Consider the following 72,089-nt stretch of genomic DNA (forward strand, 5'->3'; position numbering starts at 1 on the left):
TGACTCAAGTTTCAATTTATTGGCAACAGCATTCCAGACCCTGGGGGCATCAATAGCAAAGGCCCTTCCTCCAGTATATGTACGGCAATAGGGAATATTAAGCTGGTAAATGAGTGTAGACCTTAGGCCAAATTTGTTCTTTGAAACAGAGATGAGATCCAGCAGGTAATCTGCAGATTCTTTTGCAAGTACATCATGAATAAATAAGATCTGGTGCACAAGCCGTCGAACATTCAGAGATGTTAAGTTTGACCCAATGTAGAGGTCACAGTGGTGAGTCCTATATGGGCAGTTCAATGCAAATCTTAAGGCCGAGTGATACATTGAGTCAAGCTTCTTCAGTACAGTACTTGGGGCTGATTTATAAACAATGTCACAGTAATCAAGTAGAGGCAGTATGGTAGCTTTAATCAATTCCAAACGGAACATAGAGGGGAAGCAGTGCTTGTGTCGATATAGAAAACCAATTTTAATTTTTGTCTTTTTCCCAATATAATCAATGTGATCTTCAAAATTCAGTTTTGAATCCAGGATGATCCCAAGATACTTATAGATCTTAACTTGCTCTATTTGATCATTATTTAAGGAATGTAATTTGGGGAAAATAACTTCCCGCTTTAGTCCTGGTGAGAAGCATAGCACCTTGGTTTTGGCAGGATTTAGGACTAGTTTAAGAGCAACTAGCTGATGTTGTAGTTTGTTGAAATCACTCTGGAGCTTAGCAATCACGTCATCCGGAGAGCGGCCAGCAGTAATTAGTATTATTATTATTCACACTTTATTAGATCACTAGAGATTTGTTTGGACTCGTTTCTTGCGCGGGCGATATCGCTGCAAGCCCTTAAATCCACGTCCGCGTGATTTGACTCCTCGCTTCCCGCTCCGTGCGCGGGCAGCGATATCACGAGTCACAAAGTGTCGGGATTGATGGGGGGGAGTCGGTCGCGTACTCTGAGACCTTACGGCACTCCACTGGAATATGCATTGCCACCCCCCTCCAACTGCAACAAATACTTGGCCAAGACCCTGCTAAAAATGAGTCGTGAGGCTCTCTCCTGGGTAAACAAATGCAATATTAACAAACACAAAAATCTGAGGTTTTCTTGGCATTTGGAATCGATTCGGGGAAAACTCATTGAGAAAGTAGGTTACGGTGGAATTGTTTTTCATATATTGGGCAGGATAGGTTAAATAGGTAATATAAAAAAAACTTTTTTTTTTAAACAAGCTTTAATTAAATGTACCGTACTAGTAATGGAAAAACTCCACGACTACAGGAAGTGGCCCCGAAGTTTGCCATAACGTAAGGGGCCGTGGTCAATTACAGCCAACGTCAGTTGAGCGTGGACAATTAGACCCAAGCTGAAACATAACATATAAAAAAGAATGTTTAATTTTTTTTTTATGATAGAATATAGTATTGTCATCAGTATGACATACGTATACCAAGTTTGCAGTCGATGCCACATTGGGAAGTGGGTAACAATTGAGTTACAAGATTTGAGGATACAACAACAGACTGAGTGAGTGAAAAAAAGCGTGTAATAAAAAGGTGCAATATGGGGCACCTGTTTTGCATAGAGACAGCGCGATCCATGCCTCCTCTACCCCCCTTGCTCTCCCCCGGCCTGAACTGATCTGTGTCCTTGCAGCCACACCGAGCAATGTCACAAACTTTATGCAAATTACCGGGGTCAGTGATGTGCCAATGTTGTGACGTACGGTGATGGATGTCGTGTCACGTGATGATGCTGACATCGGTAGTAAATGCGTCTTAAGTACCATTGGACCTGTGGTGCACAATGGTTGCAAGTCCACAGTCACTCGTAATAAAAAAAAACCCTGTGGGAACTGTTGCACAATGCAAATGTGTCATTACTCAGCGGTTGCTATTCAGCAGCAGCAGCAGCAATCTCATGTCACTTTATTACCCGTAAGACTCTTCACCGTTTGAAAGGAAACGTTAAACTTGTATTATCAAGTGGCCATGCACTATTCATTTGTAACATTTATTCATTGTGGCTGTGCGCGCGTCTGTGTCTGCGAGAGAGATGGAGAGCGGTTCGATTCCCGCTCACGGCCAACACCAGTGACGATTATCTGAGCCGGTACTGGGCCTCCCCTAGGTCGACTCAGCCTCAAATTAGTACCTGGTGCGGTGTGTAAGAATCCCCACTCGGGAGACAAAGGCGGTCGGGCGTGGTGTTGGCCACTCACCCCCTCGGTGTTCGCCAAGATCACTTACCCTAACAAATCTGTTATGGGCTCGTTGTTGTGGCCGATGATTATCCACCCTCCGTTATCATCTCTCTCAATTCAACAATTGGTATCTGTATCTGTCCCGTCACCTCCAGCCAGCGAGTCTTCGATATTTCAATTAGCCTCAAAGTGCACCTAGCCTGCCACAAGTTTTGCGGTTACGTTGCCGTCACTTCGTGGCAAATGGTGGTTGCTGTTGTTGTTGTGCTTTGCGAATCTGGAAAGTATGAATCCTGGCTTAGGCTCATGTCAATGAAAAGTGGTAATGAAACATAACCTAGGCTTCTCTCTGGTTATCTGGGCCTTAAATGAGTACTCAATGCAGTGGACAATCATCAGCAATGGGCAGATAAAAGTGGTCGGGAATGGTGCTAAGCCACACCAGTGCTTTGTAGGCCGTGCTTTCCTTAATAGCTGCTCACGAACAGCACTTACACAAGAGTCAATGAAGGCTACACGGATCATCGTTGTCTTTGCACGTTAATCAAAGTGTGGGATGTTGTCATTCTAACTGAAGCAGTGTCAACTAAATACGAAAGGACACCAGCATACGGTCGTATGATTTTTCTGAAGATAAATGTTTGGATTTTAAACAGTGTAAAAGTCTGCTCACGAAGGCAATGTAACGTCTATTTGACAGAAATTGTTTTCGTTTAGTAGTTTTCTTTGTAACCGCGGCCAACACTGGAACATTCAAATGTGCTTTTACGATTATAAATTGCAACGGGTGCATTAACCGGCTGATATAATTAGTTATGGATTTCCTCTCTGCGTCGGGCGACGTGCGAATGGAGATGTCGTGGATATTGTTTAAACGTAGCTGAAGGCTAATTCCAGCCCGAATGGGCGATGTCGCGCCGAATGAGATCGCCGCACGGGAATTACAGAGCAAAGTGCTTTTTTTTTTAAACACCGCGTTGGGCTCCAGGCTTTGATCTTCTCCGCTTGTGCAGCAAGTGGCTACATCTTCCAGTACAGTATTTAGAGTATGCTTTTGTTATTTTGCCAGATAAGGCACCACTGAGCTGTATCGCTCTTTTCAGAAGCGAACTGGCTATCACAAACGATAGCTCAACGAAGTGGCTTATAATTTCTAGATTTGAAGCTTTTGCGACTGCAAGGATTCACACTCTTAGATCTTTTTCGGTAAAGTCACGTAGGTAAATTTAGCTGTGACGGTCCCACCTGATGACGGAGACTTGTGTTGCCTCCGAAACGTCGTGATTTATTATTTTATTTCTATTTTTATTTGTATTATTATTATAATTATTTCTTTTTATTTTTACCTACGTGACTTTACCGAAAACACCTAAGAGTATGGCTTATCATCATATGGAAATATATAGCAGCCAAATACTCTAAACGCACGTTGATTCTAAATTTGGAGGGTAAAAACCGGAGGACCCGGAGAAAAAAACCACGCGACCACGGGGAGAGAGACACGCAAACTCCAAATATACAGCAGCAGGCGCCAGGGTTGGAATCGAACCCACAACCTCCTGCACACCAGGCGAGGTAGTTAACATCTCGAGTGGCGCCCTAGATATCTTCTCAAGCAGTTCAGGGTTGCCCAAGTTTTTCCGTGGAAGGTTTGGAACTCTGCCAATTCACCGCTCGGGTTAACTGCCAAGCTCGTCTTCTCGCAACGCGTTTACCACGCACCGCTGCTGCGGGCGGGCATCTTCAGGTGCCGAAGAGAATTAAGAAGAGCGACTCAACACGATGCAGCCCATCCCGGGGAAATCTACACTCGGGTGACGAGCGGCTGCAGTGTCTTGCTCGCTCGAGTCTTACAAAAAGCTTCTCCTTTCGCATGTCCCGGGACGAGTTTATAAGGCGGGTGATGCGAAAAAGGGCCATTGCCAGAAACGTCGCATGTTATATTTGATTTCCGTCCATGGCGACAGTGTTCTTGGCGAACGTGTGGCGTGTTGCGTGATTTGTTCACCGCAGCCAAGTCAGCTTCATCTGCAAGCAATTGGTTTACAGGATAAGGTTTTTTTTATGGTGATAAAGGGACCGTAGAGTGTGTGTGTTAGCCGTTACTTCCTTGTCAGTGTGTAAAGTTAAGCATTGCGAAACTTGCAACCTTATCTCATCCCTATGGTTGCTCAACCAGTGAAGATATCTGTGATGGAAGGACACAACTGAGCGATGCACCAGAGTACGTACGTGTGTGTGTGTGTGTTGAACTTCTTTCGTACCGCATGTGCGGAGGAAGGAAAATCAGAGGTCCGGGGGAAGGAAAAGAGTCAGGGTACCCAGGGGCAGTTACTGAAAGTGGACTGGGATTGGAATGACGGGCGCAAGAGGAGTTTCATTTGAGAGTTCAACTTGATAAGGGGTCGTGCATAAATGACGTCACGCACCTAGGGGGGCGGGGGGGGGGTCAGACATTTGTGACGATGTGTGACGAGGTGGGGGGGGGGGTTTGAGAAATGTGACGTCACATCAAAATGCGCAACTTCAAATAAATATAGACAACACGTTCTACTTAATAAAATGGGCTTTAAAATAAAGGTTTTCTCTTACAACATCAGAGTGCAGCGGCACATTAAATACGCACTACAATGACAATAGTTTAAAGCGATTTGAAGCATGGTTTTTTTTTGGGGGGGGGGGGGGTTGGCAGAGCTTTGTAACGTCATATTTGAGGGGGGGGTCTGACTTTTTGTGACGTCGTGTGACGAAGGGGGGGGGGGGGGGTAAAAAATCGTCCAAAATCGCGTGACGTCATTTATGGACGGCCCCTAATGAAAAGCAACGATGAAATTAGAAGCGCCTATCGCCTGCTATGACATATGCATTAGGAAACGTGGACTCTTTGGACTTTGGCAAAGCAAATGTCGTACAAGATGAGAGTTTAACGAAAAGGAGCACGGAGAGGTGCATGCATGGGAATTATACTGAGAGGTTGAGAGAGGAACACGTGGATTAGACAACAAAAGCGAGTGAAACGGATTGTCTCGAGTGTCTTTAAGAGCAAGTTGCCTTTGCCAGGACACGTCGCCTAAAGTGATAACGGCCGGTGGTCGCTGATGTTTACACACCGCAGCAGATACTCATTTAAAAACTTAACCACCACTTTTTTTTAAACAGGTAAGGCCAACTAAGCTATATACTGTAGCTATTTTCCAGAAGCGACCTGGCCACAAATCATAGTTCAACGAATGGGCTCATCGCGTGGAAATGTATAGCAGCCAAATACTCTAAACGCATGTTTCTAAATGTGGAGGGAAAAACCGGAGGGCCCGAAGAAAAATCCACGAGACCACAGGGAGAAAGAGACATGTAAACTCCAAATATACAGCAGGCGTCAGGGTCGGTATCGAACCTATTGAACTGGTTCAGCCCCCCCCCCATCCCCTCCCCAACCCAGCCCACTTCACCAACCACGTGGAAAAGTATATCAGCCAAAATACTCAAAATGCACGTTTCTAAATGTGGAGGGAAAAACCCGGAGGACCCGGAGAAGAATCCACGCGACCACAGGGAGAGACACGCAAACTCCAAATATACAGCAGGCATCAGAGTCGGGATCAAACCCACGACCTCCTGTATACCAGGCGAGGTAGTTAACATATCAGGCTGTAGAGGCCCAGGACTGATTCAAATACACTGCTATTAGTCGTGAGCGGGAATTGTATTCGGGTCGCCAAGTTCACAGCGCAGTGCGCTAACCACGACACTACCGCTCTCCATAGAGACGCGCACACACATTCGCGCGCTCATTCGGAAACATGAACATTTTGTCGCACGAGTTTCATCCCTCTACAACCTCCACGTGTTCACCGTGGCACCGGTGACACACATCGAGGTGTCAGAGAGTCCCGCGTGATTTCCAGCAGCTTGGAGGGAGCTTTCGAACGATCTTCCGATGCAATGTTGAAAATCAACCTATCTCTTCGTTTGTTTTTTCACCATAACAATTCTAGATGCGCTATATTGTCAACATTTCTACCACACAGTTTACACTATTGTCGAAAAACGATTTTTTAAGGACGGATGATGACTTTTCTGAAATCTTGCATGTAATTTAACCATCGCTATGCTTGTATTTCTTTATTACTTTGCAAAGTGTATATAGGCTAAGATATAAGTCCATGAACCCCTTCACAACTGCTTTATATACACATATAAACCAGTTGTATTCTCATTGTTTGGACTTTGCACCATGACTAATGAATTGCACGCCAGGGCTAACTTGAGCTCGCGAGCGATATCGGAACCATTGACCAGAAGGGTGAAGTATGGTCAAAGAGCACTCATGACCCAAACAGAACGGGGATATCGTTTTACCAGCAGTAGGTTGACAAATGAATGCACGTTTATACATAAAACATGAAATGAACGTCACAGTAGACACTTTATAGAAGTTAGTTGGTGATTGAAATCTCACTACCACAAACATCTTTTAGAGTCCCATTTGTTCAAAAACTAAAACTGGCACTGCTGCAGAAAGTAAGTGATCTTTATCATGCCAGATAAAAAAATAAAAATCAAGTTTCAACAGCAAACTCCTCTGAATATAAATTCACGTACGGCACTTAAATTATACTCACACATCAGACTATTACTCTGCGGTAATAGTCTGATGTGTGCTAGAAAAAATATAAATTTACGTAGATAATTTTTGTTAAGTGTATTTATAATAGTGAAACGTGCACTGCACGCCTTGCTGATTACACTGCCGATGTGACGTGCTTTACTTGTGACTGCATTTTGCAAATCGTAACGCTAGCACTGAAGCCAACACCGATCTCCGGGCCTGCTGCCTGTCCTGGCGAATATTCTGGCTCCGAATGTCCGCAGGGACATCGCGCACAACTGCGAGGGAGTTGACACCTTTTTTTTCCTGACGACGACGACTACCACCTTCCTATCAACCAAGACCTCACCGACGTCTTCTCACCGCCGATTCAAGTCCAGAAGCCATCCTTTCTGGGATTACGCTGCTGATGCCACTGCTGCTGCTGTCACCATCCTAGATTCTCAACCAGATCCGGAAGAACCGCTTCTGTTGCTGCTGAGCGAACAGAGTGGAACAACGCAGACGTCCGGAACAAACTCCTCATTCGTGACCCCATTATCATTGCACCTCCTCCTGGCTTTGACATCCCTCGAAGGGACTGGTGGTGGGGCCATCAAACGCATAAGAACGTCAACATGGCCGATACACAATATTAAAAACACCAGCCACAGGCCAATCCAAACGTGGGACAGTATAGTGAAGCATTGTCGTCTGCACTCCTTCAACGGAGGAGGCACAGCAAAACAACACGGAATTATCTCTGCTGAAGCCCTCTCGTGGCAGACTTTGAAGGTGGCCGTTTATCTCCCGAATATATTGCCACATACAAGAATAGAAACCTGAGATTGTCGGGAAAGTCCACGAAGGTGACCGTATAGATATATATTTTCCCGTGGTGGGGACCCTGCCGCGGTGCAACGGTGAGCCACGTGGACTTGCAAATCCAGAGGTCACCGGTTCGATGTCCTCTTCCGGCACGCAAGTTGAAACTCTGCGGTGCAAAAATGATCAATTCCCCCTGCACCTCTGCGGTGGGCCCCAACGGTGCAACTGGGTTACACCGGTGGGGAGTCGGTGGGCAGGTTGCGTGTGGTGGGGCAAAGTGTGGGAACTCCCACCTCTTTCAAGACATGTGGCGAGGGTGGAAGAGTTCGGTGAAATATATTCCACAGGGACTCCCTCGAACGAGCTCCTTCTCGAGGGGAGGCCCTGCCACCAGCAGTGGCGTTGGCGAGACATTGCAGGGCTGCGCCTTAACCTTTCAATAAATTGATTGTGCGAAGGTCAAAAGCGTGACACGTCAAGGTTTGTGTTTTTAAGCGCTAACCACGCACTTTTTTGTTTACAGAATGAGATGGTACATTTTAAAGAAGTGTAAATGCCCATTTTCGATTTAAAGCTTTCGTGACTGCAGGGTTTCATCTTCTTGGTTCTTTCGGGAAAGTCACGTAGAAGGGAAATAATAACATGAAAATAAAACGTAATAAAATAAAATTCTCACGACGTTTCGGCCACAACACAAGCAGCCGAAACGTCGTGAGGATTTTATTTTATTATGTTTTATTTTTATTTTACTATTTCCCCTCTACGTGACTTTACCGAAAGAACCAAGAAGATGTAAATGTCCATCCAAGTGAAGTTCAGATGCATTACTCATCAGGACAGCAGTCACCTTCTACCCAAGCTGAGGCAAATTATAACTTTCCCCCAACCCCATGAAACAATACGTATTATTACCCCCACTTACATTCCAAACGTGATGTCAGTGTCGCGTTATGAGATGAAGAAATGTTGCATTTGGAAGTCTCACACAAAGCGTTGTCACGTAACTCTATGTTAGAGATCGGCCTCTGGAAGGAGACACTAGAGAACGACTTCTGAGACACTATGAGATCTCTTTTACCAGTGGCAAAATATGATAGTAGGTTTTTACCCTTTTAACTGGTACAAAACTGACACCTTCTGAGACCCCATAAATTGTTCGTTGTTATCTCTGCGAGCACCGCTGTACATTCTCACACGCTCTGCTACAGAATCGCGTATTGCATGGATATCACAATGACGTTTGAAAGTGGTTGGCACTTAAATAATACACATCGGATGTGAAGTGAGAAATATACAAGATGGTTTTATTTCGTGCAGTCATCGGTGACCAGATGCATACAACCATAAAACTTGCTAGACTTGAGAAACCCAATTTAATCAGAGGCAGTTGTATGAAGATCAATCTTAAGATTATCTCAGCTGTTCTATCTTTGTGCTCTGACACAAAATTAGACATCACAGCCACTCAGCTACTTCTAAATATCCCGTGTTAACAAAGCCTTAACATCTGATTAATTTGAGTTATCTATAACTGCAATAGACAGGCACATATACGTTGATTGATAAGATAATTTGTTTATGACTAAGCAATTGTATATGTTTTTCATAGGCTCATTTGAGAGAGTGCTTATTCATTCTTACCAACATTGCTTTCATGTAAGCTCTGCAAACACTGGATTTTCTATTTAAAGCTTTCGTGACTGCAGGGATTCATCTTCTTGGTTCTTTCGGTAAAGTCACGTAGAAGGAAAATAATAAAAATAAAACATAATAAAATAATTCTCACGACGTTTCGGCCACAACGCAAGCAGCCGTCTTCAGGTGGAGAACAGGTCTGTCGAGAAGGCAGAGTCTGAAGCTCTGCATTCTCCACCTGAGGACGGCTGCTTGTGTTGTGGCCGAAACGTCGTGAGAATTATTTTATTATGTTTTATTTTTATTATTTTATTATTTTCCTTCTACGTGACTTTACCGAAAGAACCAAGAAGACTGGATTTTCTGTTATGTAGCAAGAACAGTGAACTTTACTTAGATTCACTAAAATATAGAGATGTTCTATAAATTGAGCACTATCTTCGGATTATAAGATGCATAGGCTGCACCTGTATCGATAAACAAACGTTGGGGGTGCAATTTGTAATCCATTAGCTATGTGTGTTTAACACGTAGGTTGTCGCGACCAAAACATCCATAAAATATTTTTTAGGGTTAGATTGCGTAAATATCTAAATGTGTCGTTAAACCCGCCACCACCCGACACAGCCAACTAGTAAGGGTTGTCACGTAAACAGAACGTCGCATCTATTTGGTTCTTTCGGTAAAGTCACGTATAATGGAAATAATAAAATAATAAAAATAAAACATAATAAAATATTATTATGTTTTAAAAATAAAACATAATTAAATATTATAATGTTTTATTTTATTATTTCCATTCTACGTGACTTTACCGAAAGAACATAATAAAATATTATTATGTAAATTTTTTTATTATTTTATTATTTCCACTCTACGTGACTTTACCGAAAGAACATAATAAAATATTATTGTTTTATTTTTATTATTTTATTATTTCCATTCTACGTGACTTTACCGAAAGAACCAAGAAGATGAATCCCTGAAATCACGAAAGCTTTAAATCGAGAACGTGGCCAATTCGTCACTAGTACAGCACTAACCGGTTTGTCGGAGAGCCAAGCCACGACAATTACAAACCGAGTACGACGTTCCGCCAGTAATTACAACTAGCTTCATCAGGAGACAGCCACATTTGTGGAGAAGTCTTACTGTTTCGTTCCTGATATAGAGGCGTAGATGTGGTGACCGCGCTATGTGTGTGTGTGAGACCAGATTTGTTGACACAGGGGAACAAGTTTAGTTTGAATCTGACATTCTGGCGCATATTATCATCCTGAGAACGCGGTAAGTACACATACAATGTATAGTGCACCTCGTCCAATTAATCCTGCAAAGTTACTTAAGAGTTTGACTTTGCGACAGTCATTTTATTGTCCTAATCGTTAACCTATTAACAGCGCGCTTTTCCCGAGGTGAGCAAGCCACTCATCGGATGCCAAAGTTTACCACCTGCAGTAAATGTCATGCGTCACGCACGTTTGCCCGATACCCACTCCCCCATTCTATCTTCCACCGCCCCACGTCACCGTTCACCTGCACGCGTCCGGCAGCTGCCTCTAACACACAACCCACCCTGCCTCTAACCCACCGCTCTCTCGCTCCTCTCTCCGTCGGCTGCCCCGAGTTGACGGCAAGAGCGCATCCCGCAACTCGAGGAACTCCCGCGCACTCGTCCCGATATTTCGTTCCGTTTTGGAGGTAAGCAAGGAACGGAAGGAAGGCAAATAAAATCAAAACCCGCAAGCCGATGGCTTCGTTTTGTCCGAGCGCTGCGGCGAGCCCTCCGTGCGTCCGCGGCCGGACGCTCGTGGTGCTCCTGGCAGCGATCTTCTCGCAGGCCCTCATGGCCCCCGGCTCTTCGGCCGAGTTCAGTTCCACGCCGACCACGCCGGGAGATTTGGGGGCCACGACCCAGCCGCAGGACGGCGTCGGCCCGGGGCCATCGCCGACGCTGAGTCACGCACGATACCTGACGGACACCAACTTCGACCAGGGAGGATACAAGGCGCTGTTCTCCATGTTGCACGCCTTCCTCGGCGTCGTTCAGAGCAACGAGCTACCGAAAGGTGAGCCCTCCGACGTTGACCGTGCGGGGTCAGGGACGCGTCCCTCGCTGCGGGGGCAGTCGTCACTGTGACCTTCCGTGATTTTGTCCTGGCGGCGCTTTGGCGTGGTCGCAATCGAAACGCCGCGTCTGATCGGTAAAGGCGGTTGTCGGGATTGTTGTGAAGATGTGCCCGTGATCTCAAACGATAATTATGGGCCCCCCCCTAAACGCTTGCACGCCACGCGACTGTTAAAGCGTGCGGCTGTGCTGGGTGGTCAAGGGTTGCTGATGCCACAGATTCAATCGGATCATTATGGTGAATCTGAAAAATTCAACACATTCGTCAATAACAATGCCCTTTCAAAAGTAAAAACAGATATAATGGTTGACGATTCAGGCGATGCCCCTTCTTCACATACATAGGCCAGAACGGTAGGGTTATGACTCGAGGTTGAGCCTGATGAGTAGTTGGATGGAAGGCTGCCTGGGAATAACCAGGCACTGTCGACTTATTTCGTGTGGCTGATGCAGATCCAGAGCAACAATTGCAATTTCACATTCAGATGGTGGTGGATTGACTTTGACTGGTGGGCCTCGTAATTAGGATGTACTCGTAAGTGTTTCAGTTGAGCATTGAACCTCATCGAAGTCGGGTGGCGCAGTGTGCCCACCACCACACAAAGATCCACCGTGTAGCCTTAACAGACTGTTGGGGCAAGTGCTGTTAGCGAGCACCTATAAAGGCCGGCACGGCACGCGACGGGGTGGGTGGCCAACACCACGCCCGGCCGCCTTTGTCTCCCTCGTGGCAATGTTTACACATCGCACGAGGTACTCACTTGAGGCTGAGTCGACCCAGAGGAGGCCCAGGACCGATTCAGATAATCGTCACCGGTGTTTGCCGTGAGCGCGAATCGAACCCGGGTCGCCAGGTTCGTAGCGCAGCGCGTTAACCGCTACTCCACCGCTCCCCACACACGCACACAGAAAGGCACATGGACATATATTAAGTAAAAAGCTGCCAACTAGAGATACCCAAACCCACACTAACCTACTCCAACAATTGTATTTAGCTGAGAATTACATTTGGTGTTGTACGATCAGCACCACTCAAGGAGATGCATCTGCGCACTCGAAGGAGGTGCGGTTGTCAGTCGCTCCGTCGACTCTTGCGGCAACGCCACGGTCTTTGACGTACAGCGAAACCACGAGCCGATGACATGCGTCGCCTCAAGTTCAAGTTCATTTATTAGGTGTAGCCCTGTAAGCCATTCGGCTCTTGAATCGGGTGCAACCGCAACAAAAAAAAACTAAAACATGAACAAAAAAACATCTTAAAGTGAATATGTGACTGAGTGCAAACAGAAAATCCAAGAAAAGACAGCAAAATATTGCAGAAAAAAACACCGTACACCAACGCTGTGTGCAAAAATCCCAGTGGGATGCAAGTCAAACAACCAAGGCCATCAGTCTAACTCTGTATTACAACAAACAAACATGGCTAAAACAATGCACTTTTCGAAATCACCAAAATAAAGCCATGAAACCCATCAAACAGTGATCATAGGAACTGTGACGGAATTTTCACAATAAATGGCATAAACAACATGTACTACCAAAACCCCTGTAGCCATAGCTGGGCTGAATGAGTCACTCCACAACAGCAGCAGGAGCATCAATCGGAGTATTATAATTTTTCAATGCACCTTTAAGATCAGCACACTAAATCAAAACACAGGTCATACTTTGTAGCGATCATCCGGAGCGACAACATTTTATTTTAGGCCACTGAATTGCACTGGCAGCTAGTGGTGTACAACTCCGCCACTTGTGTCGCTTGGCAGCATCATCTGCTCTTTCCTCGTCATCCGTCGCCTCTCAGCCTTCGCCTCCACCACCACTAACCCTGTCAAGCGTTTCGATTTACGCCGTTTCGATATTCGTCCTGGCGCCTTTCAGGAACGCATCCCCCTTGGACGCAAACCGGGGCGGCACCGTGTTTATCCATCGATAGCTTTGCTCGGCCATGTCAACCAGCTTCGTCGGGTAGCGCTGTCAACATCAAAGGCAACGCAACGACTTTCTCACCTCCCTTCGGCTGCACGGCGCGAACCACGTGGTGTGTTTCACTCGGCATCGCAAACCGGCGATGCCGATGACCACGCGTGACAAATATTTGTCACGGAGCGACGAACGGGTAGGGAGGCTTCATCTCGCCGCGTGTACAGACCACCACACCACCCCCCCACCCCGTCCACAAAATAATGCGGTGGGACTAAATCATCGGGCCCTGCCTTCCTGCCCCGCTGGCCCAACGTGGCCAGGACAACGGGCAAAATAAACTCCTTTAAAAAAGTTTTATTTAAAGTGCACTAAAAAGTCAATAACTCGCTTAGACAAGGGGAAGTGAATGACATCGTGATGATGAAGAGACGCGCGGCGCCTGCTTCTTGCGCGAGGCGATTCCGCAGTTTAGGGACCACGGCGTTTATCACCTACACAAAAAATATATAATTAATATGCCGTCCATGAATAAATTGTAATCGCTTGAAAGGAGGCAATTAATTGATGAATTGATGCCGCTTTTAATACAGGCATGCATTGTCACCGGATCTGAGTACGTGTGCAAAAATTGGGATTGATTGGAAAACAGGAAGTAGACTGACTTTTGATTACAAGATTTGACCACGACACAGCTTTCAAGTTAAGTAAAAGCGTTGAAGAAAAAAATAAGTAATATTAAAAAAATGTAAACACGCTTTAATGAAATCTACCGTACGAGTAATCGCAGAACTCCACGACTCCAGGAAGTGGCCCGAGGCTTGCCATAACGTAAGGGGCGTGGTGATTTACAGCCAACGTCAGTTGAGCGTGGACAATTAGATCCAAGCCGAAATATGACATATAAAAAAGATTGTTGAAATATTTTTTATTTTATTTTTAATGATAGAATATAGTATTGTCATCAGTATGACATAAGTATACCAAGTTTGCAGTCGATGCCACATTGGGAAGTGGGTAAAAATTGAGTTGCAAGATTTGAGAATACGACAACAGACAGAGTGAGTTAAATAAAAGCGTGTAAGAATACATTTTGCTGGTTCTCAAAATTCACCTTGAAAGCGTGAACCACTGATTTGCACGGGTTATCCGTGCAACGCCCACCCCCGTCCGTCCGTCGTGCATCCAAAATGGGAGGGGTGGGGTTGGGTGGAGAGGGGAGGGAGGGGTGGGGCTGGGTGGGGAGGGCTGGTCACCCCGTGGTGCCCTGATAAAACTCAACGTTTAACCTACTCACGCCGGCTTGTGCCCGCCCTCACAGTCGGGCATATTTGCGAAATACACCACGCCGCCGTTGACCATGGCCATTGACCGAGCAACCCAACGTTCCTACCAGCTCCCTCCGCAGGAATATGTTTTTTGTTGAAGTTGAGTTAACTTTTCAAAAAGCACTCAAAGTTGCCCACGTCAGCCTCAAACATTCCGCCATTTTTAATAAGCTCAGGATTACTGACGACACGGGAATTGTAATAACGGCCAAGGGAAATCAAATGTAAAGGTCTTAAGAATTGAATGAAAAAAATCTGCAAAATTGGACTCCAGATAGTGCTATTTTATTGTATTCACCAGCTAAAGCTCACTGAATTAATGGATTTTTTTTTCAGAGGCGACCTGGCCACACGTGATAGCAAATCGAAGTGGCTGATATCATCACCATCATCATCACCACACGTGGACATTTCTAGTAGCAGCCACCTAACCTAAACTTGCCCAGAAACGCCGGCAAAACAAAAGCCCTTTGCAACAAGCGGTCTGAACAAACGACGGTATCTGTAGGGAGGGACGGAACTGGGAAACTCCCCATAGTGTGTACTCCTAGGGCAGTTATTAAATACAGACTGAGATCAACACAGGTTAATGTTTAACGAATGTATTGTTTGTATAGTTCTCACGTAGTGAGTATTTAGGGTTCACTTTGTCCCGTGTTTTATCGTTCTGGGCACCCAGCATGAATATTGCCGTTACCTAGCAATGTAGGTGAATTATAGCAGATAAAATGTTTAATGCGAGACTAATTTCAGAGTAAAAAAGCAGATGTAAAAAAAATGGTCATTAGGGCCGTCCATAAAGACGTCACGCGATTTTGGACAATTTCTGACCCCCTCCTCCTCGTCACACGGCGTCACAAAAAGTCAGACCCCCCTCAAATATGACGTCACGAAGCTCTGCCCCCCCCCCCCAAGCCATATTTCCATTTTGAAAATAAAACATGCTTGAAATCGCTTTAAACTATTCTCATTGTAGTGCGTATTTAATGTGGCGCTGCACTCTGATGTTGTAGGAATGTTGTTATAACAATTTGTGTTGTTATAACAATTCTATATTTATTGAAAGTTGCGCATTTTGATGTGACGTCACATTTCTCAAACCCCCCTCATCACACATCGTCACAAAAATCGGACTCCCCCCCCCCTAGGTGCGTGACGTCATTTATGGACGGCCCCCTTGTCTAACCTTGGATTAGAACGGTTGGCTACGTATGGTGCGAAAGAAGTTCAACATACATACGTCAAAATACGTCTCTAGCTTGTTGATGTGCTACTTATACTTAAAATAAATTCATGTATGCACCCTCAATTGTTTCATTCCTGAGTAAAGCGCATATCCGAGTTTTAATGGGCGTTATATGTGAATGCTGAACGCCTAATTTACATGACTTTAAACAGCCTTGACAAATAATAACCCAAAAAAAAATCCCACGGCATGTTCACATTACTCGAGAAAATGCATGCAAAAAAAAGCGTTCACACCCCACACAAACTTTGAAAACAAATTTCACGTTTTGTCAATGAGAACATTTCGTCAGTGTCAATATCTGCTAGAAAAGCCCGGCGTTTCGTTTGTCTGTTTGTCCGTCAACTAAACTATGAGAGCCTTTCAGAAGGTCTGAATCAAAAAGTCATGGCAAGTGGACCGCCCCCTCCTTCCGTGATGTGGCGCGTAAAAAGTTGACTCAACAGACTTGATTTGAAGCGTGTGTCTATGTTGTGTGTCTCTCTCTGTGTGTCTCTGTGTTGTCTCTCTCTGTGTATCTATGTTGTGTCTCTCTCTGTGTCTCTGTGTGTGTCTCTCTCTGCTTGTGTGTCTGTCTGTGGGTCTCCGTGTCTGTGTTTTGCCTCTCTCTCAAATTTCGTTCTACCTGATGACGATTGCAATCAAAACGTCGTATTATATTATTGAATGTATTGTCTTCGTGACTTTACCGAAAGAACCAAATAATTGACCCAATAGGTTTGTAACAATCGTCGACCCCCCCCCCGTCCCCAAAATAATTTAAAGCTTTCGTGACTGCAGGGATTCATCTTCTTGGTTCTTTCGTTAAGTCACGTAGAAGGAAAATAAATAAAATAAAAAAAAGAATCAATAAAACATAATAAAATAATTATTTTATTATGCTTTATTTGTATTATTTTATTATTTACCTTCTACGTGACTTTACCGAAAGAACCAAAAAGACAGATGGACGTAGGCCACAGAAATTCTCGTGATAAAAAAATAATCCTTCAGGCGTTAAGATGTTTCAAACGTCAAATAGACACCTATTGCCAGGCGTCAAGTCTGCACAAACGACAAACAATTGCGGTAATATAATGCTCACAAATATGCTCCGACAATGTACGCTTTGTCCTTGAAACTGACGAACCTACACGAGAGACAACCTCTGTTATCGATTTGTCTCACCATTACTAGACCAAAGGTCGCCAAAAGCATGAATGGCCCGGTATGAAGATGTGAAATGCTGCTGGATAATTTTGGTCAGGACATTTAATAGGGGCCGTCCATAAGTGACGTCACGCACCTGGGGGGGGGGGGGGGTCAGACATTTGTAACGATGTGTGACGAGGGGGGGGGGGGGGGCGTTGAGAAATGTGACGTCACATAAAAATGCGCAACTTTAAATAAATATAGACAACACCTTCTACTTAATTAAATATACTTTTCAATAACTGGTTTATCCTACAACATCAGTGCAGCGGCACATTAAATACGCACTACAATGACAATAGTTTAAAGCGATTTGAAGCATATTTTATATATATATATTTTTTTTGGGGGGGGCAGAGCTTTGTGACGTCATATTTGTGGGGGGGGTCTGACTTTTTGTGACGTCGTGTAACGAGGGGGGGGGGGGGTAAAAAATCGTCCAAATTCGCGTGACGTCATTTATGGACGCCCCCATAGGACAACGGGCAAAAGCAGCATTCCCGTGGAGATGCAGAAGACAGTTCTGCCTAAATATGACTCGACGAATAATTGTGTCATTTTGAGGAGAGGACAAACACCTAAACAAAAAACCTTATACGGCCACAACAATTGATTGTCTATAAAAGACACGTTTGTTTAGAGCATGTGGGCTCACGGACAGAAGTGAGTGAATTAGCACGCGGAACTGTCTACCAATCTGTGAGGGAGGTAATCATTTATTGTAGATTTGAAGCTTTCGTGACTGCAAGGATTCATACTCTTAGGTTTTTTTCGGTAAAGTCACGTAGGTAAAATAATAATAATTATAATAATTGTTATAATTCTAATTTAAAAAAATTACTTACGTGACTTTACCGAAGAAACCTAAGAGGAAGCAATCATTTTTTTAAAACAAAGACATAGCGATGGGGAAAATAACGTGATCCAATGAAGCCAGATTGGGTTATCGAGTCAAAAATTGGAACACGTAGAATGTTGCGTCTCATATCCGACTCGCTGGGAACTGATGTACAGGCGGATATGTGAAAAGGCCAGATTTGTAAACAAATATAGAAAAGCTGAGTTACATCGTGCACAAATACTGTGCTGCGTATGGGCGGTTAGTTTGTCAAGTCGAATATGTGACGCTCGGATAAGCGATGATGAACTGGGCATATGTACAACAATATGTGGATCATGAATGCATTTGCAGGATACCCAATGCGAAATGTGACCATCTCGTTCAGTATTAAAAATCATGCGCATTTGGATCGCGGTATCCAGAAATCTATTGCTGTGTGATATCTTAGGTCCTCATGTTATTCAAATAAGGTGGTCACATGGCTTTGTTACAGAGACATCAACAGCTACAGGTCACCCGTGGTGGTGAGATGTTAACTCTCTCGCCTGGTACGCAGGAGGTCGTAGGTTCGATCCCAACCCTGAAGCTGCTGTATATTTGGAGTTTGCATTTTATTCCAGTGGTCATGTGGATTGTTCTCCAATTCCTCTGGTTCCCCCCCCCCGCCAATATTAAGAATTAATATGCGTTTAGAGTAGTTGGCTGCTATAAACTTTCACATGATGAGCCATTTCATTGAGTTATCATTTGTGGCTAGGTCGCTTCTGGAAATGTGCTTTATAGTTCAGTGGGCCTTACCAGGTGAACATTTTTTGTAGCTTTATCTGTTTCGCAAGTGTGCGAAATACGCACGTATGCATGTTGGACTTCTTTGGCATCGTGCTAATCGGAGGTGCGGGGATAGGACGACTAACTAAACACAAAAAGCAAATAACTGGAGTTAAAGTAGTGACGGAACAACTTGCCAAGTAACATGACGCTAACACATGCCTGTGGAAGGAGCTGGTAGGAACGTTGGGTTGCTCGGTCAATGGCCAGGGTCAACGGCGGCTTGGTGTATTCCGCAAATATGTCCGGCTGAGGGCGGGCACAAGCCGGCGTGAGTAGGTTAAACGTTGAGTTTAATAAGGGCACCATGGAGTGACCAGCCCCTCCCCACCCAGCCCCACCCCTCCCACCCCCCACCCAGTCCCACCCTCCCCACCCAGCCCCTCCCCACCCTCCCCTCCCCACCCAGCCCCTCCCCACCCTCCCCTCTCCATCCAGCCCCACCCCTCCCATTTTTTGATGCACGACGGACGGACACAATAATCCCCTGTGGGCTGGTGGAACCAGGTGGTTCCTACCAGTATACATGTATTGCTTAAGATCATCAGTGGGGGGTGGAACTTGGACAATTATAAAAATCAATGCTTTATATGTGAATGCCGACTGGCACTCTTGAGTTACAGAACGTTTAAGGGGAGATATTATTGTCTGTATGTGTCTTTTGTACGCATTTATCATTCTGTGAGCCTTTGCTGTTAACGTCTCCGTATGTGTGTCTATATTTCCAGATATAATTCAAGAATTCGTCAATGGAGAAGACCTTCTATCTGTTTTAACAAATAATTCCACGAAGGTAAATTACAGTCACGTACAAAGCAAGGTTTTTTTCTCTCCCAAAAACGCATTTTTAATACTAATACAAAATATCTGTTCGGAAATTAGGCTGGGTAATATGATGTATCGATTCATTGATTAATATTAATTGTTGAGTTCAAGGTACATTCATCGAATGGAGTGTGTAGGAAATCATGTCTTTATGATTCACGTTCCATTGTATGTCACTGGATCACACGAATCCAGCTGCAAGCCACGAGAGACGCTCCATTCACACCAAAGTGAGAAAATAATAACCTCACAAGTGATTCCGGAATCCAATCATGAGCCAGCCTGAATCTTGCTATTTCATTGAATCAACGGGGGCAGTGAATTATTACAACCTCAGCTTTAACGTAGAAAAAAAAACTGGTTGTTAAGATATATACAGGAGTTACCGAGCATATATTATTCAAAGCAATAGTTCTTATTAATTGGGATTGTGGCCACAGTTTGGCTTTTAAGCCCAGCAATTGAAGTCTGATGCTCGATCATTGCGGCTGAAACATAATTATCTGAGCGCCACGTATGATGCAAACTCAGCATATGGTGCACTTCAGTTCAACAGACATGAGTCCATAATTGGTCTTTTGTCTGGTAATTTATCCAAATTACAACAAAAAAAAGCCATTAGAGTATTCGAACAGAACAATTCATCACGAGCTACCGCATATTTATTCGCGGTTGTGACCGTACGGATCTCTGATGCGTTTTCGGGGTTGCTGCTGTTTTCAGCACTATATCTGACGTTTCACTCCGTGTTCTGGGAGTCTCTTCAGGAACTGTTCCTGAAGCAGCTCCCGGCATATACATATTGAATTGGATTCAGTTTCCATAGAAGTTCCCAGGATGACGAAGCCAAACGTCGGACATCGTGCCGAGCAGCACATGGTGGAACCCGAAAACACATCGGGAGAGCCGTGCAACTTACATGCCCCGTGATGATATCCCAAGTACATTCACAACATGGCAATATTGCCCTCTACTGCATGGACGTGAGCAATGTACAAGTACACACTCCGGTGGGGACTCCTGCAATTCCGATGAGAGCTGAACACTTGTTGAGATTCATCTTGTTGGTTCTTTCGGTAAAGTCACGTAGAAGGGAAATAATAAAGTAATAAAAATAAAACATAATAAAATGATTCTCACGACGTTTCGGCCACAACGCAGACCTGTTCTTCACCTGAGGACGGCTGCTTGCGTTGTGGTCGAAACGTCGTGAGAATTATTTTATTATGTTGTATTTTTATTATTTTATCATTTCCCTTCTACGTGACTTTACCGAAAGAACCAAGAAGATGAATCCCTGCAGTCACGAAAGCTTTAAATCGAAATTTAACTTGTTGAGATGTCTGTTCAATAATATTGCACATACGGCTACGTACGGTGGGAACGAAGTTCAACATACTTTGATACATAGCCCTTGAGTATCATCGGCAGAGTCAAGCTTGTTAAACAAATGCTGCTGGATCACCACCCCCAGTAAACATGGAAAGATAGACCAAGCAGATGCCCTACGTTTGTTGAACGTTGCATGTTTACTGGACCGATGGCGTTGTACAATATGGGACGTTGTTCAATTTCAAAACCAAAATCTCCAGCTTTACAAAAAAAAGAGGTAGCAAAACCATCTGGTCATGCAGCACCATTTGTTTCACAAGTCTGGATTTGCTGATGAGATGCAGATGTTCAAACCCGGTCGATAGTTTTCCTGCTCAAACAAATACTGCTTGATAATAGAGTATTGATAATAGTTGGCCTGAAAAAGTCAATAGGCTCATGGACTAAAACAGATTTTTGCAAAGGGAGAGAGAATCGAGCTCTGTTTATGAATGTGATTGTATTTACCGTATGGCTGTGGTTTGCACCAACCAACAAAATGCTGGTATATCTGTTTCAGCGTATTTCATACGACACACAAAAAACCCGAACCTGGGTCGCTGTTTGTAGTGTGTGCACATCGCTACTTGGGAGACAAAGGCGGCTGGGCACGGATGTTGATCACACACCCCCTCGTGCACCGTGCCGACCTTCATAGGTGCTGCTCGCTCACAGCGCTTGCCCCAACAGTCTGTCAGCGCTATACGGGGGGATCTTTATCTTTGCGTGCGGTGTTGCCCCCTTCCACCAACAGCTGGCTGTGTACGAGATGGGCTTCCTCATCTGTTTGGCCATCGGGCTGCTGTACTTCCTCCTCTTGCCCTTCGTGGCTTTCTTCTTCTGCTGCTGCCGCTGCTGCGGGAAGTGTGGCGGACGCAGGTACCAGAGCGACGCCGAGGCACGCAGCAACTGTCGTCGCATCTCCTACTCGGTCACCCTCCTCCTCTGCTGCCTCCTCGCCACGTGAGCAAATTGGATTTGAAACGTCGACGGTTACCCCACCGCGTGTGTTGTCTTGGTGTGGTCTGGGATTGTTTTTTTTGTTGCCTTGCTGCCTTTTCCAGGGCTGCCACTGTGACGAAATGTTAACTACCTTGTCGAGTCTTGATTTAAAGCTTTAGTGACCGCAGGGATTCATATTCTTGGTTCTTTCGGTAAAGTCACGTAGAAGGGAAATAATAAAGTAATATTAATATAAAACAATATAAAGTCACGTAGAAGGGAAATAAAAAAAAATATATAAAACAATATAAATATTCTTCTTGGTTCTTTTGGTAAAGTCACGTAGAAGGGAAGTAATACATTCAGACTCTGTCTCCCCGACAGACCTGGTCTTCACCTGAAGACGGCTGCTAGCGTTGTGGCCGAAACGTCGTGAGAATTATTTTATTATGTTTTATTTTTATCATTGTATTACTTCCCTTCTACGTGACTTTACCGAAAGAACCAAGAAGATGAATCCCTGCAGTCACGAAAGCTTGAAATCGAAATATTAATATTTGTTTATTATTTCTCTTCTACGTGACTTTACCGAAAGAACCAAGAATCCCTGCAGTCACGAAAGCTTGAAATCGAAATATTAATATTATTTTATTATTTCTCTTCTACGTGACTTTACCGAAAGAACCAAGAATATGAATATCTTGCCGAGATCGCGGGTTCGATCCCGACTCGGACGCCTGTATATTTGAAGTTGGCATGTGATCTATATTTCTCCCCGGGGTCGCGTGGATTTATCTCTGGGTTTTTACGTCCATATTTAGAATCGACATGCGTTTATTAGAGTGTTTGGTTGCTATAAGAATAGCACGTGATATGCCACGTCGTTGAGCTATCATTTGTGGTCAGGTCTTTTCTGAAAAAGAGCTGTATAGCTCAGTGGGCCTTACCTGGTAAAATACCAAAAACAATTCATTTGGTCTTCTTGGTTCTTTCGGTAAAGTCCATTCGGTAAAGTCTATTCTACGTGACTTTACCGAAAGAACCAAGAAGATGAATCCCTCCAGTCACGAAAGCTTTAAATCGAAAAATCATTTGGTCTTGAAAAATCATCAGGAATTGATGTACTTATGCAAGTTGTACTTGCATATTTTCTTTTTATTCAGTGACTTGCTTAACTTTCCTATACTTTGCACTCCTGTTGTGTTTGTTGTATTGTTTGCTGCTGTAATTCTCTGACCTTTTGCCCCACACTGGACATCTGTGAAAAAGACTTCACAGCTCATCGGACTCTTGCAGTCTAAATTTTCTGATTCCAATCGCTGTTTCACGGATCCTTCTACCTGCCTGTTTGTCTGCCTACCCACCAGCGTTGATGTGGTCAGCATCCAAAAATAACGACGATAGTGCAATTTAACGTTTAACTTACGTACTAACAGGACCCTGCGGGGTGGGCTGGTAGGAATAATACTTAGTACCGGTACAGGGATATCGACCGGGCTGGGTGGGGAGGGGCTGGGTGAGGAGGGGCTGGGTGGGGAGGGGCTGGTCACCCCGTGGTGTCCTTATAAAACTCAACGTTTAACCTACTCACGCCGGCTTGTGCCCGCCCTCACAGTCGGGCATATTTGCGGAATACACCACGCCGCCGTTGACCCTGGCCATTGACCGAGCAACCCAACGTTCCTACCAGCTCCCTCCGCAGGAATGTGTTCTATGTGCCACTCAGTCCGTATTTAGCCGCCTATTCTGTTGTTCCACTCGGTCGACTGAACGGGTTTAAGGCAGTGACTGGAGAAAATGTGTTGCCCGTAGTGTGCAAAAACTCATCTTGCTGTGATTTGCTTACTAATGTAAAAGCGGGGGTGCTGCATCATTGTTTTTAATTATAATATCACTCAAATATTGGTGGGGGAAGAGGGCGGGGGGGGGGGCAGGGCTGGGTGGCGCGTCTTACTTCTCGGTGGTTTTGTTTGTGTGCAGATAATAAATCGCAACAAAATTGAAGCAGAGAAGTGCACCGCCTCCTACACCAGTTGACAGCCCCCCCCCCAACACCCCCCTCAACACCACCCCTCCCACCAGCCCTCACCACCCCCCCCACCACCCCCCACCACCACCACCCCACCACCCCCCACCACCACCTTCTGCACTAGGCCTCGCGAAGCCTCCCGCACTAGGCCTCGCGAAGCCTGCCGCATTAGGCCTCGCGAAGCCTTCTCTGCAGTAGACTTAGCGAAGCCTTCTGCACTAGGCCTCGCGAAGCCTTCTCTGCAGTAGGCCTCGCGTAGCCTTCTCTGCAGTAGGCCTCGCGATGCCTTCTCTGCAGTAGGCCTCGCGAAGCCTGCCGCACTAGGCCTCGCGAAGCCTGCTGCACTAGGCCTCGCGAAGCCTTCTCTGCAGTAGACCTAGCGAAGCCTTCTGCACTAGGCCTCGCGAAGCCTTCTCTGCAGTAGGCCTCGCGAAGCCTTCTCTGCAGTAGGCCTCGCGAACCCTTCCCTGCAGTAGGCCTCGCGATGCCTTTTCCGCAGTAGGCCTCGCAAAGCCTGCCGCACTAGGCCTCGCGAAGCCTGCCGCACTAGGCCTCGCGCCGTGCTTTTCGTGCACAAATAAGGCAATTAAATGTATCTCGTCTCCGTGTAAATAAATGTATCTGTGTTAAAAAAGTGCTGCGTTTCAGTAAAGTAAATTTGAAGCGAAGTTTAAAGTTTTGCCGCGAAGCGCCGGAAGCGATGGCCATCTTGTTTAGTTCACAGATCGCAGCGGGCGGCCATCTTGTCGGACAGGGTCATGCCAAGTGTTTGCAGTAGGGGGCGATGTTGATACACGGACGGACGGACGGACACATTAATCTATTGGTGGTCTGGTCCACTTCGTTCCTACCAGTATAATTTATACTTAACTAGAACGCCTTCACTCGAGGCGTTTGACATAGCTGACAAAACAATCGATGACAAAATGGAATGATAAAACCGGTTATTGATGGAACCAGCAACCTCACAGGTTACAAGTCCCGTCTACTCACCAACACAACATAGCAGCATCGTCTGAATGTTGCGAACGCGCTGTTAATGTTGTCTCTTTGCAACGTTGTGATGTTGTTCCTAGCGGGGGTCTCGTGTGCATGTTCCAAGCCAACATTTACACGCACTACGAAAGTGGGAAAAGCTTTGCTGGCAGTGAAGTCAGAACAATTGTGAAGAATAACCTGGCTGACATAAACACCTTCGCGGATAACACAGTGAAGGTACGCTTTGTACGGATGATTGTATCGAATGATGAAATCAACAAGTGCTAGGCTGCAGTCAGCTTTAGTGCACGGATCAATCCGGGTATATTTCTCAGCCAGATCCAGGTCTCTCAAAACAGTGCAGTGCAATTTTGTACATTATGGAAGATGCGATTATCGCGTATCTTCATATCTTGCGATATATATCGTAGTATCGTTAAATCGCGGCAAACAAATATTTGACAGGGAAGACCAACAGCGGAGTGGCTTTTGAGACATTGTAAAAGTTGGCAGCGGGATTTAAAAGATGGGGGCAACATTTAAAAGTCCAAGGGATTAGAATTTTCCCTCCAGGCCCAGAGTGGCCATAAGGGCAGCAGTCCATGGGGCAAATGCCCCGTGGGGTGGGTCCAGTCAGTGAGCCGGTGAGGGGCGGTCAGAGTAACAAAAAAGAGTTGTTTTTAATTAAAATATTCTATTACCTCTAATGTTTCCGCTTCATTGCTTATTTACGCTCTCGGTTGGCATTACGTCGCCGTATTCGGGCAGCCACAAAGTTTATTCCTCACTGGCACCATTTGTTTTTTTATTTGGACCCAGCACCGAGTGGGTCAATGAGATCGGCACGGCAATTTGTGCCCTGCTGTGCGTTTAACAATGCCTGGGCCCATTGCTAGTCCCAGTCCGTCACTGGCTCCCTCCATCCGCGACACTCTACAAATGTGGGACCAATGCATGCCCTCTCTTTGTACAATTGACGACATGCTTCCCGAGTAGTTTCCTACCATAAATTGGGTTCACTGCTTGCACAGTCTGAATGCAAATACTTTGGTTCGCTGCCTTCATCTCGCCTCCGCCTTGTTTTACTGACGCGCGTTAATGTTTTCCCGTCGTGAATTTTTTACAGGCTGGTGGTATTTTGCATTTCTTTTAATGTTTTGTCTTATGGGTTTATATATTTTTTGGCTGTTGTTCCTGCTCCTGTTTTTGTGTGCCTTTATAGCAACCGGTTTCTGTTAAAAGTATAGATTTGTAGTGGAAATTGACTCTCAACTGAAAGACAATCATACACTGAGATGATACCGGGACCTACGGGTAATTCAAACACAGGGCTTCATTCCAACATCTGAATATCCCTTGGGTGCTCACATACAGGATTTATAACGTCTGCCATATGCTACTGCTTAGCCATATAATAATTATTGCATACTCTCTTGCACTTACATAATCATCAGCCATGATCTATTCACTGCTGTATGAAGTTATTTCCGAGCTGTTGCCATCTCTCACAGGTCTTGCGATGCATCGATCCATTCAGATATTGCACACGACCCACAATGCACTTCTTCAGGAAATGCTGAGGTTTTGTTAATGCACGTGCACAAATGGCTGTGCATCTTTTGCACACTTTTGCATCTTGTTTGAAACTTACTGCGCGCGAGCTGATTTAATCCCTCCATGCCTCTGACGGATGTTCCCTTGGGCGAGTTTCCCCCCTTTGGCTGCCACTCCATCATCAGTCTCGGCCGTTGGACTTCCTTCCCAAGCACCACTTGCCTTCGTTCGTCTGGATTCGCTTTTAACGTACTCTTTAATTTCATCCTGTGCAGCAATTGGACGAAGTTGTTGCCCAGTATGGGCCAGTCAAAGACATCGCAAGCAACAAAGTACAGAGTAAGTGATGTTTGTTGTCCTTCTCTGGCACCTCCGATTAGCACAGTTGGCTATGTATGGTGCAAAAGAAGTTCAACATACGTATACATACACACGTCGCGTGCAATGTGTCCCTCTCACGTGCTTAGTGCTGACATAAATGGTTGTGCATGTTCGTACATGTTCAAAGTTTTTTTTATGTAAACCTACTCCTGAAATTAGTTTTGCTTGAAGTTGTATGCAAATCAGTCAATTAGGCCTCTTCTTGTATGTATCTTCAACTCCTTTTGCATCGTACGTAGCCAACCGTGCTGATCGGAGGTGCTAATCTCGAGTCCCTTAGCTTGGGGGCCGTGATCCACGGCTCAACGATCCCTCCGTCTGGCTTCCCTTCAGCATCCTCAACAGTCTCGTTCAGGTTACAGCGTCACCGCACGCCAGGTGGCTCAGTGGCAGAGCAAGCCGCTCGCTATTGGAAGGTTGCGAGTCTCATTCCTGATTGGGGTGATCGGCTGGTTAATACGAGCAGCGCTTTGTGGAGAAGACAACAGCGGTTGCCTCCCGACGGTTAAAGACTCGCCCACGCCATAGCCACATGGAATTTCCACCTCCCGGCTCAGAGTTGTGAACAGGAGATGACCACCGTCTCGATGCTCATTTGAGCAGGAAATAACTCTGACTTGACCTTGACTTACCACCAGATGTAGCTTAACAACATTTCCCATGAGAAAAAAAACAACTATATTAATGGGGCACAATTAGGTCACGCTTTTTGTATTAACGATTTGTCTCATTAGATAACAAGATTTGTTCGTTTATTTTTCTACCTACGTTTGAACCTCCCAACAAACGTTGTGGCGGTAACGCGACCCAGTGGCGGCACCCTTTTTCCGCCTGTTGCCGAGGCTCGCGGTTCAAATCCGGTAGGCCAGCCCGGTTAACACTGCGGGCGAAATCAACCATAAAATACTATGCGCCGTCTGCTTCCCAGTGGGCGTTCAAATCTCCACAATTCAAAGCGAGTAGGCCCTTGTGTGCCGGCGTCATGGTCCAACCTTGTAAAAAAAAAAGAAATCTCATTCACCCCCAAAATTACACTAATTTGAATAATACGTGACAATCATGACACCCCACTCCCCACTGGCCAGGCTAATTCCCGACGGGAGAGCAGCTGCTGAGATCGCCTTGTGCCCAAAGATCAGAGGTCGCAGCCGGGTACCCGATACCCGTACCCTACCCGATACCCGGCTACCCGTACCCGGCCGGGTACGGGTAAGGGGACCCTTTTGCGACCCTGGTGCGGCCGGGTACGGGTACGGGTAAGGAATCAAAACCCGTTTGCGACCTCTGCCACAGATACAGCAACCACGGGGGGGGGGGGGGGGGCTGCCCTTTTTGAAATGTGTTGAGATGGGATGTGATACGAGTTGCTTGTTGCGTGTGAAGTGTTCTGAGATGTTCCGGTGCAAAGGGTGCTCTGTTAAAAAAAACACACGTAAAAATCTATTTCATCGTACATCTGCAGCTAATCCCAACGTACGCATCTTTCCCACGTCAGATATTGGCAGTATTGTCGGAGGAAACATTCAGAACAACTTTTTGGGAGTAGTCGCCGGGCCACAAAGTGCCGTGCTCGACCTCGTTGATGGTAAGTCGCAATGCTCAGCGACGCTATTCATTTATTATTATGCATTCATTGTGGTATGGAATTAGTGGATGGTAATACACAACGCTCAGCTACACGAGATGCATGTATGTTGATAGATAAATGAACGTATATATTCATGGTGGACCACCGTGGTGGAATAATTTGCACAGTGGACCTGGAATCTAAAGGTCGCCGGTTCGATTTCACCCCCCCCCCCACCGGTACGGCAGTTGAAACATCGCAGAAAGTTCCTTAATCCGCCCCCGCCTCTGTCCACCCAGCAGAGTAAATGGGTTCACCGCAGTTAGGGGCCGTCCATGAATGACGTCACGCACCTAGCGGGGGGGGGGGGGGGGGAGTCAGACATTTGTGACGATGTGTGACGAGGGGGGGGGGTTGAGAAATGTGACGTCACATCAAAATGCGCAACTTTAAATCAATATAGCCAACACGTTCTACTTAATGGTAGGTTTTTACCCTTTTAACTGGTACAAAACTGACACCTATATTGTACCAGTTAAAAGGGTAAAAACCTACCATTATATTTTGCCACTGGTAAAAGAGATCTCATAGTGTAAACGTTCTACTTAATTAAGTAGACTTTTTAATACATTTTTTCTCCTACAACATGAGAGTGCATCGCCACATTAAATACGCACTACAATGACAATAGTTTAAAGCGATTTGAAGCATGTTTTATTTTTTTTGGGGGGGGGTGGGGGGCAGAGCTTTGTGACGTCATATTTGAGGGGGGGGGGGGTCTGACTTTTTGTGACGCCGTGTGACGACGAGGGGAGGGGGGGTCAAACATCGTCCAAAATCGCGTGACGTCATTTATGGACGGTCCCTTAGTCGAACGGCAGGCATGCATTGCATTTGGCGAGGTAGAGTGTGGCTATCCCAACCTCTTACGAGGTTTCTGGCCATCGTGGGACAGTAGGCCATAACGTCCCTTCCACCAGCAGTGGCGTGAGTAAGCACTTGCAGGGCTGCACCTTTACCACCCTTTGTTGCATGCTGAACATGAAAACCAGAATGATTCAGCAGAGACATAAATGCGTGTTTTCATTGTCGAATAATGTACACCTGCTGGAGAAGGCTCAACCTAAGGTGATAAATTACTTTCAACCTCATGCTAAACGCTTTTAAAACGTCGATGCCAGCATCCGTTAACTGAGGCATCCCCCCCTCCCTCCGTGGTGGTCAAACGATCTCACGAATCGACAACGGCGTGGGGTGGACTTCATCCAACAGTGGATTGACAAAAACGTCTGTAAGGTGACGTTTAGTCACTGCGGGTGGCAGCAGAGAAGGGGGAAATGAACCACGAGCGGCGCTGACTCACCTCGTAATCTATGCAAATTTCACGTACATTTAGTGCCGAGGTCAAAGTTGGTGGTGAGAAAACGGCCACTTTTGTCAGTTGATTAGTAACAATTGTGCTTTCATTCAAGCCGCACTGAAATGCGTTGTACTCTAACATTGCCGTTGGTTGTGTTTACTCAAACATTGGTCATGATTTGTTTGCTTCTCACTTTAGTTATTAAGAGGACCAAGGAAAATCTGAACACCGTGAATGCGTCAATGTCCACGCTAAATCTGTGGGCTATCAATAAAAACACAACGTTAGATGAGATTAGAAACAACTTGACAATACATTTAACTTCATGTAGTTCCGCTGAATGCCAATGGCTCTTGGATGAGTCAAATAATATTTCTCTTGCTGCCGACTTCAGCCCGGTAAGAGATTTTAACAATATTGTTTTTGTTATGAGATGCAATTACTCTATGAATAAAAAAAACTGTGTGTTTGATCGAGTGATTTTGTTTAATCTTTCAATTTTGCAGCACTCTAAATAGATTACAAAGCCAGTAAACTACTGTGTTAACGTGAGGGACATGACTACATTACAAGCACAACTTACTCCCTCAGTGATTCAGTAAATTGTCATTCATCATGGTTATTATTAGTATGCTTATTCAGATGGGAAAATATCACTATTTTCCAGGAGGGTCCTGTATCATAATTTTATTTGTTACATTTGGCAAATTTTATTTGGGGTCAAAATCTAATTCAAGAAACAAATCGTTTACCTCTTGGTGAAAAAAAGAATAGACTTTATTTACCATTTCCTGCAATACTTCAAGTTGTTAAGATGTTCAAACAGACCCACATTGCGAGAAAAATAGACACTTATTGCAAGGTAAAACGAATTCTGTTTTTAATAATTTTTAAACTGACAAAAAGGGTCCCACGTTTTTCTCTAGTTTCTCATCTAATTTGTGTTGTTTCCCATTTTTAACAATTTCTAACCAAGGTTTAAAGCATTCACGCATTCGCTCTGTTCGTCCGTCTGTGTGTAACGGGGGAGGGGTGGAGGGGCGGGGGGATCACGACAACGCTCATGAAGATGACCCAATAGAAATACAAATTTAGCATAAAGTTGTGGTACTATAGTGGACTTACCCTGTAGAAAACTGTCCAAAATTGATCAACGGATTGCCCAAAACATGATATATCGTGAATCTCTGCATCTTTCCATGCATACTAATTTAACCGTCCTATTTATCATGGGATTTTCTAATGATGTTAACATGTGTTTTATGGCATTTAATCATGCCCTATCAATGTGTTTTGAATGCATCAGGTTTAATTTGTCCAAATATTTTATTAGGTTTGCAGCCAATATTATATATTTTTGTGTTTTTTGCAGTTGTCTGGCACTGTTGAAGGACCCATTATAGCTCTACGATCGATATCTGAAGGTGATCTAAAAGATCAGCTTGTAAAGGTAAGAACAGCGGTTAAATTCGAATAAGTTCAGGAGCCTGATTTACATGTCGAGGTCTGCTAGCCTTGAGAGCTCTTCGGGAGAGAGTTGGTAGAGTTTCGCTATTCCTTTCTTGAAGGAGCACAGATTCCAGTGGTTTACTATATGGTCCATCGGTTTGATTGCATGACCACACTCGCACTACTGTGGCTTGTCTCTTTAATTTTACATTCATGAAGGAGATCGGCGTCTTGATGTCAAAGCCAGGAGGTGCGATAGTTGGGTCTTGAATGAGGTGTTCTGGGTGTCCACATTTTGAATTTTGGATGTCCACATTTTGAATAACCACCTGATTCTAGTAATAACGTTCACTGAATTTCCGGAAAATCCTCGCCGAGTCCTACGACTTTTTAGTCTGGTAGAATGGGACGTTTGTTCAATTCCACGAATACAAATTTGGGTTGACGTGGGAAGAAACCGGAGAACCTGGAGTGAACTCAGTGTGCTTGGGACATGATTCCACTTAAGTCTTCATGGAATCACAGATGGATTCAATTCACTTGCTGTACTGTCATCGCTTTTGCCATCTCGCAGCCCAGTGGGATTGGGAGATTCAAAAGTCCACGTGATTTAACAATAAGGTCCCATGTTGAAAGCTCTCATGTTGATTAATAATAATTACCGCTTCAATAGCAATTTTTAATAAAATCTTCAAGAATTTTAAATCAATGACAATGGACGGGGGTTGGGGGGCATAAGAAGTGGCTGAGGTCCAAACGCTTTGCCTGTCAAGGTGCTAAGTCACAGATGTGTGCGCGTGTGTGTGCGTCCGTTATTGGCTGGTGGCTCATCGTTTGAGCACAGGACGCACCCGCTACGTATACTCCCTACTACGAAGGCCGGCGTAATGACCACGAAATCATTCTTATCAAGTTGTAAAAGTAAAACGTGTCCTTCAACGTCTTATCAGTGCCTCTTAAACGAGCGCTGTGCGAATCTGTAGAAATAACTCGCCGCGGTTTACAACAGGCAGGGTTGCTCACTTGCCCTATCCATTCACACATTTTAGTCGTTAACATACTTTGTGATAAGCAATAAGTATAACCCGTAAAAACAAAGTTTTTCACTATAAATCCTTTATATGCGTGGCGGCTAGAGTCCTCTCGTCCTCTGTCTTGAGATGGCTGCCACCTATGGGTCAGATGATTGCATTGCACCATTAAGCAATTGGTAATTAAATATAATATTTTGTCCTAAAAAGTGTAACATTTTGGATTTTTTTTCAAGCACATTAATTGTCACGCACAACGAGTCTGTGTGGAAAATGTCAGCTCGATTGGATCACGGGAAGTGGGTTAAAAAACGACCGAAAGATCTGCACGGTCCTAAGCAAGCAAGCGAACTTAATATAAAGGATTTTAAAAAGAACCGGTAAGTCAAAGGTGATTTCTTACTCAAATGAGCATTGAGGCAGTGGTCACCTCCAATTTAACAGCCCTGAGCCAGCCGTGGAAATTCCACATTCGGTGCTCATTGTGTCGGCCAGGTGGCTCAGCAGAAGAGAGATGCTCGCAATTCGAAAGTTGCCAGTTGAAAAATCATCGTTGGAGGTTCACTCCTGGTTCTTTGCGATTGTTGCAGTGAATGTGGCAGGTGTGCGGATGACCAGGTTCGTTGCACGGGAGGCGGTGAGATGAAGTGAAAAGCGTGGTTTTTATTCTTGAGGCAGCGGATCACAGGTTTCTGTACCGTTGTCGCTTGCCCTAGGGTAATGAAACCATCAAGAACATCACGCAGCTCGTCGATGCGGCAGCTAGCGGCATCAAAACAGGTAACAGGAGCGACACGTAAATGCTGTGGTTTGCAAGTAGTTTTGGACCTCTAAGGGTGAGCATGGTGAACCCTACCGCACAATTCTGATTAGTATCGGTTGGTGAAGTGGGCTGGGTTGGGGAGGGGATGGGGGGGGGTTGGGGGGTCTGAACTAGTTCAATAGGTTCGATACCGACCCTGACGCCTGCTGTATATTTGGAGTTTACATGTCTCTTTCTCCCCGTGGTCTCGTTGATTTTTCTCCGGGCCCTCCGGTTTTTCCCTCCAAATTTAGAAACATGCGTTTAGAGTATTTGGCTGATATACATTTCCACGCGATGAGCCCCTTCGTTGAGCTATCATATGTGGCCGGGTTGCTTCTGAAAAAAAGCTATACCGTTCAGTGAGCCTTACCTGTAAAAACCAAAACTCTATTGGTGTTAGCTGTGGTTGAGAAATCAATAATATTTAAGTGGCCAGTGAAGCTCACCACTGCCACTGCTCGTGCTAAAGTCACGTCTAGTGGCTTGATTGGCGCTGTATATTGCATGTTACGGTGGCCGTAGATTTTGCAAGTGAGACTATTAATTAATGGGTGACTCAGAGATGTCAGAGCATCGAGCCGACCACACAGCGCGTGGCGAGTTCATGGTCTTGGCGGTTGGTCACCAATGTTTTCATTTTTTTAAATTCCAAAATATGATTTGAATGCCATGCAATTAATAGCTTTGCGGTTGGCAAGTAGCAAAGCACAGTGCCCCTGGTGAGTGTGAATCAGAGGGGGTTGAACAGGCTTCAGAATTTATGTCGGTGACATCGCCCACCAGAGACCATTCCTTCTTCTGCGTATGGATAATGTTTAGTTCGAGCAACAACTGTAGTTTTACACTCAGGTGGCTGAGCCGGGTAACTGCGTCGTGAGTGCCGGAATGGTGCACTGCCGTGAGAGAGTTCCAAATGGGAAATACAAACACGTGAATATGTAAATTGTTCTTCATTTTCCCTGTCATGTGACCATGGTCCATGCGATATTTTCGATGAATCCAGGGACCCTTGAGCTGCTTGGGGCCCTATGCGTAAGTTTAGTTTGCTCGTGGCTAGTGCCGCCAGATTCAGAATATTTGTTTATTTTCAGAATATGTATCTATACTGCAGGAGGAATCCAATGAGATATGAAGCTCTTTTTTCAAAGATATCCAGTAGGGGGGGAGGGGGGGGGCAGGTCAGAACGTTACAAAGACAAACAAAATTTCGATTGAAAACTTTCGTGACTGTAGGGATTCATATTCTTGGGTTTTTCGGTAAAGTCACGTCGAAGGGAAATAAAAACATTAAAAGAAAATTCTCACAACGTTTCGACTGCAACACAAGCAATTATCATTAGGTGTGAAATCCACAGCAAGAAAATTTGAAAAAAGTGGTTTTCACACCTGATGATGATTGCTTGTGTTGCAGTCGAAACGTCGTGAGAATTTTATTGTCTTATATTTGTATTATTTTATTATTTCCCTTCTACGTGATTTTACCGAAAGAACCAAGAATATAAAGACAAACAACACAAAATCACCACCAAACGAGACCCCGTATAACGGCGTAAAATGTACATTAATATACAACAATTGATTTTACGTTGAACAATACACTTCAATAACAGTACACTGTAATAACACACAGTTGAAGCACGAGGGAGGTGTTGATCTTCTTATTCTGGTGCAACGTTTAAAATGGAATGTGAACCTCATTTAATAATAATATTTTTTAAGGACAATAACAACTGTATACTTCCTCTCGCAGGGGTCTTGAATACGCTGACAAGTGTTGGGAATGAAATCCAAAACTTTTCGAGCCAATTAGATTTATCCCAATACCTGGACCAAATCAACACGCAAACTGAGGAATTTTCCAAAACACTGACTAATATCCAGGATGAGGCCATCTTCTTTGACAAACTTCGGTGAGTGGTTTCCGTCACTTCCTCGGTAAAGTGTGTATCACTGCGCCTTTTGGCGTCATCTGGTCCAACACCATGTGAGACTAGGCTCTAAGAAAAGCTGTCTCGGGTGTGGACCAATCAATTTCATGGACAGTGCATACATTATCAGAGTTGTGTTTTTTGTTTGCATTCCGACCACAGGTATTGTAAAAAAAGGTGTCAGTTGTGTCGCCAGATAAAAGGGTAAATAACCAATTATCATATTGTGCTACTGGCAAAGGAGGTTCCAATGGTGTGTATCACTGTGGAGGTTGAACTGGCGTGCGCGTGTCTCATGTGGTTTGGCCAACATGTGACTTCTTATTGCCTGCATATTTTCACGCAACGTAGCAAACCCTTAAAATGCGCGTTTTTTTAAATCGCGGTTTTGCGTATTTAGTGACGCGTTCATCGTAAATGCTACGTATTTGGAACTAGCGTGCGTGCGTGTGCGACTACCCCTGACAAAGAAGCGGTGAGGCATTGGTAGCGGCATGGATTGTGAGGGAGCGAACGTTTTTCACTTTACCCACCCACTGTACCTCTCAATAAGCCTCAGTCTGCTACACTCTTTCCTTTACAATGCTTTGGAATTGCGTACTGTATAATGTTGATTTATTCATGCATTCATTGATAATTGCACTTTTAAATACGTTTATTGTCCATCATTGTTAAAGGTAGGTTTAATAATACGATTATCTATGGATGTATGTTGAACTTCTTTCGCACCATACACAGCCAAATGTGCTAATCGGATATGGGGGGGAAGGACAACAAACTAAACACACAAATCAGTTCTAAAGAAATTAATTTTCAATCTAGATGATTTAAAAGTGTATAGCTCCAGTGGATTCCGAATAAAAAAATACTATACAATATATGTATTAATTAATATATACATAAAGTTAATATATTTATTTTAAACGTAATGTGTTCATGCACTCTAACCCTATTTTCCTCATAAGCTTCGAGTGATAATATCTGCGGATTTCATATTCACGACCTTCTCCATGAACGTGTCCCCCCGCACATATAACGTTTGTCCTGTAATGAAAAAAAAATCACACAAATCTTGTCCCGGGAAACTTCTCCTGAAAATGAATACGAGGAATTATATTTGAACGATGCAAACTTTTTTTTTATTTCACGTCGTCTCAGTCGCCGAGTTCATTTCTTTAAATGGCCGATAAAAGTGAAATGTAGGATAACCTTTTCGGATGAGTGGCTTTTCACGTAATTCAATTTCATTGGCCACATAAGGAAATTAGCAGTGAAGCCCTCAAGTGTTTTCCAGCTTTTCTTTGAAGTTCGGGGCAGGGTTGTGCTGTCCAGGTTCACTTGGTGGTCAGAGCACTCAACTGCCACTCCAGGAGATCCTGGGTTTGAATCCAGGGTTTTTCAACAAATCGGTGATTTTAAACTGGGTTTAAATCACCCGGGTGACGATCTCAGCCGAGACACCAATGACTGCACACAAAAAAAACCCCATCACGTTGAATACAGTCCTCGACTTAATTTTTTTCTAAATTCCAGTTTTGAGAATTAAAAATATTACTTTGACAGGAGCACATAGAATACTACTCTAAGTGGCGGTGAGTGAACGATTACTTTTTGGTTCTTTCGGTAAAGTCACGTAGCTAAAGAAAAAATGAAATAAAAATAAAAAAAGTAAAAATAAATAAATAAAATCACGAACTTTCGATTGCAACACAGGCAATCATCATCAGGTGTGACAACCACAGCAATAAATGTTATTGAAGTGGGAGAGAAGCCAGTCAATGGGTTTATACTGGGCAGGGTGAGGTGGGGGGGGCTGTATTTTTATTTTATTTTTTCTTTACCTACGTGACTTTACCGAAAGAACCAAAGAGTATGGCTCCTTGCAGTCACGAAAACTTCAAATCTAGAGTAAACCATTGCAGTGCTACCCCCGTCTTACAGCGCGCGAGCTTTTGTTGTTGTCGCTCTGGAGACCGGCAGATCGGCGATCGATGTTCGGTCGCCAAGTCGTCGTGATTTTTCTTTTAACGGAGTGGGGCCACGTGACCACTGCTGCCATCTTCCACTGCGCTGCTCCTGACGCGGCTATCTCGGGTTTGACCACCCGAACGCGAAGTTGCCGTTGTTGCTCTGCGTCTACATCAGCAGCCGCACGACAAGAAGAAGAGGGGCGCGAGCCTGCGCCTTGCTTGCTGCCGTAACCTCGTCTGCCGCGGCTTCTTCCCTCGCCAGATTCCTCGCCATACTCGGTGTGGTGCTGCTGCTGGCCCTCATCGTGCTGTTCTTCACGATTGGTCTCTGCCTCGGCACCTGCGGCTACAGCAAGAGGAAGTCCCCCGCCAACCGAGGCTGCTGCTCCAACTGTGGTGGAATCTTCCTCATGGCGTGAGTCCCTGTGCGCGTTCTGGGGTTAAACCTCGCGGTCTTGTTTGGCAATCCGATTGATGGCTTCCTGAGATGACAAGTGGAGAAATTAAGTGGCTTCCACAGCAAATATCAGTGGGCAGGTTTTCATGTTTTCCATTGACAGGGCACTTGCTTAATTTCTGCAGAAACTTAAAGCACCATTCTCCTTCTCTCCCCCCTCCTCTGTTCCGAGCATAGATGGACTCGTCCGTATGAACAACCGCTAGTTGATGTCCGTGGTGCTGACGTTCAGAAAAAACCGCCACTTTTTTCAAATTGTCTTGCTGTGGTTTTCACACCTGATGACAATGGCTTGTGTTGCAATCGAAACGTCGTGATAATTTGATTGTTTTATTTGTATTATTTCATTATTTCCCTTCTACGTGACTTTACCGAAAGAACCAAGAAGATGAATCCCTGCAGTCACGAAAGCTTTCAATCTAAATTTGAGTTTTAATTGTACATTTTCAATTCAAGAACCCAGAACACGGGACAATCACAGATGAGACATACGAATGTCGAACCCGGAACGATACACCCTCAAACGGGGGTGCCGTCCCGAGGCACTTGGGCTCGCTGCCCTTCCCTTGGCGGTGCAAAGGTCAAAGGTCGGGAGCAGCGGATTGAGGAGGGAGCCAATATTTCCGATTGTTGATAGATTTTTGGGGTCGGATCATCGCGAGTAAAATGTTGCGTCGTAAACCCTTCCTCCACCCGACACAGCCAATTAGTAAGGTCGTCCTGTGATGGTCAAACGTGACCAACTGATTGCCGTTTCAATAAATTGGCCAAGTTTGTTCACGCGACAGTTTCATAGATCGGCCGTGTTGGGTGGAGGAGGGCTTACGACGTGCATGTTACTTACGAGGTCCGATCCAAAAATCAATTATTCCTTTTCTTTTTCGATTTAAAGCTTTCGTGACTGCAGTGATTCATCTGCTTGGTTCTTTCGGTAAAGTCACGTAGAATGGAAATAATAAAATAATAAAAAATAAAACATAATAAAATAATGTTTTATTTTTATTATTAATAAGATAAATATTATTAATAAAAAAATGTATTAATAAAATGATAAAAATAAAACGTTATTTTATTATGTTTTATTTTTATTATTTTATTATTTCCTTGCTACGTGACTTTACCGAAAGAACCAAGAAGATGTTCCTTTTCTGTTCACACGTTGCATCGACTGCAAATGCCTGTATACTTGAATGATATATTGTGTATGCTGCGTCTTCCCCCTGCAGTGGTGTTGGCTTCGTATTTATATTCTCCTGGATATTCATGTTCATCGTGGCCATACTCTTCTTTATCGGTGGGAATATCCACACGCTGGGGTGCAAACCGCTAGCGGACCAGTCCCTGTTTCACGTAAGTCAGCGGCGGTGCTTGCGTGTGTCTGTGTATGTGCTTCTAATCGACGATGTCTTTTCAGCTAAGGTGAGCAGTAGTGTTGCGGTTTAGCACGCTGCGCTACAAACCCCTCACGGCCAACATCGGTGACGAATATCTGAACCGGTCCTGGGCCTCCCCTGGGTCGACTCAGCCTCAAATGAGTACCTGGTGTTGTGTGTAGTAAACATCACCACTAGGGAGACAAAGGCGACCGGGCGTTGTGCTGGCCACCCACCCCCTTGTGTGCCTTGCCGGCCTTCATTGGTGTTTGCTAACAGCTCTTGCTCCTAACGTCTGTTAGGGCTATACGGGTGATCTTTGTCTGAAGAAAAATCAGAAGCCTGCTTTGAGGGATCGACTGATAATGTGATGGCTGTGTGCCCCAGTTGAAGGGCATCGTCCAGTGACCCATGAGGTTAATTAGAGGGTGGGAAACAGAAGAGCCAAAGGCATGCGAGGAGATCCAAATTAAGGCCCGTGCCTCGAGGGTTACAATGACCTTAACCAATTCTTAATTACACTTTGAAAGTGGTTCATATAAGAAAGTTGATAAGTACATTGGGCGAGCAATGTTGCATTGATATGCCTGCAACCTATGCAATTGTGTGCTTCAATAATTGCTTATTTACGATGTAAGCACATGGCATATCGATGCTGAATGTAGGCTATGGGGTGACTGAAAATGTGCAAATGAGAGAGAAATATAAGAAAAACAAACGAGATAGTAGAAAGGAGACAAAATAAATCGATGATTGTAATAAATTCTGATTTCAAATTGAGACAATTTATCTGATCGTGTGCGGGGTGAATCAGTGCTGTATAATGGACATCGTGTGGGTGGGATTCCAGAACAGGGGTAGAATTTAGATGCATTATATTTGTTAAATCATTCTCGTATAGATTGATTTCAATGACCAGTTACACCGAACCTATGTGGCAGACAGCTTACTTCAGAATATATTTTAAAAGTTGATCTTAAAAATGTGCTATTGTCATGGTATATATATATATGTGTGCTAGGAGTGGACCAATGAATCTATTAAACAATGAATACTAATTCTTAATTAAACTCATAACTAAGCAGATGATACTCGTCACATTTCATCACCTTCTGGGAAGACATCACCTGCTTATTTATTTCCGTCACACATTCCACGAGGACACTGTCAATGATGTTATGTTCCTTCATTCTTAATGCTCCCAATGCAAGTGAAGTACCGTTGATGACTCTTGGACACCGTTGGTGAGGCACACGTATTTATTCCGTACAAGTAGTCACAACTGTGGACATGCAATACTAGAGGGGGTATCGGCCCCCTCACCCGGCTAGCTGGGAATACACTGCTAGCTATCTCTGACCTACCTCCTAGTCCTCCACTAACGGGCTAGGGGAGGCTGTCTGGCCCGACACTGGTAAGTCAGGCTACGGTACCCGGAGTCCCAGAGCACTAGCTCTGGTTCTCGGGACCACGCCACTGGCTCGGTCCTGCGCGGCCCTGACAAGGGCGGCGTCCCAGGGGAGTCCAGGGCTCTAGCTAGACGATCTTCAGTCTTCACTGGTTTAGCTTTAACATTCTGCCCCGAGCCCTCTGACACATCCCCCTTTATACTCAACCCCCGCTGAGGGGTGGGGCCCCGGGCTGCCTGGTGCGGACGTCGTTGAGAGCACCCCCCCCGTGCACTCACGTAGCCCCGCCCACTGTGTTTGTTTCTCATAAGCTGCCATGCATAACGGCTCTCTCTCTAACACCCCTACACAAGTATGGGGGGGGGGGGGTGGCACCATGGTGGCGAGATATTAACTCCCTCGCCTGGTGCGCAGGATGTTATGGGTTCGATCCCGACCCTAGCGCCTGTATATTTCGAGTTTAACACTTAGACTTTCGTGACCAATATCCTCCATGGATATATATATATTTCGAATTTGCGTGGATTTTTCTCTGGATTCTCTGGTTTTTACCTCCACATTTAGAATCAACGTACGTTTAATATATTTGGCTGCAATACATTTCCACGTCACAAGCCACTTCGTTAAGCTATGACATGCGGCCAGGTTGTTTTTGAAAAAATAGCTAAAAAGCTCAGTGGGCCTTACCTGCTAATGTTACATATAATGTTACATACAATCTACTGAAGCGAATATGGCTCTTGATTAGACCCCATCGTGTAAAGTGCAGTCTCCAACTTATACGCGATCTACTTCTCTGGCCCTCCTTCCTATGTGCTCTGAAGAAGGAATATTGCCCAAAACGTCACCTATTACATCATTGTCTTTCTAGTGCCACAGTTTAATTGACACGCATGTTGAGTTTTACGCCTCTAATTAAGGAACGAAACAGGTGGACTTCTCCACAAATCTGGCTGTCGCCTGATGAAGCTAGTTGTAATTACCGGTGAAACGTTGTACTCAGATTGTAAATGTTGTGGCTTGGCTCTCCAACACAACCGTGTGATGTACTAGAGACGAATTGGCCACGTTCTGTTTACGTGACAACCCTTTACTAATTGGTTGTGTCGGGTGGTGGCGGGTTTACCGACACATTTATATATTTACACGATCTAACCCAAAAAACCTGTATTACGGATGTTGAGTTTTTCACAGCATTCAAAGAGAAACCGTGGTCAGTCTCACATCTTAAGTTCTTGAATCGATATTAAACAGTCACATTGTATTTGTTAACTAACCGTGATGCATGTTAACATTTCTTTAGCTCTTAGATGGATTGAAACTTCCTGATCAAGCTGAAAATGCAACATTTCTGGGCTATATCACCAACATTGGCAGTAACATCACCATCACACAGGTCTACGAGTAAGTATTACTCATCGTCATCTCATCTTGTTGAAACATGTGTTTTGTGTACTGCATGTATACAGTACATCCCATTGACCTTCGTGACTAAGTATGTTTAGTTTCATATATTGCATAGTTCGTGCAAATTGCATCTCACAATCACCAAGGAAATCACAGCCAAGCTGGAAGGCAGCCAGGCAGTGAGCTGCCACCAACATTCGCCCAAGCTCTGCTCTCCTCTATATATTCAGATGTTTTAAGCCAAGGACACGAGTGGTTATACATGCGAGAGAGAACCGCAGCACCCGGAGAAAGCCCACACGATCAGAATAGACTGCACTTTGCTCTGCTGCCTTCTGGCGAGCCAGGGGATGGAACCTCATCGACCAACCATTTGCGTGACCCATGAACCCTCGCCGCTGCCTCCACAGTGCTGGATAACAGGGCACGTTCGTAGCCGCCACCACCACCGGGTGGTATGACCGACACAGCATGGGGAAGGCCTTCATAGGGCCTCATAAAATTTGTAGCCTCCAGGCGTGGGTGCACTTTAGTACTTCAAATGCATGCTTACAAACTCCCCAAAGATAGTATTTTCATTCTCATGTTTCCGGTGCAAATCGGTGTTTCACACGGAAATATATTCTTTACTTTTCAACAATCAGTTGTACGATATATTCTGATGGTTCTGAGTCTGTGTAGGATTTTTTTTGTTTAATTGGGATCTGGGTCATCATCGAGCAGTGTAATGGTAAGGGGCTAAAAAGTTTTACAAACAGAGACGCTAACTAATCCGCTTTCTTTTCATTGGAAAATTCTAAAATTCGCTGACACCCCCCCTCCCCTCCCTGCGGTCCACAAAACAAATTCCACTCAGGGAGAAAAAAAAACTCCAAAACAATTTATATATTTCTCACGGATTTTAGCAGTCACTTGACTAAAACCTCCCCTCGTTTGCAATCCTGTTCACCACGATGGCATGCCATTCACGCCAACAAGGAGATGGAATTGTTCTTACTCTTTGCATAAACTTTATACATTTATATGTTGAAACTTGATTTTGAGCTTTCGTGACTGCAGGAATTACTCTTTGGTTCTTTCGGTATAGTCACTTAGAAAGAAAATATTAATTAAATAATAGCATACGACGTTTCGATTGCAACACAAGCAATCATCATCAGGTACAAATGAAAGAGAAAACAAACTAGTAAACTTACAAACACAATGCAATACAACACAGAGAGTCGGCTAACATAACAGTCAACACCCTACCTGGTTGATTACGTTCTTCCAAAGAGTGCTAAATCTGAGAGACAAAACACAGACACGGAGACACACAGACAGACACACAAGCAGAGAGAGAGATAAACACAGAGACACACAGAGAGAGACACACATAGGCACACAGGAGAAACAACGCCTCTGTATCGAGGCCTTAAATAGAGAGAGGGGGGGCAGAGAGAGGGGGGGGGGGTAGAGAAATTAGCATGTCAAAGAGAGATTTGGAGCTTTCGTGACTGCAGGAAATAATAGAATAACAACACGAGGACACATAGAGAGAGGTAAAACACACTTAATCAAACAAACGTATTTATATTTTGATTTAAAGCTTTCGTGACCGCAGGGATTCATATTCTTGGTTCTTTCGGTAAAGTCACGTAGAAGGGAAATAATGAAATAATATTTTTTAAATAAAATTATAAAAATATAAAACAATACAATTTTCACGACGTTTCGAAACGTCGTGAGAATTGTATTGTTTAATATTTTGATTCTTTTATTATTTCCCTTCGACGTGACTTTACCGAAAGAACCAAGAATGTGTATTTATATGTTTCAGAAGAGTATTGCGGTGTGGTGTCCACACCGGCATTGCCTATCATACATTCTTGGCCTTCACCTTGAAAAGAAACTACACACAAAGATAGCTAAACTGGAATGTACAATTATTTACGTGTTAAGTGTTAATCTGTAAATCATCGTCAATGGTTTATGGTTGCCATTTTCACTTTTTAGTCAAACATTCCCCTGTTGCAGCATTGTCTGCGTGTTTTTATTTCACTTTGAAACAGGGACTGCAAGCGTGACGCTGCAATCTACTCCACATTGAAAATGGATCAATTTCAGAACCTGGATGAACTCATTGATATTCAAGAGGTATTCAAAATCGATGTGTCTCTCCGCGCTGGAATGAGTTGTGTTGGATGCACCACTCCGCTACGATTCGCACACTGCACTTGCACTACCGAGGTTTGCCGGTTTCACCTCCCTGCCTCGGGAGCATGACACTTGGGTCACGTTTGTCGAATAGCCCTCCCGCCTCTCGTCAACCCAGCAGCATAAAGGGCCGTCCATAAATGACGTCACGCACCTGGGGGGGGGGGGGGGGTTCAGACATTTGTGACGATGTGTGACGAGGGGGGGGGGGTTGAGAAATATGACGTCACATCAAAATGCGCAACTTTAAATAAATATAGACAACACGTTCTACTTAGTTAAATAGACTTTTTAATACATGTTTTCTCCTACAACATCAGAGTGCAACGCCACATTAGATACGCACTACAATGACAATAGTTTAAAGCGATTTGAAGCATTTTTTTTTGGGGGGGGGGGGGAGGCAGAGCTTTGTAACGTCATATTTGAGGGGGCGGGGGGTCTGACTTTTTGTGACGTCGTGTGACAAAGGGGGGGGGGGGGGATACAAAATCGTCCAAAATCGAGTGACGTCATTTATGGACGGCCCCTAACCGCGTACACCGCAGCTTAGTCAATAGTCAGGTCACGTGTGGTGGGATACGGCGTGGGCACTTCCAGGGCTGCACCTTCACCTCTCTTACCTTCGCTGGCCATTGGAGATGACGAGACGGCCACGGACCGAGCGTGGACACGACAGCGTTCATTATAATGCCGATTATTTACTCAGGAAGGCCTGGTCGAACGTCCATTGGGATGTTCTGCTCAGTTTTAAATAAACACGAGTGCGCAAAGGGAAGGCTCGTTCATATGCCGGGGTGACAGTTAAAATTTCGCACGGATGAATTCAAGAATCATACGATTCATATGTGGGGGTGGCAGTTAAAGTTCCGCACGGATGAATTCAAGAATCATACGATGGATTCAAGAATCATGAATCCATCACCGGACTGCCATCTCCTGGCCAAGTTGCGCTGCCACATCTCGAGGTCACCTGAGCTGCCAATCATCAGATGAGAGATCCAGAAGTTGAGAAACGTTGTGATAGAATTAGACGATCGGGAAAGTATGGGCAGCCATTCTCTATTCACTGCTTCATATAAAAAAATGTCCCCTTTCGTTAAATTGCCACTTCTAACGTGTAGGTGGATTCCATCTGTTCTTAATTTGTCCAATTTCCTTCCTGATCACTCCATTGAGACACGTTCTCTATCTCATCTGAAATTCTCAAAGGGCTATTCTCCATTGGTGTTGTGGCAGCCAATTCCACATTCCTGTCACAGGGTCAAGGCTCTCAATAGGATAACCATCGTCGACCTATTCACAAAGTGGTACTAATTTTATTTTCCCCGACGAGATGATGGGCTGAGTCAGCCCCTCAACCGGGATTTGAACTCGTGTCCTCCTGAATGCGACCCGCTCACTCTGCTGCTGAGCCACCCGGTCAACTTATGAGTATTTACTTTTGTGTGGTAGAATGTTCACTTCAATTTTATTTCTTTTTCTGAATGTTACATGACAATTTTTTTCCGTTTTCTGTCGGTATTCCTGTCCTAAAGTCAGCGTGACGTGTTAGAACATGCTGTATCGTCGTTTAAAATTCCATGCAACTTCTGGGCAAATTAGGTGTGTATTCTAACACTCAAGGGTGAGTGTGTGCGTGTTTCTGTCTTTGCAGTACGGTTTCCTCCCTGTTCCTTTTTCCTTATGGTGTGTAGTTTTTTTGTTGTTGTTGTGGGGAGCGGTAGTGTAATGATTAGCGCACTGCGCTACAAACCCGGCGAGCCGAGTTTGATTCCTGGTCGTGGCCAACACCAGTGACGAATATTATCTGAACCAATACTGATTCTCCCCTAGGTCGACTCAGCTTCAAAATGAGTACCTGATGCAGTGTGTAAACATTGCTACAAGGGTGGTCGGGCGTGGTGCTGGCCACCCACCCCCTCGTGTACCGTGCCGGCCTTCATAGGTGCTCGCTAACAGCACTTGCCCCAACAGTCTGTTAAGGCTATACGGGGGATCTTTGTCTTCATGTGTTTGCAGTACGCTAATACACCAGTGCGCGTGTGTGTGTTTGTGTTTGTGTGCGCTTGCAGTACGTACAAAAGATCAAGGATGATATCAGTGGGATCCAGGTGGATTTGTCAAGCGTTAACCTTCTGGATCCAGCAGGGAAAAACATAATACGTGCTTTTGGCAACTCCGGGGTGGACTCAATTCGCTATAACTTATTTCTGGAACAGGTGAGCATACTGTTTGTTAATTGTTGCTCGTAAAAATAACAAACTCTGTTATTTCCGAATTCTCTCACCGGAAAGTGAGACCAACAACCACTCTTTAGCGTTATTTTGAAAAAAAATAACATCTGTGAGGAGATAAATCTACGACACGGGTAGAAAGGCCTGGTGTCGTTACAGAGACTGTGAGGACTACGGCACTGGGTAGGAAGCTCAGGGCTCACGTCGAATTATCGCACAAGCAGTGCACGCCACAGCCAGTCTCAACACTCTGGCAATACCGACACAAGAGTATCAAAACATGTATATATATATTTACATTTTACCAGGTAAGGCCCACTGAGCTATATATAGTTATTTTTCAGAAGCAACCTAGCCACAAATGATAGGTCAACGAAGTAGCTTATCACGTGGAAATTTATCGCAGCCAAATAATCTAAATGGATGTTTCTCAATGTGGAGGGAAAAACTGAAGGACGCGGAAAAAAATTCAAGTGGACACGGGGAGAGAGAACGTGCAAACTCCAAATATACAGGTGTCAGGGTCGGGATGGAACCCACGACCTCCTGTATACTAGGAGAGTTAGTTAACATCTCTAACAATAATGTGTCTCCACATGTAATGAAAAACAAATATATTTACACACAAGGAGCACAGTATTAACCCCCTCCCTATCCCCCACCACCCTAAAAGAAAAATGTGCTGTTTGCTTCAAGGTGGATCTTAAAGAACTCATAACGTTATTCTAACAATTCTAGGCCATGTGAGCCACCGCCATGGTCCGAATTTGAAAAAGTTACCTGCAAATAACTCACCTGGGAAACCGCATTGGAACATAACCCCCACCTCCCCGACTGAAACACTCCTAAATCCGTGCAACGTAGTGGATTGGTGATTGCCTTGCGCGATAGTGATGGCATGCCTGTCAATTCTAGATTTGAAGCTTTCGTGACTGCAAGGATTCATATTCTTAGGTTTTTGTCGGTAAAGTCACGTAGTAAAAAAATTAAAATTAAAATTAATAAAAGTAAAATAAAAATAAAATAAAAATAAAAATCACGACGTTTCGGAGGCAACACAAGCTTCCGTCTTCAGGTGGAATTGTCACATAATAATAAAAAGTGGGCCGTTCCTGGCCATCTCCCCCCCCCCTCAACCATTATATATACGGAGTGGTATCTCTTGTAATCTCTCATTTACTTGATACAGCTGTCGTGCTGTGACGGTTCCACCTGAAGACGGAAGCTTGTGTTGCCTCCGAAACGTCGTGATTTTTATTTTTATTTTATTTTTATTTTACTTTTATTAATTAAAATTTAAAAATTTTACCTACGTGACTTTACCGAAAAAAACCTAAGAATATGACTGTCAAATGCACTAATGTTTTGATTTCATGACACATTGTGTCCTGTGTGCCGGCGTTGTTTGACCTCTAGATTGACAAAGGACTCGTGAATACAAACCTGTCCAGATATGCATCCGAGCTGAGAAAAATCGCACTGAGTGGGGTAAGTTTGCCTTGCATATACAAATACAACAATAGTGCCTCGTAACAAGAATAATGATGCCGTGGTGTCATGGTTAGCACAGCAGTGGGCATCCTTTCCAGGGGTTGCCGGTTCCATTTGATCTCCCGGCGCGGCAGTTGAATCAATGGCGTGGCTGTTGAATAAACGGCGTAGCAGTTGAATCAATGCCGCAGCAGTTGAAATCAACTGCGTGGCAGTTGAATCAATGGCGCGGCAGTTGAATCAATAGCGCGGCAGTCGAATCAATGGCGTGGCAGTTGAAGCAAATGGCGTAGCAGTTGAATCAATGGTGCGGCAGTTGAATCAACGGCGCGGCAGTTGAATCAACTGCATAGCAGTTGAATCAATGGCGTAGCAGTTGAATCAACGGCGCAGCAGTCGAATCAATGGCGTAGCAGTTGAATCAACTGCATAGCAGTTGAATCAATGGCGTAGCAGTTGAATCAACGGCACAGCAGTCGAATCAATGGTGAAGCAGTTGAATCAACTGCATAGCAGTTGATTCAACTGCATAGCAGTTGAATCAACGGCGCGGCAGTTGAATCAATGGTGCGGCAGTTGAATCAACTGCATAGCAGTTGAATCAATGGTGAAGCAGTTGAATCAACTGCATAGCAGTTGAATCAACTGCATAGCAGTTGAATCAATGGCGTAGCAGTTGAATCAACGGCGCAGCAGTCGAATCAATGGCGTAGCAGTTGAATCAACTGCATAGCAGTTGAATCAACGGCGCGGCAGTTGAATCAATGGTGCGCAGTTGAATCAACTGCATAGCAGTTGAATCAATGGTGAAGCAGTTGAATCAACTGCATAGCAGTTGAATCAACTGCATAGCAGTTGAATCAATGGTGCGGCAGTTGAATCAACGGCACGGCAGTTGCATCAACGGCACGGCAGTTGAATCAACTGCATAGCAGTTGAATCAATGGCGTAGCAGTTGAATCAACGGCGCAGCAGTCGAATCAATGGCGTCGCAGTTGAATCAACAGCGCGGCAGTTGAATCAATGGTGCGGCAGTTGAATCAACTGCATAGCAGTTGAATCAATGGTGAAGCAGTTGAATCAACTGCATAGCAGTTGAATCAACTGCATAGCAGTTGAATCAACGGCGCGGCAGTTGAATCAATGGTGCGGCAGTTGAATCAACGGCACGGCAGTTGAATCAACGGCACGGCAGTTGAATCAACTGCATAGCAGTTGAATCAATGGCGTAGCAGTTGAATCAACGGCGCAGCAGTCGAATCAATGGCGTAGCAGTTGAATCAACTGCATAGCAGTTGAATCAATGGCGTAGCAGTTGAATCAACGGCACAGCAGTTGAATCAATGGTGAAGCAGTTGAATCGACTGCATAGCAGTTGAATCAACTGCATAGCAGTTGAATCAACGGCGCGGCCGTTGAATCAACGGCACGGCAGTTGAATCAACGGCACGGCAGTTGAATCAACTGCATAGCAGTTGAATCAATGGCGTAGCAGTTGAATCAACGGCGCAGCAGTCGAATCAATGGCGTAGCAGTTGAATCAATGGTATGGCAGTTGAGTAAACTGCGCGGAAGTTGAATCAATGGCGCAGCAGTTGAATCAGCGGCGCGGCAGTTCAATCAATTTCGCGGCAGTTCAATCAACGATCCAAGTTTCTCAATTCTCCCCACCCTCTGTCCAGCCAGCAGTGTCAACGGCTACGGTGCAGTTCGTTGACCAGCATGTAGGTCGCGTGTGGTTTGGGTATTTATTCAACATCACTGATTGGCAAGACTCGTTGCCTGTGATCTCGTTGCATCACTCTGATGTTGTTGCCGTTGTCCTTGTGCTACGCTGATGCACCACGGATCTCCCTTGTGAACTCGCTGGGTCACTGGCACAGATGCGACTCTCTTAGAGACACAAATGAGCGTTGATCGATTCATCGATTTGAAATAACTGTGACGTCTTCGTCTAACACAATGGTTCTTAACCTGGGGTGCACTCTGCATGCCCTAGGGGTGCGAGATGCCCTTTCTGGCCAGATTTCTTTAGAAGGTAGATCATCAAATGAAGTACGGGCATGTAAGTACAACTACATTGTTTCATCAAACGCTGTGTATTTGTTAACATTATACTTTTTGAATGATTGAGAACCAAAGGGGTGCAAGGGTGCAGGTGAACGTTGACAACGACTTTTTCGAATAGGTTCCATTGCATGTTTGACAAGTGCAACTCTGTTCGTGTTTAACTGCATGTTCCTTGAGAAACGTAATATTCTGTTTTTCACGCATTTCCAGCCAAATCCGAATGACGCTGTGTTGATCGAAATTGCCGGCCAACTCGAGGACATCGACAGCGACATGCCTACTCAGGAATTGGTCAGTCTTCCTAACGCTTGCTGCTAGCTACCAGCTTCACTATTGCTCTTACTTTACTCTTGCACGGTCGTTGCAAAAAATTTCGGCCCCCTGTTGAGCGACGACTGGGGGCCTGTGACGCGGCCCAGCGGCAAAGAGCTCGCCGCTTGTTGCAGAGGTTCGAATTCCAGCGGCCGCCCTGGTCAATGCCGCGGTCTGTAATAACTGCTCGACAGCGGACGATTTTACGATCACCATTCGCAAGCCGTTGTGTCTCGGAGTAAAACAAAAACTACCTGCAAATTGGTACAGTACCGATATAGCTGTCAACGCATACGGTTTACCCGTATTTTTGTGCAGGGAAATTGAGTTTGCAGGTCCATACGGCGTACAGCCGTTTCAATACGGGCAAAAAAATGCGTCTATTTTTTGTGTTTCTGCCCTGTGATGGGACTTTGTAGGATGAACGTTGAGATGTATAAGGGGCACGGGGTGACCAATAAGGTCTGAATTGGTCTGTAATAAGGAAGGCAATGATTAGGGGTTGACAGGTATGCACTCTATCCTGGTCTCTGGAGTTAAATAAAATAAACTTGACAATTTGAACTCACCAACTGGAACTTGGCTGGGAGGAGCGGCGTTGCAACCTATAGAGTGCACTCCTCCAGGAATCCGGCGTGCCGAGTTCGATTCCCGGCCATCGCTAAAATCATTGGCTTGTGGTATCTGAACCAGTACTGACCTGGTGCTGGCCCACTCTGCCCTCTGGTCGCCAACCTCCGGTCACCTCTTCACTAACCTGCCCTGCTCTATCGTGCCCACCACACACGCGGCCCACCCATCACAACTACCGCTTCCTGATTGCACCTACAACAATTCACTGCCGCGTTCAATTCCGAACTCGCCGATATCGACGATGCGTGACCATGCAATTTTATTGTGATTATTTAAGAATATTTGCTAATCGATAAGTACACCTGTTGACACTGTGTGACTAATATGCATCTTGTGCATCTTTTGTTTCGTAGGATTTGATGAGAGCAAGCATCGTCCTTCTTAAGGAGGATACATCCAATATATCCGTAAGAACGTTCTCTCCCTTGCAAACAATATGTTAAAATGGCACCTTTTTTGCTAGTATCAAAGTATGAAAAAATAACAATTCGTTTTATCCTTTATGGCAATAAAACAGGTGCTAAGATGTTCAAACACCAAATAGAAACCTTGTGCAAGGGATCAAGTTCGCTCTGATAATAATATACAGTAAAACCTTGGATTGCGAGCATAATTCATTCCGGAAACGTGCTTGTAATCCAAAGCACTCGTATATCAGTTGTGATCACGTGACGCTCGGCAGACAAAGCGTGTACGTACTACTCGTATAGCAAGACCTCGCTCGTTTATTAAATTAATATTTACTTAAAAATTTTGCTCGTCTTGCAAAACACTCGCAGACCAAGTTACTCGCAATCCAAGGTTTTACTGTATTGCATTGTCTTTGAAACGGATTGGCCTACACCAAAGACGGCCATCTTTAGGGCCTGGTCTCACCAGTGTCAGGCCAGTGAAAGCCAAAAGACGAACAGTACAAAGACAATGTCACGATCAGAGGGTTTATAGCTCGGGGTGAGCAGCTACAGAATGGGACCTTTTTGTTGTTGCCAATATCAAAGTATGAAAACATAAGAATATGTTTGTATGTTCACCACAAGTAAGTGTGCTTAATGCGAACTTGATTCCTTGCATCCCAACACCTCCCGTTTTACTTCCAGAAAGGGTAAAATCTATTCTTATTTTTTCAAACCATATATTGCATGAATATGTTACAAAATATAGTGAAATAACATCGTGCCATTGTTTGTAATTAGATAAGTAGATGAATAGAAGAGTGAATGTATAACCAGGCACAAGATAATTACACTGTGTAACAGAAAATACATTCTGTTCCTGGGTAGTAAGTGTTATTTCCTAATATCTTATGCCTCACAGGTACAGAAAGTGGCTATTATTCCCCACAAACTTTGCTTTTGTGACTAGGACATTTATATTTTGAAATGTACATATTTTGAATGAGAAAACGGGTGAATTTGTGTCTTTTCGTTCACATAAAAAGCAAAGTTTGTGGGAAACAATAGCCAATTTCTATACTTTTTAGGCATAAGCAATAAAAAATAATACTTAGTGCACAGGAACAAAATTTGTATTAGATAGTGTTATCAGACAATACTCTTTCGATCCATATATAAAATATTCGTGTATTTTTTTTACACATCCCATCAGCCAAATGGCCTTCCGGGAGCAAACTCTGGAGCAGTTTTGACATTCATTGTATAACTTCAAATCTAGATTCATTATATCGTCAGCACAGTCAGGCGAGCTTGACCCAATGTGGGTGACCTGCCAGATGTATCTCGGTGGGGGGTGATGGGGTGAGGAGGGGGGTTTATGGAGTCTAAAATATTTATAATAAGCAGGTAAATACTATTTGTTTTTTTCGGTAAATTCACGTAGGTAAAAAAGAAAATATTTATTTTTATTTTCTTTCTTTCTTTTTTCTTTCTTTATCTTTTCTTTTCTTCTTTCTTTCCTTTTTCTTTCTTTTTTACCTACGTGACTTTCCCGAAAAAACCAAAGAGTATGGACCCTTGCAGTCACAAAAACTTGAAATCTAGAATGAATGGGCAGGTAAATGTTGCTAAGGTTGTATTTCCATCAATTTTTGCAGCAGTGAGGCTCTCCAGAGATCCCTCGAGTGGAACCCGTTCTGTCGGCAGTGGTGCGAGCAAACAGTTGCAGGGCTGCGCCCATGCCCATCGATTTGCGCGAGTCATTAATGTGCTCATTTGAGAATGTTCTGGTGTTTATCATACTTTAGGAATCTTGTGGCTATCATGTCAACCCACGACATACAATAAACACGACTTGAACAAAAAAACACATCCATTCTTAAGCACACAATTGAGTGTGTGCATCGTGAGCTTAATAACGCATTTCAATCGATTCATTGCTGCATCGGCAAAGCTCTAATCGTGAGAGGAAGTTACGTGAATTGTGTCTATGGTGGTGTCGTTGCAGAACAAGACGGATGATCTGGTCGATCAGCTGGACAATGCGCAGAATCTTCTGACCAACATTTTATCAAGTGTACGTATATCATGAATACTGAAAACTGGGAATGCTACGTTCCATGGAGAGATGGGGGAAATAACACGAAGTTGACTCTCAGTGCCGGTGTTATACGGCACGCTTTTGACATCCACCCAATTGTCAAGTCACCCAAAATGAGAGCACAGAGGCTAAGTAGGATTTGACCCTGGTTGCTACTTGGATGGGTGCCCACCGGGGCTTGCCAGGTGTCGTAGGTGTGGGGGCTGCGAGATGTGGCCAGAAGAGGACAGTGCTCAGTGTCACCCAAGTCCTCTGTGGGTTTTCTCTGGGTTCTCTGCTTTCCTCCCACGTGGACACCAAAAAGGCCGGGGAATTTGAACAAAAATTCCAAGGCAGGACCCTCCAGGAAAAAGGAGTCTTGAGACTCAGAGAGGTTTTTCGTGTCACTCCTTTAACATTTTAAGTTTAACAACTATAAAAAAAAAGTAGAGAAATAGATTTTTCATGCGGAAATTATTTGATACTTATTTTGGTCATTTTGCATGTAAACTAAAAATATCTTCTGTTACATTTTCCTTTGACAGGAAATATCAAACTACATTGACTTTCTCATATCGGACTTTGACCTCTACATTGGCTGGATCAAAAGAATGGTGAGGCCACACGTACACATCTCAGGGCTGGCCCAGTGGCTCGGAGTTCAGAGTGCTGAGTTTCCACCGCTGAGATCCTGAGCTTGAATCCAGGTTTCAGCTGCCCATGATTCCTTCACGTGTATTGAGTTGATGGTCTCAGCCTGGACACCAATGGCTGCACACACACACACACACAACTCTCGTTTGATTTGTTTTTGCACTTAATCTGGGTTAATTCCAGCTGTGAGAATAAAAATCTCGGTTTGACGGTCGTGCGACGAACCTCAACTCTCATATGCACAGCGAGTGGAAAGTGCTCCCCCTCGACCGTGTTTGCACCAGAAGACCACTTTAAGGGAAGTCTGAGGCAGTTCTGCAATATCCACTTCTGTGGTCTGTCCCTCTAACACGAAGTGGCCTGCACTGCAAGCGATCCGATTGGAATCTTCATCTCTCGTGGTGCGACACCGATAGCAAGATCGGCGACAATTCAGGGGAAGATGGAAACAACAATGATACACATTGTACATCGGCCACTGATGTGTGTTTAGTTTGGTCTTTAGCTTGTTTGTTTTTAGTTTGTTGTCCTTCTCCCGCACCTTCGTAAGGTCAGAAACAAGTTTAACATACATACTGCTGTAGCTGGAAATGATTCAGGTCACAAGGTTCATTGTTTATGAGCGAACCACTGCACCACACTATGTACGTATGTTGAACTTCTTTCGCGCCTTACGTAGCTAACCGTTTACAGTATACATAGGTACAGATATACAGTGGTTGAAATGGATTTCCTGTAGAGAATTACGAAATATATTTATCCTGCAGCCCAAGTTAACCGTGTTTCCCCAGTTTGTATGTTTGTGTTCTGAGAAGTGCATGTGTGGCATAGCGGCCCATTTCAAGCACTAAATATATTTCAATAAACATCACGATACTGCCTTTGTATATTATTTAAGAAGGGGGTGTGTGGATTTCGGAGACAAATTGTTTAACTTTGACACTGGAATATTACACAGAGCGGCATTAATCTCTTGAAGTGGTTCAAGGTAATGGTTATTATTATCATTATTATTTTGCACGCTTTCCAACCATGTGTTAAATTGTGTCTGTGCAGATACGATGGGAAATGGGGGGTTGCCTGCCCGTGGCAAATCTTGTTGACTCAATCCACATCATTGGCTGCAGCTGCGTCGTTGATTCACTGGTAAGGTCTGCATTGCCACTATGTGTGTGTGATAACATCTCCATTGCATATGTAGTGGTGATACGCGCTGGCAGGAGGGATCGTGAGGCAGCGCGTGGTGATTGGTTACATCGAGTGGGTGCTCACATCGCGGTCCGCATAGGCTCCGCCCCCTCGGGAGCGGAGGGCTATGTAAGGCGATGCGCGCGGGCACTCGGGGAGTTGGTGACCGGTGAAGAGAGAAGACGGAGGAAGAGATAGGCCCTGGGACCCCTAGCCCCGCTGCCCTTGTAAGGGCCGGGGTTCTGAGAGGCTCAGAGGCGAGGCCTTGGGATTCACGGTCCGACGCCCGTGTAAGGGCTCGCGCTGTGTAGCCCAGTGGTCGAGACCCGTAGTCTGACGAGAGGGGTCTGATAGCTCCCCGTGGGGAGAGCTGCTGATGCAGCTAATTCGGCTGTGACGGTCCCACCTGATGACGGAGACTTGTGTTGCCTCCGAAACGTCGTGATTTTTGTTTTTGTTTTTATCTTATTTTCATTAATTTTGATGTTTTACCTACGTGACTTTACCGAAAAAACCTAAGAATATGAATAAGTATAAGAACACTTTTATGTAGCGGTACAGAAATGGGAAGGAGGCGGATTGTCTGCTCATTAATATCGTTACACTCTTCGGGAAGAATTTTGGTGCCGGTCAATCCTGGACAGGTGGGAAACCCTAGCCTCACCCCTTATTAGACTGTCATCACTGTGCACAATTGACCTTTTTTTTTATTTAAATGTGACATTCAGTGAAACTGCTCACTTATTATATCAGTAGTATTACCGTATAAATATTCTTATCACACGATCGTGTGAATTCAACTCGAAGTGATTGTCTCTTGCAGAATGGCATTTGGTTTGGCTTGGGATGGGCCCTGGTGTTCTTGTTCATCAGTCTCATTTTCGCCGTCAAATTGGCCAAGTACTTCCGTCGAATGAAAAAAGAAGACGCCTTTGAGAGGTAAATAAGCAACAACAACAAAACGTGTATAAACGTATTTTTTGAAATATGTATAAAGTTTTAAAAGCGTCAAGGCGCAGCCCTGCAATTGCTTTCTCATGACACTGCTGGTGGAAGGGCCTACACTAGAGGGAGCTCTGGAGGGACTCTCTAGGGCAGTGGTTCTTCTTATCCTGGGGTGCACGCACCCCCTGGGAGCGCGAGATGCCCTTTCTGGGGGTGCGAGACATGCCAGGTGTTTTTAGAAGGTAAATCATCAAAACAATTGATGCACGGCCCCGTAAGTACAACTACTTTGTTTCATCAAACCTATGTATTCATTAACATACATTTCTTTCTACGATCGAGAACCAAGGCTGCAGTAAAGGGATAGCAACACTGCTCTAGAGGGCATTTGGTCTACTCTTCCACAACGGCCATAGGCGGGAGCTCCCTGACTACATCCCACCACACGTGACCTGCCTATAGGACCTCCGACTAGCATGGTTGGCTATGTACGGTGCGAAAGAGGTTCAACATACAGAATCACTATCGACTGACTGTGGTGTAAAACATTAATCCTGCTGGTTGGACAGAGGCAGTAGTGGGAGGGGATTTAGGAAACTTTCCCATTGGGTGAACTGCCACCCCAGGAGATCGAACCAGTGACCTCGAGTCCAACATGCAAACCATTACACCACAGCAGCATCCAGATATGGCAATGGCATAAAATATGACAATATATAACTATATATAAGTAGAGAAGCTCCCACGGACGTACTCGGAGACGGAGGTAAGTTAAAGGCTTTCACCAGGGTTTATTAAAGCTTAACAATAACACACAAGGGTACACAATTCCCAGGGGCTAGGGGTCCTACTCTGAGTCCGGGTCCCTGCCGGCTAGCTCCGGTCTCGCTCTCTCGTGTCGGATCGTGGACTCTGCCGACTCCACCGACCGGAGAGAGAAGCACCTCAACGGCTACCACCGGCTTCTCCCCAGACTCACTACTCGATCCCTCTCTCTACCCCTGGTTCCCTCTTCACCCTGCTTACTCTACCCGTTCCCACAGTGACCCCACTTACGTCACGGGGTCTCCCTTAAGTACCTAGGAGACGTGACGTCATCGCACTGAACGGCACACCTGACGTCACGTCCCCATTTTACTCCTCTACATATGTATAAAACAATAGCAAATAACAATAGATACAACAATGGCATTAAATATAACAACGCCAGTTAGACTTTTGGGAAAGCCTCACAATCTCAAGACCCTCTTTTTTACAGGAGGGTCCTGCTTTTGTGATGTTTGACCAGCTCCCACGCGTGAGTGTTTGGTTTAACATTGGAGGAAACCAGAGCGGCCAGAGAAAACCCCAACGATTGTCATCCTCTCAGGCGCATTCCATCCCCTGGCCTTCTCCTTAAGGTTTCGTTGGACATGGGATTGTTTTTTTTAACACGTGCTACTAAACAGCGGATTCATTCGTTTGCCGTCATTGTTTTTCAGTCCGATGTACACGTCTGGAATAAACAAGGCCTACAGCCCAGACCCTGAAGAGTTTGCTTTGCCAAGGTAAGCAAGATTCTGTTCACCGATATTATCGCGAAGGTACTGCCCTGAAACGACTTGCTCATGCTACTGCTAGAAAACGAGTCAACTATACGTAGCTCCTAGAGAGGCCCCCTCTTGGCAGTATTTGGCCTACTCTTCCATGCAGCCCAGACGTATCGGAGGAGGAGTTACCCTCGCATTACCCCCAACCACACCGCAATCTGACGGATTCACTAAACTTCGGGGGACGTGTTCACACTGCTGGGTAGGCAGGTGTTTTGGGGCGATTTAAGAAACTTGCTCCATCATTTCAACTGCCGTGCCAGGAGATCGAACCGGCGATTGCAAGTCCCATGCACCAACCATTATACTTGTGGCAGTATCCCCTTACTTGTGGTCTCCCAGTGAATGCTGATTTGGCTCAGTGTGAACCCAGCGATAAATAAAAATGGCCCAAAGCTTGTATATATTAGACAACAAGCATATATGTAATTGAATACTGCAGTGGAATATGGTTTGTAAAAACAAAAAAGTTATGTAAATAAAATAATAAGATTGTCCTCTAATGATCGTCATTGTTTCACTGAGTCCCAAATGTTCAATGCAAAACAAAGAATCACTTCAATAAACTTCCTTTGTCCATTCTGCAGACATTGAATTCGTTTTTACCAAAGTTGCAGAAAGATTTACAAAATATTTCACGCTTCAAACGGGTCCAGGGCTTACTCGTGTAAACACATTTTGCTGGAGAAAATTGGTCTCGAAAGCCCATAGGCTGATGCGCTATAGATTGTTTTTATTATATACATGGCTCACATGATTTGAGTTTTTTTTTATTGTGACATCGTTTTTATTAAAGAAAAAAATCCTCTAAAATCCGAAATTAAGTGAGACAGATTTTGGGATAAACCCAGAGGCTACTTTAAATAAACAAACATTGAAAAAAAAACACCAATCACAGAAAAACTCCAACACTCGTTAATGAAGCTCTGAGGGGTAGGATAAAGGCCGGCGTGCTTTTGTGCAGATGCAATTCTAAGGCTGTATACCCTTCCACTGTGTGACATTCGGTGAACCCATGCCCCGCTGGATGCCACGTGCTCTGATTGTGCCCTTTCGGTACCCCCCAGCCAACACCAAATGATTTGTGTCACATTTATTTTTGCAACCAAGCAAAATGTTCAAGCCCCTCACAACATCTCACCAGCCGTGCGGTTAGCCACAACCTTCCACCCCTGGACTTCGTGCGAGGTGGCGGTGGTGGATCGGTTGAAATTACACGAAAGTGTTTTTTTGTTCGTTAGATTAATTACATTTTTTTTAAACAAACCGTCAATACTTAGCCAAGTCTTATAACAGACACGATGACAATGGCTTTGTGAGCAAAGATGCAAACTATCGCACGAGCCCAAAGCAACGCGCTAACAGCAACACCGCCACAACGGACTAGCGAACACGGTGATAATATGCCTTCAATGTTCGTTATGTGTAACTGTAATTAAGATATAATTATTAAACAATTATTATATTATTTTACAGACACCCCCACCCTCCATAACTGGAATGGCTCTTTCCCCCAGATTGGGCTGGTTTGCTGTATACGATGCTGTGCTCATGAACGTGAAGGATTGCATTGGACTGGGTGTTTTTTTTGTGTGTGCTTGTCTTTGTTTGCGTCGCAGAGCCAAGTCGGGACACGGACCGTGAATTTGAGAAAACGCCGTTTCAAACGCAGCATGGAAGTCATTGCCCTTCCAAGAGCAGCAACCGTTTGTTAGAGGAAATAATATCCTGGGCAATGCACATTTTAAATTTGAGGGATTGCGAAGCTTGTTCTGGAAATCACGCACTAATTTCACGCTTTTAATATATCCGTTGTGTCCGATTAAACGCTTCAGTTGATTTTCGTTACGTTAATCCACGGCAATTGAAACTCGGAATCAGTTGTGTTTCACTTGCAAACAGCAACACGAATGACTTGAATTTTTGCTCTTGAGAGTGTCATCTGTTTTATTCGGTGCGCATGTCATATGGAACTTTATAACCATTATTTATTTTAGTATTCGTTATTTAAAAAAACGAAACCTGGCGTTTCAGCGCTCTTCAAATAAATACGTTCGTACTTGGCGTGATGTCACGTGTGCAGTCCGTATTGATTCTAATTTGGAATATATACACGGCGAACCTCTAGACTAATCAGGGGTTATGCGTGGGAGCGATGAAATGGACAAAACAGAAACACGGATGATGCAAAACTCATGCTAATCAGGCTACGTAGCAGCAAACAGATGTATTGTTCAACCACTCGGTCGGTTTATTTTGGGTAAGGCCCATTGAGCTCAGACGCTCTGTTTTTCATTGGAGATGCGGCCAAAAAAGGCCGAGCGTGTTGCGTGGAAGATGCATGGTTTACGGGGGTCGCATCGAACAAAAACTGGGGAAGTATTTAAACTTGACCAAGGCATGAGAAATTCACTCGGCAGAAGAACTTGCAAATCTCGTGAGCGATCGAATGGGGTGGGGGGGAGACGGATCCACTTAGAATGTCATCTCATTTCTACTGCTCCTCATTGCGAGAGAGGATCACCTTGCTGACAGAACGAGGACGCACAGCGATGAGCACAAAAGAGCATGCAATGCCACATTTTCTGTTTAGTTTTGTTTTGCAAGTACGGTTAATCCGTAACCCCCCCCCGCCCGATAACGGAGAGTTAACTGTAATCAAAAGGTTCTCTATCTGATTAAATTAATTAAATGTACGATTGTGTTTTTTATCAGCACGCATTACAGCGATTAGCACGGTTGGCTACGTACGGTGTGAAAGAAGTTCACCACACATACATACTTAAGGTGAAGGACGTGTGTATTGCAGAAAACCTGAAAATTGCAAGCGAAAATCAGACCGCTACGTGATATTCATTGCATCCATTCATGTGCAATTGTAAGGCCGCGGTGACAGACTTATTTCATTTAAAGGTGATATTCCCTTGTTCATCACGACGTCCTTTTTACTTCTATGTCTCAATCGCGTCACGGAGATCACGTGACGTGAGGGTTCTGCCTTTGTAGTGAGGGTTGTAAGTTGACGCTGAGGAGGGGGGAGGAGGTGCCTCGCCCCCCCCCCATGTGGAGTGACGTCACCCGCTAATTAATATTAATGGTCGGGGTGTCCATTTGGAGGACGTCACCTGTTCATAATTATTAATGAGGGGGGCTATTTGATGTGGAGTGACGTCACCCGCTCATGATTATTAATGAGGGGCAGGTCCATGTGGAGGACGTAACCTGTTCTTTGGGTCTTTTGGCAAGTCACGAAGATAGGTTCAAGGAAAATAACTGAAACACGTATGAACCTATCTACGTGACTTTACCGAAAGACCCAAAGAATATGAATTCCTGCAGTCACGAAAGCTTTAAGTCAGGACGTAACCTGCTCATGATTTTTAATGAGGGGGGCTGCTCGACGTGGAGTGACGTCACGCGCGTTACACACGGACATTCTTGGGTAAATATAGTAGTGAATATAGCATGACGGCTAACCCCAACGTGACACAAAAAATAAACTGCTGGTTTCCTTATTTTTCCTCCAATTTCTCTTCAACTGGCTACTGGCTCCTGGGAAATACTACTACAAGGTACATTTGCAGCCCATTTTCAATACACTTCTGGATGACAACCTCCCCAGGATGGGTGCTTTACGGAGAAAACACGAGCAGACGTTTTATTCAAATATTGCACCTGGATATTCCATCGAGATAAAACATCGCATTTGCAAGAATTTCCAAGGTGTCAAGTAAAACTTACAGAGATATGTATGCTATGTAGACATATGTAGTGGCATAGCGCTGGCTGCTGGCGGAAAAGGATAACTGCGGTGCATGGCAGTACCAATGTCAGCAGGCCACGATAGACACGAGAGGAGGGCATCTAGGGGGGAAAGGTCACAGAGTGACCCCTGTGAGGGACCTCGGGGCTGTTGCTGGAAGTGGAATTCCCGTCGTGCTGCTCAAGATGGTCCGTTACCATCTCGTCGCCATCGTCGTCTTCACTCGATATTGCGCTGCTAGATAGTTGTTGGCCGTCTCAAGCATGGTTAGTGTTGTGTGTAGGCTAGCAACAGTAATAGTGTGTACCCACGTGGTGCTGTGTGTAGGCTAGCAACAGTAATAGTGTGTACCCACGTGGTGTTGTGTGTAGGCTAGCAACAGTAACAGTGTGTACCCACGTGGTGTTGTGTGTAGGCTAGCAACAGTAACAGTGTGTACCCACGTGGTGTTGTGTGTAGGCTAGCATCAGTGACAGTGTGTACCCACGTGGTGTTGTGTGTAGGCTAGCAACAGTAATAGTGTGCACCCACGTGGTGTTGTGTGTAGGCTAGCAACAGTAACAGTGTGTACCCACGTGGTGTTGTGTGTAGGCTAGCAACAGTGACAGTGTGTACCACGTGGTGTTGTGTGTAGGCTAGCAACAGTAACAGTGTGTACCCACGTGGTGTTGTGTGTAGGCTAGCAACAGTGACAGTGTGTACCCACGTGGTGTTGTGTGTAGGCTAGCAACAGTAATAGTGTGTACCCACGTGGTGTTGTGTGTAGGCTAGCAACAGTAACAGTGTGTACCCACGTGGTGTTGTGTGTAGGCTAGCAACAGTAACAGTGTGTACCCACGTGGTGTTGTGTGTAGGCTAGCAACAGTAACAGTGTGTACCCACGTGGTGTTGTGTGTAGGCTAGCAACAGTGACAGTGTGTACCCACGTGGTGTTGTGTGTAGGCTAGCAACAGTGATAGTGTGTACCACGTGGTGTTGTGTGTAGGCTAGCAACAGTGACAGTGTGTACCCACGTGGTGTTGTGTGTAGGCTAGCAACAGCAAGTGTGCACCCACGTGGTGTTGTGTGTAGGCTAGCAACAGTAACAGTGTGTACCCACGTGGTGTTGTGTGTAGGCTAGCAACAGTGATAGTGTGTACCACGTGGTGTTGTGTGTAGGCTAGCAACAGTAACAGTGTGTACCCACGTGGTGTTGTGTGTAGGCTAGCAACAGTGACAGTGTGTACCCACGTGGTGTTGTGTGTAGGCTAGCAACAGTAACAGTGTGTACCCACGTGGTGTTGTGTGTAGGCTAGCAACAGCAAGTGTGCACCCACGTGGTGTTGTGTGTAGGCTAGCAACAGTAACAGTGTGTACCCACGTGGTGTTGTGTGTAGGCTAGCAACAGTGACAGTGTGTACCCACGTGGTGTTGTGTGTAGGCTAGCAACAGTAACAGTGTGTACCCACGTGGTGTTGTGTGTAGGTGATCAACAGTGACAGTGTGCACCCACGTGGTGTTGTGTGTAGGCGAGCGTCTGTAGAGTGTGCATCCACGTAGGGTGGTGTATTATCCCGATGGTGTTCGTCAAATAAAACAAGTGTCTCCAAGTAGAGACACCGCACATACACTTGTAGGTCCTTAGCAGGCTACATGGTTACATGTACGACTGTGCAGCTACACACATTATCCGATCAGCACAGTTGGCTACGTGAAAGAAGTTCAACATACAAGAATACATATCCATGAGAAATGTGTTGGGGTCCTAAAGCAATTCACAGTGAACAACTTTCTCTTTGGTTCTTTCGGTAAAGTTACGTTGTTTATGAATGTGTCGTAACCCTCCACCACCCGACACGGCCAATCAGTAAAAAAAAACGTGTCACGTTGACAAAAGACAAATAGTTCACTACTTTAGCCCACCGGTGTGTTGAAGAGTGAATCCACAATATTTACATTTTTTTAGTACAACGTTTCGCTGGTAATTACATCCAGCATCGATCGGACAAAATGCCCGATGATGTTTTTTTTTTACTGATTGGCCGTGTCGGGTGGTGGAGGGTTATGACACATTCATAAATAAACGCGATCTAACCCAAAAACCTTTATTCTGAATAATATTGGTCGCGAAAGCCTACGTGTTAAACTCAAAGTCACCTGGGTAGAAAAATAATGGATCATGGCGTTTAGATCGCCACAAAAGCACCCATCTTCAGGTGGTTGCTTATGTGGTGATCGAAACGTCGTGATCTATTATTATTTTTAAACCTACGTGACTTTACCGAAACAACCAAAGAGTTTGGTTTCCTGCAGTCACGAAAGCTTCAAATCAAGAGTAAACAACTTGATTATATAAAATGGTATATTCCCATCAGCCTTCTTCTGCATGGTAAATATTCTACGGTTTAACCGTGTCAGTACTTAGTAAAATGATCTTACCACAAATGCACAATTTATACGTATTTTCAGTTGACAGCCATCACCATTAAGTACGTTTAATGTCTGAAATTATAATCATGCTTTATAGATCCGTGTCAATGTGGGACAGATTGAAGGTCTCCCCTTTTGCATGTCGGTAACAGAGATTCAACGACCACACTTCATCTTCTTGGTTCTTTCGGTAAAGTCACGTAGAAGGGAAGTAATAAAATAATAAAAATAAAACATAATAAAATAATTCTCACGACGCTTCGGCCACAACGCAAGCAGCCGTCCTCAGGTGAAGAACAGGTCTGTCGGGAAGACAACTCATTCAAATGCTGTCTTCCCGACAGACCTGTTCTTCACCCGAGGACGGCTGCTTGGCTGAAACGTCGTGAGAATTATTTTATTGTTTTATTTTAATTATTTTTTTATTTCCCTTCTACGTGACTTTACCGAAAGAACCAAGAAGATGAATCCCTGCAGTCACGAAAGACCATACTTCATTCACCATGTTGGTCTGTGCAAGGTGGTGGTCGAGTGGATTTTTCTCCAGGCCCTCTCGCTTTTTCTCCTCCACACTTAGAAATCAACGTGCATTTAGAGTATTTGGCAGCTTTAAAATTTCCCAACGATGAACCACTTCGTTGAGCTATCATTTGTGTCCAGGTCGCTTCTGAAAAAAAGAGCTATTAATCTCAGATGCCCATTGGTATGCTAAATTCCTCTTCATATGCACATTCTTTTGTTAAGGCGCTCCTCCTCGCTACACCTATATAAGCTCCTAGCTTGATAATGTTCTCATTCTTCGCCTGAGGACGGCTGCTTGCGTTGTGGCCGAAACGTCGTGAGAATTGTTTTATTATGTTTTATTTTTATTATTTTATTACTTCCCTTCTACGTGACTTTACCGAAAGAACCAAGAAGAAGTGTAGTTTTGGTGAAGGTGGTGCACAGAACCTGTTCCTATATCAGGAAATCGAATTCACATCGCCGAATTTACAGTGTAGCGTGCTAACCACCGCACCACCACCCTACCCCGCATGTTAAAAAAATAGTAAACTGGAACCAAAATAAAGAAAATAAATGATAAAACGTGGCCCCACAACGTACGTCAACACGGCAAGGAAGAGTTTCACGTGGAGAACGTAGCGCCATATGTTTTACAGGAAGTGCCTACTGCTGTGCAACATATTTTTTGAGGAGCAGCTTTGCAGTTCGGACCAATAAAATGAGTTTTTACTGCATCGAGTAAATCTGAAAGCCACAATCCAGACAGCAGAGGGGCATTCGATAGATAAGATAAACTCGGACATACGTTTGCTCTGTGAAGCTGGCGATCTGTCCTTCGAAAATGTATTTTTTTTACATGTCGCGGACGGTCTGCTGATTTAGCGTGCCGTGCCACGCGCTTTGGCCGATGATGCCTCCGCCCCGTCGTTCGCCGGCTGATACGAGGAACCCGCGCGGTAAATCAACGACGACGAGATGGTTTCGACATAGCACGCAGGAGGTCAATGTTGAGAGATTGTGATAATATTTTACTGCCACTTGTGGTCAGCCGATTTTGGAGAGCAGATGCTGATTGGCTGCATTAATTAACTACTCTCCGCTCGGTGCATGGCGCCAGAACAAGGGGGCTTTGCTTGCCAGGAGGCGCCATTTACTGGCCATACTTGCAGGCGAGGTGCAAGCCGAATCTCCCTCCATCAGCGTGCCAATTGAATTGAAGTGTTGCATACAATGGCCCAATTAAAGGTGCGTGGGATTTCTTAAGGCTGCTCATGGTGTGTGGTGCATTGACAATGGCTTAGCGTTATTGCTGGGCACAATTGTATCTTCATTTTGCGTTTGTAATTCCCAATGTAATTCCGACCGTGCTGTCGGCGGAATTCCATGAGAAAGTGTCTGCAGAGAGCAGTGCATCATCTTGTGCACTGGGGCTTGGCCGGTGCAAGCGGTTATGACATAACTTTCAAGAAGCGACATTTAAAATATAAATATTCCACGAGACAAGAAACAAGAATACGTGTAAAAAATGAATCACAACTTCAAGTCGTGGCGATTCATATATTCGCTGGGTGATTGAAGGGGTATGTGTATGGTCCGTGTGCCTAGAATGTAGACAGATGCCATCGCAGCTGTGGCGATGTGGCCCGAGCAGCTGCCAAGTGGCTCTGCATCAGCAAGGCCCCACGTTGCCCAATTATCCCGTTTTATTACCGGAGCCAGCGTGTGCCGCACCAGCAGCAACTGGAGGCATGTGGACACAATTTAACACACACGTGGAAGAGCTATAGAGGTATCCGCTACAGCCCTACCATTGCTTTGCTCACACCACCACAACTGACCAGAGGACACGAAATGTACCCCGTCACATGCAACCTTCTTTTGGATTTTGGAGGCGAATAATTTTACAGCTATTTCGTCAATTCCACTGCTGGATGAAGGTCTCCCCATACTTCACCGCACACCGGTCAGCGCAGATCGGCGAATTAGAGGTTGTTGGCAGGGCCGGGTCAGATATCACTCAACCGTTGATGTCAGCCGTGGCCAGGAATTCATCCTCTGTTAGGTGACCTAGCCCAATGCCCTAATTTGCTTAAGCATCCTTAAGCAAAATTCCTCTTGATATGCAAATTATTTTGTCAAGGCGCTCTCCTCCCCCCTCCAACCCAGCTTAAATATACGCTCCAAGCTTGGTGGTGTTTCATTCTTCACCTGAGGACGGCTGCTTGCGTTGTGGCCGAAACGTCGTGAGAATTATTTTATTATGTTTTATTTTTATTATTTTATTATTTCCCTTCTACGTGACTTTACCGAAAGAACCAAGAAGATGCATCCTTGAATCCTAAAATCCGTTTGTATTCATTGGCAAAACACCGTCCCGCTTTGAAGTTTCCTGCACCGAAACTTCCGTTTGGCCGAGTCAATGGTGACGCCTCGTCCAAACAAACGCGGATTGCACGCTCAGTCGAGGCTTCGAGCAGCCCGAGAAAGCGCAATTTTTTTTCTTATCCGAAGTTCGCCCGTCGCAAGTGAGCTCATCATCTCAGCTCGAGCAGACGCAGCAGCGCCGTGTCGCGAGCGGTCTGGGATAAGGGGGTTAATAACTCACCGCTGTCATCGCGTGAAGACCATCTGCCGTCACCACCGCCTCCGCCGTAATGACTCTCCTGATGGGGCCTAATGTGAGCTCACTCATGACAGCCTGCAGCTTGGATCCGTGGGTTTGATAATTTTATAACGATTTCCAAAACATGCAATGGATGCCGATTTTGTTGTTGTTGTTTCAAAACAAGTCTGCGTTACAGACTCGAAATATACTAAATTTCGATTTAAAGCTTTCGTGACTGCAGGGATTCATCTTCTTGGTTCTTTCGGTAAAGTCACGTAGAATGGAAATAATAAAATAAAATAAAACATCATAAAATAATTCTCACGACGTTTCGGCCACAACGAAAGCAACCGTCCTCAGGTGGAGAGCAGGTCTGTCGAGAAGACAGAGTCTTTATTATTTTATTATTTCCATTCTACATGACTTTACCGAAAGAACCAAGAAGAAGTCGAAATAAACTTTTAAGGAGATCTGAGCGCTTACATTTTGCTTAGTGTGTGTCCCACCACTAAGGATACATTTGACAATGAAGTATGCTGGTGCAGAAATGTGTAGCAAAACGATTATCGGTATTAACATTGATTTTCAGTGTTTGTGCACGTAACCATGTACAGCCCTTTGTCAATGCTTTGCTATTTGAAGGCCGGTCACTTGGGTTGTTTTGACCATATTTCACCACACTTAGTCAGTGCGAATAAATTTAAGGCGGCGCCCTGGACTGGTTTATCTCGACGAACCACAGCAACAACACTCCACCTGATATTCAGTTCACAGTCCGTACACGACGTGTTATGGATGTTATTTAAATGCCGCGCTGCGTGTGGCTTGTAAAACGCACAAGTACAGCAGGTGTTTACACTTGAAGGATCGGACGATTAGGACGCGCTACTAATTGTTTATTAGCCCACCAAACGCCCTCATTTTAAGCCATATGGAATGTGCACTCGTTTTATGAATATTTAGATGCCTTAAAGCAAACGGTCTCCTTTCTGCAATTAAACGCACCCCTTATTACTTGTGCATGTAAATGAATAAGCTTACAATAATCGCTTGCCACGTGCAAAAAAATATATGTTTTAGCCCATCAGATTGATAGTGGCATTGTCTTAGTGCTGTTCGCCTTTTGGCGTTCTCTGGCCTAACACTGGTGAGGCTAGGCCCTAAAGAAGGCAGTCTCTGGTGTAGGCCAATCAGTTTAAAAAACAATGCCATATGTGTAGGGGTGTTAGAGAGAGAGCCGTTATGCATGGCAGCTTATGGGAAACAAACACAGTGGGCGGGGCTACGTGAGTGCACGGGGGGGGGGGGTGCTCTCAACGACGTCCGCACCTGGCAGCCCGGGGCCCCACCCCTCAGCGGGGGTGGAGTATAAAGGGGGATGTGTCAGAGGGCTCGGGGCAGAATGTTAAAGCTAAACGAGTGAAGACCGAAGATCGTCTAGCTAGAGCCCTGGACTCCCCTGGGACGCCGCCCTTGTCAGGGCCGCGCAGGACCGAGCCAGCGGCGTGGTCCCGAGAACCAGAGCTAGTGCTCTGGGACTCCGGGTACCGTAGCCCGACTTACCAGTGTCGGGCCAGACAGCCTCCCCTAGCCCGTTAGTGGAGGACTAGGAGGTAGGTCAGAGATAGCTAGCAGTGTATTCCCAGCTAGCCGGGTGAGGGGGCCGATACCCCCTCTAGTATTGTATGTCCACGGTTGTGACTACTTGTACGGAATAAATACGTGTGCCTCACCAACGGTGTCCAAGAGTCATCAACGGTACTTCAGATGTTATCAGAGCATAGTTGTTTGAATGTTCACCACAAACACGTGAGGTTAATGCGAACTGGATTCCTTGCAAAATTATTCCATTTGGTGTATGAACATCTTAACACCTGCTTTATTGTCAGAAAGAGTAAACCCTATTTTTTTTTCATAGCCCAAGAGTCCTCTGGATCAGTGTTTTTCACCAGCTTCAATTACAACTCCAGACTGATTTCGACCTTCCGAGACTCATCAGTAGAGTCAGACCTGCTAAACAAATATTCCCTGGCTGCCGGATGCTGCACGCCAGAGAATTCCACGAACATTAACATTTCAAAATGCATTTGTGAGACTCGGAACGCAAAACTGGGCAACATTGTAAAGGTAGCGAGCTCTTACCAATCACATTTGGCCATCCAGCAGCATTTTTTTACGCATGCCCGAAACTGCTGAGGAGACCACAGAAGGTGAAAACTGGTCCAGAGTGTTTTCCTTCATAAAGCAAAAATTGCCTGAAAATATTTGGTCAGCAATGCTCTGGCATGCTTTAACTGTGGCAGGCTATGGTCGTCTGTGAAACATAGAACCTTAGTCAAAGCCTTGCGCTATGCGAACGGCGTGAAGCCAATTATTGTCAAGATTTTATTTGCATTATTTGAATGTGTTTTTCTATGTGTAGATGTAATTGGTTCACATGATTCGTGTGGCCACCAGATGTCGAAACATTTCACCTCAATAGAAGATAACCGATTCTTGAATCGAATCGGAAGTTGGACTGCACTGTTGATGGCTTGTCACTACAAGCCCTGTGTGGTAGCCTCAAGGGGGCCACCGCGGTGCAGAGACAGTGCAGTGTGAGGGTACTGTGAGGGCGTCAGTCACGTGACCGCGAGGTGAACCCGAGAGGGCACGTGACCGGACCAGGGGGGGCATGGGGGCCCCCAGTCGGGGGTGAGAGGATCACGTGACGGGGATCCAGAGTCTCCACGAGGGTTCTGGAAGGGGGGCGTGACCAGGGGCGGGGCCGGCTATGCCAGGCAGCCAGTTAGCTGTCCAGGTCCGACTATAGTTAGTTAACCGTGGTGGTTACCACCCTATGCCGTTATCCTGTTAGAGTTACCCGTTGTGTTAATGAACGTGTTGCCTCAAAGTGCGACTGTACGCCTAAGATACACACCACACCTGTATTAGAAAACAAACACGTGGAAGCCAATACCACAGAACTTGATCCGATTTTCCTTCAAGAGGCCTGTCCATACAGCAGAGGGCAGTACTTTCCCACCTGCCCTGCTAAAAGCAAAATAATGTTCATCAGTTGAGCAAAACCAAGATGTTTCTTATTCAGAGCTGATATTTATCCAAGCTATGTGCAGTCATTGGTAAATGGTCTGAAACCATCAAGTCACTGCCCTCGAGCACCCGCCGTTGTGTCGCGCCCGAGTCTTTAAATCAATGGGGAGGTGAATTCCTGCACCCGCACTGTGTACACACATTGACAAAGGTCCCCCGTATAGCTTTTAACCGACCGTTGGGCAAGTGCTGTGATCGAGCACTTTTGAAGGTCGGCACGGCACACAAAGAGGTGGCTAGCCAGCACCACGCCCGACTGACTTTGTCTCCCTAGTGGCGATATTTTACACATTTGACCAGTTACCCATGAGTCGACCCAGGGGAGGCCCAGGACGGGATCAGATAATCGATACTGGTGTTGGTGACCCTGAGCAGGAATCGAACTCGAGTCACCAGGTTCGGAGTGCGGCGTGCTGACCGCTAAACTACCTTTCTCCACGTACGTACGCACGCAGATGGTGTGCCCAGACCGGCACGCTTACACCGAATACCATCAAGAATCCCTGTGGCCAGCTTTGAGACAGATCTCGTGAAACCTGCCAGCAAAACAACAACAACAAATTGAACAAATGTTGAAGGCCGGAGTTCGCGAACCCCAATTGCTTTGATTTTGGGCCCCGTCTTTGCGATGAGTACCGCCCACAAAGCCGCAAACCACGACCCAATGTAAAACAAGCCCAGCATTTCCCCCTGTTGCGCCGTGCATCCTTATTCTCATGAATGTTCCACGTTGCACATTGTTGCTTATTCTCTTTCATCATGATCACCCAGAAGTTAATGGAATGTCCTGTTTTTTTCATTTACTCTATCTCTCCCTTATATTCCAACCCCACCCCTCCGCCCCCCCCCCCAATTCCTTACAAGCTCAACAATGACCCGCCGGCGAGCTTTCATGTAGTCTATTTTGATGTGCTGTAAATAAAATGTTTTGGGACACGTCTGCCTCTCACCCAGGCCCTCGCAATAAAAATAATTGGGGACCGACCGCCTACATCTGGGCTTTGTGTTTGACACTGCGGAGCGAAAGTCGCGGGGGAGAATGTTTTATGCTTTATTTTTCTTTTTTTGCAGTGAGCATTCCTGTAGTGAGCATTCCAGGGCCGTTGCTGAAAAGCGAGATGGAAATTCCCGTCACGGCCAGAGTACGAGGTTTGCTCGAGAGGAGCTGAGAGGCAGCAATGCCTGGATGCTTTCATAGCTTCAAATCCTCCGCTTCCTACACCTGTCATTACCAAGTCTCAGATTACGCGCGTTAGTCAAACGCTCCGTATTTAATGGCCGCCGTGGTTTTCGACACGAGGCGCAACAATTTATGGTCCGATGGGAATAAAAATCAGCGTAAGCAACGTGAAACAGGCAGAGCGCTTTACAACGCAATAATGCCACTATACTGATGATTGTTGGTCTGAAGAAGCGCCATTTCCCTAAATGTCAGCCCACAATACGTTGTCGTTTTGTTTATTATAAAGGTGGTGGTAATGGCAAAGAGGGTGCGTTGTTCTGATAATCGTAAGCTGCAGCCTTCTCTTACCATTGCCCCCTTAATCTATCCGCAGATGTAAGCACTCTTCCACTGCCAAGCCTTTGGAGACCTCCGAGCAATTGGTTGAGAGAAGCTCAATGAAGCGACCTAATGAAGCGTAATAGAGCAATCACTCCCGTGCACCTGACAATACACTTGCTCCGTCGTACCCGCCACTCGATGCATTTCCAATGAGACGCTGGGTAAATTAAACGAATCGTCCGGCGACGCGGCTTTGGCAGTGGTGCACAATGCGACGACTAATAACGCAATAACAATGGGGCCTTAAAAGGAAGGGAAAAAAACAGGTGTAATCGGTGACGTTTTGGGCGATGTCCCTTTTTCAGAGCGGAGAGATAGAGTGGTGTTAAGGGTTGGAGACTGCACTTAACACCATGGGGACTGGCACGTGACCAGCTTTTAAATCGGCATAGGAATAGTTACCCGACAGTCGTTTGCATGGTACTCAATACTTTAATTACTATGATGTCAATATTCCGAGACCTTTTGAAGAAGTGCCATTGCCTAAAATGTCACAGATTCCATGCAGCGGTGTTATTGACAAACGCGTTTAATTGTTGTTGTTGTTGTTATTAAATGAGTTCACTTTAATTTTAAAAAAAACAAATTACATCTCAGTTTGACTCGTTCACCGTATCGTAAAGCCATCTACCAACAAAATAATATTAAATAGCGGCTATATTAAGCATTCCTTCATCAAGCCACTGCTGGATGAAGTCATCAAGCCGTGTCAGCCGTGAGGGTTTGCTTCACAATGCTCCACCGCGCGTTCATATCACGGTTGAGTAGTCAGGAGATTTCTGGAGTGGTGCAC

General features: G+C 45.0%; 1 pseudogene; it reads left to right on the forward strand.

The window, feature by feature from the left end:
• The first annotated feature begins 11,000 nt into the window (after window positions 1-11,000).
• On the forward strand, window positions 11,001-59,002 carry LOC144946288 (prominin-1-A-like; annotated as a pseudogene).
• The last annotated feature ends 13,087 nt before the right edge of the window (window positions 59,003-72,089 follow it).

Source organism: Lampetra fluviatilis, chromosome 40, assembly GCF_964198595.1.
Source record: "Lampetra fluviatilis chromosome 40, kcLamFluv1.1, whole genome shotgun sequence".
Lineage (NCBI taxonomy): Eukaryota > Metazoa > Chordata > Hyperoartia > Petromyzontiformes > Petromyzontidae > Lampetra > Lampetra fluviatilis.